Below are 72,089 nucleotides of genomic sequence, written 5' to 3' on the forward strand. Positions count from 1 at the left end.
TGGTCATTATAAGTAAACAAACCGGCTTGTCCTTTGTGCTAAAAAGGATTGGGCCACTCGCTGCAATTATTACTCTCGCACTTTACATACTCGTACTTTATTCAACTGTTACATCAAAACCCCCTGAATACTTGTCTGTGAGCATTTACAGTGAATCCTTCATCGAAACTGCTTGTCAACACCTTCTGCTCCTCGTTGGGATCGACATTCTTACTTATCGAAGATACTACGATACACCCCCTATACTTGTGGGTCATCAGCTTCCAGTGTCCCTTCTCCTTGCAGTAATAGCACTCAGCATCAGGCTTAGGGCCGTTCTTAGGTTTCATAGGTGGTGTGGCAGCTTTCTTGCCACCCTTCTTGAATTTTCCCTTAGACTTGCCCTGTTTCTTGAAACTGGTGGTCTTGTTGACCATCAACACTTGGTGCTCTTTCTTGATCTCAATCTCTGCAGCTTTTAGCATGCCAAAGAGTTCAGGTAACTCCTTGCTCATGTTCTGCATATTGTAGTTCATCACAAAGTTCTTGTAACTAGGTGGCAGTGATTGAAGGACACGATTAATCCCCAGTCTATTAGGAATCACTATTCCCAAGTCACTGAGTTTCTTTGCATGCCCGGTCATAACGAGCATGTGCTCACTAACGGAGCTGCCTTCTTCCATCATGCAGCTGAAGAAGTGTTTCGATGCTTCATAGCATTCCACGGCCGCATGAGTTTCAAATATAGCTTTCAGCTCATTGACCAACTCATGAGGATCGTGGTGCTCAAAACGTTTTTGAAGATCGGCTTCCAGCATCGCACAGGATGGCACACTGAACTTGAGAGTACCGAGCTTTCCGAGTCGCGTAAACATTCTTTACTTCATCGGTTTCAGTTTCTGCAGGAGGGTCACCTAGCGGTGCATCAAGCACATATTGCAGATTTCCGCCAGCGAGGAAGATCCTCACATGACGGAACCAGTCGGTGAAGTTGCTACCGTTGCTCTTAAGTTTTTCTTTCTCTAGGAACTGGTTAAAATTGATTGGGGACGCCATATCTACAACATATATTTGCAATAGTTTAGACTAAGTTTATGACAAATTGAGTTCAAATTTTAATTCAACATAATTAAAAATCTAGGTGAACTCCCACTCAAAACAATATCCCTCGAATTGTCTTAGTGATCACACGAACCAAATCCATCACACCTAAGTCCGATCATCACGAGACAAGATGTAATTTCAATGGCGAACACTCAAAGTGTTCATCATATCAATCATATGACTCATGCTCTACCTTTCGGTATCACGTGTTCCGAGACCATGTCTGTACATGCTAGGCTCGTCAAGGCCACCTTAGTATCCGCATGTGCAAAACTGGCTTGCACCTGTTGTATGCACTTGTTGATTCTATCACATCCGATCATCACGAGATGCTTCGAAACGACATGTCTTGGCAACGGTGCTACTAAGGATGAACACTTTATTATCTTGATATTTTAGTGAGAGGGATCGTCTTATAATGCTACCGTCGCGATCTAAGCAAAATAAGATGCATAAAAAGATTAACATCACATGCAGTTCATATGTGATATGATATGGCCCTTTTGTCTTTGCGCCTTTGATCTTCATCTCCAAAGCACGGGCATGATCTCCATCATCGTCGGCGTAGCGTAGGTCCATGGCGCCGTCTTCATGGTTGTTCACCTCATGTAGCAACTATTACAACTACTTTGAAATACTACTCAACATGAAATTTAAAGACAACCATAAGGCTCCTGCCGGTTGCCACAATACAATAATGATCATCTCATACATATTCATCATCACATTATGGCCATATCACATCACCAAACCCTGCAAAAACAAGTTAGACGTCTCTAATTTGGTTTGCATATTTTACGTGGTTTAGGGTTTTGATACGTCTCCAACGTATCTATAATTTCTGATGTTCCATGCTTGTTTTATGACGATACCTACATGTTTTGTTCACACTTTATATCGTTTTTATGCGTTTTCCGGAACTAACCTATTGACGAGATGCCGAAAGGCCAGTTGCTGTTTTCTGCTGTTTTTGGTTTCAGAAATCCTAGTAAGGAAATATTTTCGGAATTGGACGAAATCAACACCGAAGATCTTAGAATTCCCGGAAGCTTCCAGAGCACCAAAGAAGGGCCAGAGGGGAGCCAGGGGGCCCCACCCCACATGGCGGCGCGGCCAAGGGGGGCGCCCCCTAGTGTCTGGGCCCCCTGTGGTCCCTCCGACTCCGACTCTCCGCCTATTTAGTCGTCCCTGACCTAAAATCTCGACACAGTTCGACGAAACCAGAGAAAACCATCCAGAGCCGCCGCCATCGCGAAACTCCAATTCGGGGGACAGAAGTCTCTGTTCCGGCACGCCGCCGGGACGGGGAATTGCCCCCGGAGTCATCTCCACCGCCGTCTCCACCGCCATCTTCACCGCCATCGCTGTCTCCATGATGAGGAGGGAGTAATTCACCCCCGAGGCTGAGGGCTCCGCTGTAGCTATGTGGTTAATCTCTCTCCTATGTACTTCAATACAATAATCTCATGAGCTGCCTTACATGATTGAGATTCATATGAGTTTTGTATCACTATTCATCTATGTGCTACTCTAGTGATGTTATTAAAGTACTCTATTCCTCCTCCATGATGTAATGTGGACAGTGTGTGCATCATGTAGTACTTGGCGTAGTTTATGATTGTGATCTCTTGTAGATTATGAAGTAAACTATTACTATGATGGTATTGATGTGATCTGTTTGGTTATGTTGATCTGTCATGCACTCTAAGGTTATTTAAACATGAACATCGAATATTGTGGAGCTTGTTAACTCCGGCATTGGGGGTTCGTGTAATCCTACACAGTTAGTGGTGTTCATCATCCAACAAGAGGGTGTAGAGTCTAGCATCTATCTATTTATTTTGTTATGTGATCAATGTTGAGAGTGTCCACTAGTGAAAGTATGATCCCTAGGCCTTGTTCCTAAATACTGATATCGCTGCTTGTTTATTGTTCTACTGCATTTGTACTGTCCGCAATATTACCACCATCCATCACACGCCAGTCCTAGGCAAAGCACTTTTCTGGCACTGTTACTACTGCTCATATATATTCATACCACCTGTATTTCACTATCTCTTCGCCGAACTAGTGCACCTATTAGGTGTGTTGGGGACACAAGAGACTTCTTGCTTTGTGGTTGCAGGGTTGCATGAGAGGGGTATCTTTGACCTCTTCCTCCCTGAGTTCGATAAACCTTGGGTGATCCACTTAAGGGAAACTTGCTGCTGTTCTACAAACCTCTGCTCTTGGAGGCCCAACACTGTCTACAAGAATAGAAGTACCCGTAGACATCAAGCACTTTTCTGGCGCCGTTGCCGGGGAGGAAAGGTAAAAGGTACTCACACTCCGGATCTCGGCTACTAAGCTATTTTCCGCCGTTGTAAGTACTCAAAGCTATTTCCTTTAGATCCTGCAATTGCATCTTTTTGTTTCTTGTTTACACTAGTTAGGCATAATGGAAAACAACAAAAATATGAGAGATCTTTATGAACTTTATCTTGAATTAGGACATGATGTGTTTGAAGAGAGAATTAAAAAACCCATGGAACTTTATATGCATGCTAATGGAAATGTTATTAATATGAATGCTTTGAACACTATTGTTGCTAATGCTATGGAAAATTCTAAGCTTGGGGAAGCTGGTTTTGATGAGCATGATCTTTTTAGTCCCCCGGGCATTGAGGAGGAAATTTTCTTTGATGATACTTTGCCTCCTATTTATGATGATTATAATGATAGTAGTCTATTGTTGCCGCCTGTTATGGAGGATAAATTTGATTATCATTACAATATGCCTCCTATATTTGATGATGAGAATAATAATGATAGCTACTTTGTTGAATTTGCTCCCACTACAATTAATAAGAATGACTATGCTTATGTTGGGAGTAGTAATAATTTTATGCATGAGACTCATGATAAGAATGCTTTATGTGATAGTTATATTGTTGAGTTTGCTCATGATGCTACTGGACATTATTATGAGAGAGGAAAATATGCTTGTAAAATTTTTCATGTGACTAAAACACCTCTCTATGTGCTGAAATTTTTGAAGCTACACTTGTTCTATCTTCCTATGCTTGTTACTTTGCTCTTCATGAACTTGTTTATTTACAAGATTCCTATGCATAGGAAGCATGTTAGACTTAAATGTGTTTTGAATTTGCTTCTTGATGCTCTCTTTTGCTTCAACTCTCATCTTTATGAGCGCATCATTAAAACTGCTGAGCCCATCTTAATGGCTATAAAGAAAGAACTTCTTGGGAGATAACCCATGTGTTTTTTTACTACAGTATTTTTATTTTATATTTGTGTATTGGAAGTTGTTACTACTGTAGCAACCTCTCCTTATCTTTATTTTATTGCATTGTTGTGCCAAGTAAAGTCTTTGATAGTAAGGTTCATACTAGATTTGGATTACTGCGCAGAAACAGATTTCTTGCTGTTACGAATCTGGGCCTAATTCTCTGTAGGTAACTCAGAAAATTATGCCAATTTACGTGAGTGATCCTCAGATATGTACGCAACTTTAATTCAATTTGAGCATTTTCATTTGAGCAAGTCTGGTGCCCCTTTAAAATTCGTCTTTACGGACTGTTCTGTTTTGACAGATTCTGCCTTTTATTTCGCATTGCCTCTTTTGCTATGTGGGATGGATTTCTTTGTTCCATTGACTTCTAGTAGCTTTGAGCAATGTCCAGAAGTGTTAAGAATGATTGTGTCACCTCTGAACATGTGAGTTTTTGATTATGCACTAACCCTCTAATGAGTTTGTTTCGAGTTTGGTGTGAAGGAAGTTCTCAAGGGTCAAGAGAGGAGGATGATATACTACGATCAAGAAGAGTGAAAAGTCTAAGCTTGGGGATGCCCCGGTGGTTCATCCCTGCATATTTCAAGAAGACTCAAGCATCTAAGCTTGGGGATGCCCAACGCATCCCGGGGCATCCCCTTCTTCATCGACAACATTATCAGGTTCCTCTAGTGAAACTATATTTTTATTCCATCACATCTTATGTGCTTTGCTTGGAGCGTCGGTTTGTTTTTGTTTTTGTTTTTGTTTGAATAAAATGGATCCTAGCATTCATTGTGTGGGAGAGAGACACGCTCCGCTAGTTCATATGAACATATATGTTCTTAGCTTTTAATTTTCATGGCGAAGGTTGAAACTGTTTCGTTAATTGTTATATGGTTGGAAACGGGAAATGCTACATGTAGTAATTGGTATGATGTCTTGAATAACTTGATACTTGGAAATTATTGTGCTCATGTTTAAGCTCTTCCATCATATATTTTGCACCTATTAGTGAAGAAATACATAGAGCTTGCTAAAATTTGGTTTGCATGATTGGTCTCTCTAAGGTCTAGATATTTTCTAGTAAAAGTGTTTGAACAACAAGGAAGACAATGTATAGTCTTATAATGCTTACAATATGTCTTTTGTGTGAGTTTTTCTGCACCTGTTCATCCTTGTGTTTTTTTCAAATAACCTTGCTAGCCTAAAACCTTGTATCGAGAGGGAATACGTCTCATGCATCCAAAATCCTTGAGCCAACCACTATGCCATTTGTGTCCACCATACCTACCTACTACATGGTATTTCTCCGTCATTACAAAGTAAATTGCTTGAGTGCTACCTTTAAAATTTCTATCCTCTACCTTTACAATATATAGCTCATGGGACAAATAGCTTAAAAACTATTGTGGTATTGAATATGTACTTATGCACTTTATCTCTTATTAAGTTGCTTGTTGTGCGATAACCATGTTCCTGGGGACGCCATCAACTACTCTTTGTTGAATATCATGTGAGTTGCTATGCATGTCCGTCTTGTCTGAAGTAAGGGAGATTTACCACTCATTTAATGGTTAGAGCATGCATAATGTTAGAGAAGAACATTGTGCCGCTAACTAAAGCCATGAATCATGGTGGAAGTTCCAGTTTTGGACATATATCCTCAATCTCGTATGAGAAAATTAATTGTTGCTAAATGCTTATGCATTAAAGAGGAGTCCATTATCTGTTGTCTATGTTGTCCCGGTATGGATGTCTAAGTTGAGAATAATCAAAAGCGAGAAATCCAATGCGAGCTTTCTTCTTAGACCTTTGTACATGCGGCATAGAGGTACCCCTTTGTGACACTTGGTTAAAACATGTGTATTGCGATGACAATCCCGGTAATCCGAGCTAATTAGGACAAGGTGCGGGCACTATTAGTATACTATGCATGAGGCTTGCAACTTGTAAGATATAATTTACATGATACATATGCTTTATTACTACCGTTGACAAAATTGTTTCTTGTTTTCAAAACCAAAGCTCTAGCACAAATATAGCAATCAATGCTTCCCTCTGCGAAGGGCCATTCTTTTACTTTCATGTTGAGTCAGTTCACCTATTTCTCTCCACCTCAAGAAGCAAACACTTGTGTTAACTGTGCATTGATTCCTACATACTTGCATATTGCATTTGTTATATTTCTTTGCATTGACAACTATCCATGAGATATACATGTTACAAGTTGAAAGCGACCGCTGAAACTTAATCTTCCATTGTGTTGCTTCAATGTCTTTACTATGAATTTATTGCTTTATGAGTTAACTCTTATGCAAGACTTATTGATGCTTGTCTTGAAAGTATTATTCATGAAAAGTCTTTGCTATATGATTCAATTGTTTACTCATTGCATTAACATTGCTTTGAATCGCTGCATTCATCTCATATGCTTTACAATAGTATGATCAAGATTGTGTTGGTAGCATGTCACCTCAGAAATTATCTTTTATCGTTTACCTACTCGAGGACGAGTAGGAACTAAGCTTGGGGATGCTGATACGTCTCCAACGTATCTATAATTTCTAATGTTCCATGCTTGTTTTATGATGATACTGATACGCGTACAACACGCGTCCGTTGGGAACCCCAAGAGGAAGGTGTGATGCGTACAGCGGCAAGTTTTCCCTCAGTATGAAACCAAGGTTTATCGAACCAGTAGGAGCCAAGAAGCACGTTGAAGGTTGATGGCGGCGGGATGTAGTGCGGCGCAACACCAGAGATTCCGGCGCCAACGTGGAACCTGCACAACACAACCAAAGTACTTTGCCCCAACGAAACAGCGAGGTTGTCAATCTCACCGGCTTGCTGTAACAAAGGATTAGATGTATAGTGTGGATGATGATTGTTTGCAGAAAACAGTAGAACAGTATTGCAGTAGATTTATTTCAGTATAGAGAATTGGACCGGGGTCCACAGTTCACTAGAGGTGTCTCTCCCATAAGATAAACAGCATGTTGGGTGAACAAATTACAGTTGGGCAATTGACAAATAGAGAGGGCATGACCATGCACATACATATCATGATGAGTATTGTGAGATTTAATTGGGCATTACGACAAAGTACATAGACCGCTATCCAGCATGCATCTATGCCTAAAAAGTCCACCTTCAGGTTATCATCCGAACCCCCTCCAGTATTAAGTTGCTAACAATAGACAATTGCATTAAGTATTGCGCGTAATGTAATCAGTGACTACATCCTTGAACATAGCACCAATGTTTTATCCCTAGTGGCAACAGCACATCCATAACCTTAGAGGTTCTTGTCACCCCTCCAGATTCACGGAGACATGAACCCACTATCGAGCATAAATACTCCCTCTTGGAGTTACTAGCATCAACTTGGCCAGAGCATCTACTAATAACGGAGAGCATGCAAGATCATAAACAACACATAGACATAACTTTGATAATCAACATAACAAGTATTCTCTATTCATCGGATCCCAACAAACGCAACATATAGAATTACAGATAGATGATCTTGATCATGTTATGCAGCTCACAAGATCCGACAATGAAGCACAATGGGGAGAAGACAACCATCTAGCTACTGCTATGGACCCATAGTCCAGGGGTAGACTACTCACACATCACTCCGGAGGCGACCATGGCGGCGTAGAGTCCTCCGGGAGATGAATCCCCTCTCCGGCAGGGTGCCGGAGGCGATCTCCTGAATCCCCCGAGATCGGCGGCGGCGTCTCAGTAAGGTTTTCCGTATCGTGGCTCTCGGTACTGGGGGTTTCGCGACGGAGGCTTTAAGTAGGCGGAAGGGCAGGTCAGGATGGGGCACGAGGGGCCCACACCATAGGGCCGCGCGGCCAGGGGCCAGGCCGCGCCGCCCTAGGGTTTGGCCACCTCGTGGCCCCACTTCGTCTCCTCTTCGGTCTTCTAGAAGCTTCGTGGCAAAATAGGACCCTGGGCATTGATTTCGTCCAATTCCGAGAATATTTCGTTACTAGGATTTCTGAAACCAAAAACAGCAGAAAACAGCAACTGGCACTTCGGCATCTTGTTAATAGGTTAGTTCCAGAAAATGCACGAATATGACATAAAGTGTGCATAAAACATGTAGATAACATCAATAATATGGCATGGAACATAAGAAATTATCGATACATTGGAAACGTATCAGCATCCCCAAGCGTAGTTCTGCTCGTCCCGAGCAGGTAAAACGATAACAAAGATAATTTCTGGAGTGACATGCCATCATAACCTTGATCATACTATTTGTAAAGCATATGTAGCGAATGCAGCGATCAAAACAATGTATATGACATGAGTAAACAAGTGAATCATAAAGCAAAGACTTTTTATGAATAGTACTTCAAGACAAGCATCAATAAGTCTTGCATAAGAGTTAACTCATAAAGCAATAATTCAAAGTAAAGGTATTGAAGCAACACAAAGGAAGATTAAGTTTCAGCGGTTGCTTTCAACTTGTAACATGTATATCTCATGGATATTGTCAACATAGAGTAATATAATAAGTGCAATATGCAAGTATGTAGGAATCAATGCACAGTTCACACAAGTGTTTGCTTCTTGAGGTGGAGAGAAATAGGTGAACTGACTCAACAATGAAAGTAAAAGAATGGTCCTCCATAGAGGAAAAGCATCGATTGCTATATTTGTGCTAGAGCTTTGATTTTGAAAACATGAAACAATTTTGTCAACGGTAGTAATAAAACATATGTATCATGTAAATTATATCTTACAAGTTGCAAGCCTCATGCATAGTATACTAATAGTGCCCGCACCTTGTCCTAATTAGCTTGGACTACCGGATCATCGCAATGCTCATGTTTTAACCAAGTGTCACAAAGGGGTACCTCTATGCCGCCTGTACAAAGGTCTAAGGAGAAAGCTCGCATTGGATTTCTCGCTATTGATTATTCTCAACTTAGACATCCATACCGGGACAACATAGACAACAGATAATGGACTCCTCTTTTATGCATAAGCATGTAACAACAATTAATAATTTTCTCATATGAGATTGAGGATATATGTCCAAAACTGAAACTTCCACCATGGATCATGGCTTTAGTTAGCGGCCCAATGTTCTTCTCTAACAATATGCATGCTTAACCATAAGGTGGTAGATCTCTCTTACTTCAGACAAGACGAACATGCATAGCAACTCACATGATATTCAACAAAGAATAGTTGATGGCGTCCCCAGTGAACATGGTTATCGCACAACAAGCAACTTAATAAGAGATAAAGTGCATAAGTACATATTCAATACCACAATAGTTTTTAAGCTATTTGTCCCATGAGCTATATATTGCAAAGGTGAATGATGGAATTTTAAAGGTAGCACTCAAGCAATTTACTTTGGAATGGCGGAGAAATACCATGTAGTAGGTAGGTATGGTGGACACAAATGGCATAGTGGTTGGCTCAAGTATTTTGGATGCATGGGAAGTATTCCCTCTCGATACAAGGTTTAGGCTAGCAAGGCTATTTGAAACAAACACAAGGATGAACGGCGCAACAAAACTCACATAAAAGACATATTGTAAACATTATAAGAATCTACACCGTCTTCCTTGTTGTTCAATCTCAATACTAGAAATTATCTAGACCTTAGAGAGACCAAATATGCAAACCAAATTTTAGCATGCTCTATGTATTTCTTCATTAATGGGTGCAAAGCATATGATGCAAGAGCTTAAACATGAGCACAATAATTGCCAAGTATCACATTACCCAAGACATTTATAGCAATTACTACATGTATCATTTTCCAATTCCAACCATATAACAATTTAACGAAGAAGAAACTTCGCCATGAATACTATGAGTAGAAACTAAGGACATACTTGTCCATATGCTACAGCGGAGCGTGTCTCTCTCCCATACAATGAATGCTAGGATCCATTTTATTCAAACAAAACAAAAAACAAAAACAAACCGACGCTCCAAGAAAAGCACATAAGATGTGATGGAATAAAAATATAGTTTCAGGGGAGGAACCTGATAATGTTGTCGATGAAGAAGGGGATGCCTTGGGCATCCCCAAGCTTAGACGCTTGAGTCTTCTTGATATATGCAGGGGTGAACCACCGGGGCATCCCCAAGCTTAGAGCTTTCACTCTCCTTGATCATGTTGCATCATACTCCTCTCTTGATCCTTGAAAACTTCCTCCACACCAAACTTAGAACAACTCATTAGAGGGTTAGTGCACAATAAAAATTAACATGTTCAGAGGTGACATAATCATTCTTAACACTTCTGGACATTGCATAAAGCTACTGGACATTAATGGATCAAAGAAATTCATCCAACATAGCAAAAGAGGCAATGCGAAATAAAAGGCAGAATCTGTCAAAACAGAACAGTTCGTATTGACGAATTTTAAAATGGCACCAGACTTGCTCAAATGAAAATGCTCAAATTTAATGAAAGTTGCGTACATATCTGAGGATCATGCACGTAAATTGGCTTAATTTTCTGAGCTACCTACAGAGAATTTTGCCCAGATTCGTGACAGCAAAGAAATCTGAAACTGCGCAGTAATCCAAATCTAGTATGAACTTTACTATCAACGACTTTACTTGGCACAACAAAACACTAAACTAAGATAAGGAGAGGTTGCTACAGTAGTAAACAACTTCCAAGACATAAAATAAAAAAAAGTACTGTAGTAAAAACCATGGGTTGTCTCCCATAAGCGTTTTTCTTTAACGCCTTTCAGCTAGGCGCAGAAAGTGTGTATCAAGTATTATCAAGAGACGAAGTGTCAACATCATAATTTGTTCTAATAATAAAATCAAAAGGTAACTTCATTCTCTTTCTAGGGAAGTGTTCCATACCTTTCTTGAGAGGAAATTGATATTTTATATTACCTTCCTTCATATCAATGATAGCACCAACAGTTCGAAGAAAAGGTCTTCCCAATATAATGGGACAAGATGCATTGCATTCAATATCCAAGACAACAAAATCAACGGGGACAAGGTTATTGTTAACGGTAATGCGAACATTATCAACTTTCCCCAAAGGTTTCTTTGTAGAATGATCAGCAAGATTAACATCCAAATAACAATTTTTCAGCGGTGGCAAGTCAAGCATATTATAAATTTTCTTAGGCATAACGGAAATACTTGCACCAAGATCACATAAAGCATTACAATCAAAATCTTTAACCTTCATCTTAATGATGGGCTCCCAACCATCCTCTAGCTTTCTAGGAATAGAGGCTTCGCGCTCTAGTTTCTCTTCTCTAGCTTTTATGAGAGCATTTGTAATATGTTGTGTGAAAGCCAAATTTATAGCACTAGCATTAGGACTTTTAGCAAGTTTTTGCAAGAACTTTATCACTTCAGAGATGTGGCAATCATCAAAATTCAAACCATTATAATCTAAATCAATGGGATCATCATCCCCAATGTTGGAAAAAAATTCAGCAGCTTTATCACAGGCAGTTTCAGCAGTTTTAGCAATTTCAGGCAGTTTCTCGCGCTTTGCATTAGAAGTGGAAACATTGCTAACACCAATTCTTTTATTATTAATAGTAGGAGGTGCAGCAACTTGTGTAGCATTAGCATTACTAGTGGTGGTAATAGTCCAAACTTTAGCTACATTCTTCTCTTTAGCTAGTTTTTCATTTTCTTCTCTATCCCACCTAGCACGCAGTTCAGCCATTAATCTTATATTCTCATTAATTCTAACTTGGATGGCATTTGCTGTAGTAACAATTTTATTATGATGATTCTCATTAGGCATAACTTTCGATTTCAAAAGATCAACATCAGCAGCAAGACTATCGACTTTAGAAGCAAGTATATCAATTTTCCCAAGCTTTTGTTCAACAGATTTGTTAAAGGCAGTTTGTGTACTAATAAATTCTCTAAGCATAGCTTCAAGTCCAGGGGGTGTGTTCCTATTATTATTGTAAGAATTCCCATAAGAATTACCATAGCCGTTGCCATTATTATAAGGATATGGCCTATAGTTGTTACTAGAATTGTTCCGGTAAGCATTGTTGTTGAAATTATTATTTTTAATGAAGTTTACATCAACATGTTCTTCTTGGGCAACCAATGAAGCTAACGGAACATTATTAGGATCAATATTAGTCCTATCATTCACAAGCATAGACATAATAGCATCAATCTTATCACTCAAGGAAGAGGTTTCTTCGACAGAATTTACCTTCTTACCTTGTGGAGCTCTTTCCGTGTGCCATTCAGAGTAATTGATCATCATATTATCAAGAAGCTTTGTTGCTTCACCAAGAGTGATGGACATAAAGGTACCTCCAGCAGCTGAATCCAATAAATTCCGCGAAGAAAAATTCAGTCCTGCATAAAAGGTTTGGATGATCATCCAAGTAGTCAGTCCATGTGTTGGGCAATTTTTAACCAAAGATTTCATTCTTTCCCAAGCTTGAGCAACATGTTCAGTATCTAATTGTTTAAAATTCATTATGCTACTTCTCAAAGATATAATTTTAGCAGGGGATAATATCTACCAATAAAAGCATCCTTGCATTTAGTCCATGAATCAATACTATTCTTAGGCAGAGATAGCAACCAATCTTTAGCTCTTCCTCTTAATGAGAAAGGGAACAATTTTAATTTTATAATGTCACCATCTACATCTTTATACTTTTGCATTTCACATAATTCAACAAAATTATTGAGATGGGCAGCAGCATCATCAGAACTAACACCAGAAAATTGCTCTCGCATAACAAGATTTAGTAAAGCAGGTTTAATTTCAAAGAATTCTGCTGTAGTAGCAGGTGGAGCAATAGGTGTGCATAGGAAATCATTATTATTTGTGGTTGTGAAGTGATACGTCCAAAACGTATCTACTTTCCCGAACACTTTTGCTATTGTTTTGCCTCTAATTTGTGTATTTTGGATGCAACTAACACGGACTAACGCTGTTTTCAGCAGAACTGCTCTGGTGTCTCGTTTTTGTGCAGAAATCCAACTTTCGGGAAAATCCTCGGAATTTATGCAGAAGGCCCTATTTTCCCAGAATAATGACGGAGCCAGAAGGACAATTAAGGTGGAGGCCCAAGGGCCCCACACCATAGGGCGGCGCGGCCCAGGGGGGGCCCGCGCGGCCCTGTGGTGTGGCCCCCTCGGCCAGCCTCCGACGCCCTCCTTCGGACTATTTATCGGCCTCGACCTAAAAACGCACGGAGAGAAGTCGAAGTCGCCAGAAACCCTCCAGAACGCCGCCACATCGCGAAACTCCGTCGCGGGAGCCAGAAGTCTCCGTTCTGGCACTCCGCCGGGACGGGGAATTGGAGGAGATCATCGCCATCATCACCGCCAACGCCTCTACATCAACCAGCCATGTTTCCCCCATCCATGTGTGAGTAATTCCCCCGCTGTAGGCCGAAGGGGATGGTAGGGATTGGATGAGATTGGTCATGTAATAGCATAAGATTGTTAGGGCATAGTGCCTAGTGTCCGTAATTGGTACTTTGATGATATTGTTGCAACTTGTTATGCTTAATGCTTGTCACTAGGGCCCGAGTGCCATGATCTCAGATTTGAACATGTTATTATTTCATCATGATATTCATTGTTTATGGTCTTACCTATAAGTTGTATACACATGTCGCTGTCCGGAACCGATGGCCCCGAAGTGACAGAAATCGGGACAACCGGAGGGAATGGTAGTGATGTGAGGATCACATGTGTTCACGGAGTGTTAATGCTTTGCTCCGGTACTTTATTAAAAGGAGTACCTTAATATCCAGTAGTTTCCCTTGAGGCCCGGCTGCCACCGGCTGGTAGGACAAAAGATGTTGTGCAAGTTTCTCATTGCGAGCACGCACGACTATATATGGAACACATGCCTATTGATTGCTTTGTACTTGGACACCGTTTTATTATTATCTGCAAATGCCCTGCTATGATTGTTACATGAGTTTCTCTCATCCATGCAACGCCCGTCATCCGTCCCCGTGCCTACAGTATTTTAATCCTGCTGTTTACTAAAATCACTACTGCTGTCTCTATTACTCTGCTGCTATTATTTCACTATCGCTACTGCTATAAAACTGTTACTACTGATAAACCCTTGCGAGCAAGTCTGTTTCCAGTGCAGCTGAATTGACAACTCATTGTTAAGGCTTCCAAGTGTTCTTTGTCTCCCCTTGTGTCGAATCAATAAATTGGGTTTTACTTCCCTCAAGACTGTTGCGATCCCCTATACTTGTGGGTCATCAAGTCTATTTACTGGCGCCGTTGCCGGGGAGCATAGCTTTATTTGGAAGTTCACTTGGATTAATATTGTTCGCTGCAAATTCTCCATCATGGGTAAACCTCGCGATACTAAGATCGCCATATTACCATCCACTACAAGAAAAGGTACAATTCTGAATACCTCTGCTGCTCTTGATTCACCATCTGTGATTGATAAACTTGTTTCACCGCCACATGCTTCGCATGCGGGTACTTCTGCTGAATCTGAAAACTCTCATAATATTGATAATATTTCTGCTGTGCTAGATGATAGTGGTTCATTGGGATCCTTTCTAGATGCTACAATTGCTAGGTCTAGACAAATTGAAAATACTGAAACTCCTAATGTTACTACACCTGTTAATTCACCTGAACTTGATTATTTTAGTGATGATCCTGATGAAGATTATGTTTAGCTTAATTATGATTTTATTGAAAAATGCAATGCTACTACTGATGCAAGAAAAATTAAAAAGTTGCTTGCAGAACATGCTGTTAGATATAAACTGTCTCCTGATCCTAAGTTTGTCACATCTCCTATAAACATTAAGGATAAAGATTATGATTTTTCTCTTGATCTATCTCATATAGCTATTGTTGAGAAAACACCCTTTTGTAGTACTGAAAAAGAAAGTGTTGTTGAACACATGACTGAGTTATCTACTCTGAGTAGCTTGTTTTCTGATGATGTCAAGATGCGTACTTACTTTGTTGCTAAAATATTTCCATTCTCATTAAAGGATGACGCTAAAACTTGGTATAATAATTTGCCACCTAATTCTATTAGAAATCCAAAAGAACTGCTTGATGTTTTCTTCCGCAAATACTTTCCTGCTAGTGCTCAACATATTGCTTTGCAGAGAATTTATAATTTTGACCAGGGAGATGAAGAGAAATTGCCTGAGGCTTGGGCGAGATTTTGCTCTCTTATTAGAGCTCGGCCTGACCATGATTTGGAAAAGCATGATTTACTTGATATATTTTATAGTGGACTAACCATTGAGTCTAGGGCATACCTGGATAGTTGTGCTGGTTGTGTTTTCAGGAAAAGAACTCCAGACGACGCTGAGGAATTATTGGCTAAAATAAGCCGGAATCATGATGATTGGACTACGCCTGAACCAACTCCAACGCCAATATTGAAGAAGAGGGGTTTAATTAAATTGAATGATGAAGATATGAGGGAAGCAAAGAAGTCTCTCAAGGAGAAAGGTATTAAATCTGAAGATGTGAAGAATCTTCCTCCCATAGAAGATATATGTGAGATAATTCCCCCTTCATCCATGATTGAGGTAAACTCACTTCAACGCTTTACTAGGGAAGATATTCCGTATTCAAAACCTCCTGCACAATGCTTAGATGAGTTTGATAATTATATTGTTAAGCAAGAAAATTTTAATATGAGAGTAGAGAATCATTTAATGGAAAATTCTCGAGCTATTAGTGAATTGCATGGTATTGTGGAGAGAACCTCCAATGATGTTAAGATGCTTGTTAAACATTTTCATATGATTCAAACTCAAATAGATCAACTCACTAAAGTGCAAAATGACTTGTTAGGGAATAACTCTAAAGAGAAACATGCTTATGAAGTAACAACTAGAGGTGGTGTCTCTACCCAGGATCCTCTATATCCTGAAGGGCATCCCAAAAGAATTGAACAAGATTCTCAACGCATTGAACCTAGTGCTCCTTCTAAGAAGAAAAAGAAGAAGAAACATAAAAATGTTGTAGAATCCTCTGAACCTGCTAATGATCCTAATAGTATTTCTATTTCTGATGCTGAAACTGAAAGTGGTAATGAACATGATAAAGATAATGATAAGAATGATGCTCCTGATAAAGAAGAGGTTGAAGAAGAACCTGAAAAGCATGCTAAAAATAAAAAGTACACTAAAGAAGATTTTATTGCTGAGAAACATGGTAATGAAGGAGAACCTTGGGTGCAAAAGCAAATGCCTTTTCCTGCTAAGAAACTAAAATCAAAGGAAGAAGAACACTATAATAAATTTTGCGATTGGATGAAACCTTTATTTTTGCAAATCTCTTTGACTGATGCTATTAAATTGCCACCTTATTCAAAGTATATGAAAGATATTGTTACTAACAAAAGGAAAATCCCCAATGAGGAAATTTCCACTATGCTTGCTAATTACTCTTTCAATGGCAAAGTTCCAAAGAAGTTGGGCGACCCAGGTATACCTACTATTCCTTGTTCTATCAAGAATAATTATGTTAAACTGCTTTATGTGACTTGGGAGCCGGTGTTAGTGTTATGCCTTTTTCTCTTTATAAGAGACTTTACTTAGATAAGTTGATACCTACTGATATATCTTTGCAAATGGCTGATAAATCTACTGCTATTCCTGTTGGTATATGTGAGAATGTTCCTGTTCAAGTTACTACTAACTGCTTGATATTAACTGATTTTGTTGTGTTGGAAATGCCTGAAGATGATAATATGTCTATTATTCTTGGGAGACCTTTTCTTAACACCGCAGGGGCTGTTATTGATTGCAATAAAGGAAAGGTTACTTTCAATGTTGATGATAAGGAGCATACCGTTTATTTCCCCAAGAAGATTGATAAAGTATGCGGAGTCAATACTATTTTTAATGTGAGAACTATCAAAGTTGGAACTATTGATTGTCCTATATATGAGCCTAAGGAAGAATATCAAACTCTCGTGATTGGATCCATATCAATACAATTCAAGGTAACATGATTGATTTGAGGTTTATTTCTTCTTATGCTATGTAAAATTTATTTGGTGGCAAGACTTGATCAACCTTGTTAACAAATACCTTTTATATGCATAGAGGAGGTAAACAACATCTCTTTCTTCCTCCACTTGCTCTAGTTGCTGTAGCACTTTTAATTTGCAAAGTTCCTTAGTTATTTGGAGATTTCAAAAAATTTCCTGGCCAGTAATAATAAATTAAATACCCAGAAATGTGCATTTTTCAAAGTTTTCAAAAATTCACAAAAATTATACCGTTGGTCCTATTTTTCGACGAGGCACCTGGGAGCACCAGAGGATGACCTGTGGGGCACCAGAGGGCGCCAAACCACAGGCCGGCGCGGCCAAGGTGGTGGCCGCGCCACCATGTGGTGTGGGCCCCTCTTTGCCCCACTTTGCCATCTCTTTCTCCCAGCACCTTCTCTCTCCCGAAAAAACTCGTACCAGTTTCCTCTCACTCGCGTTTTTGCTCAAGAACTCCAGATTTCTCGATCTCTTTGCTCAGCTCAGATTTCTGTCTGAAATTTGGCACATTTGCTCCTTGGTATGTGACTCCTCCACCCATCCAAGTAGAATTTTGTTTGGTTGAGTATATCTTGAATATTTTGCTGCTGTAGGTAACATGTTTAGTGAGCTTGCATGCTTGTTCTAAGTGGTAGAAACTAGTTTTGATGCATGATTAGTACTCTAGCAAGTTCCTATGGTAGTTTCCCTCAATTATATGTCACCAAACCAAATTTTATATCACTTGTTGAAAATTTCAGAGAAGCTATGAAGAAGTTCAACTTTGGAGAGTTGTTCAAGAAAGGGACAACCAGCACCGGGAGGCCTTCTAGGGCCGCCACCCGGATTAGGCGATCATACAATGAGGACATCATCGCGCCTAGCTTCGCGCCCGAAGAGGACAACGGGGCTCCTAATGCTTCGTCTTTTCCATGCTATGATTTTCTGAGGAATGCAGGGATATTGGAGGATTTTTTCACCCTTGTCAACAGGGCAGGGTTAACCACCTATGTGGGAGATGAAAGGGAGCAATACTACATGCTCACCAAAATCTTCGTCGAGAGTTTCAAGTTCGACAACAAACAATATGAGCCGACGGTTGCATTCAGGATCTATGGTAATCCTGTTACTATGAAATTGGAGGATTTTTGTCGTGCATTGGATATTGTCCCTGTAGGTACAGCAAGTAGGATTGATGACAACCCCCGGGACTTGTTGGAGCTCTATCGAGGGATTACCGATGATGATTGTCGCACCATTCAGCGTGGCAAGATAAGAAATATTCAACTCCCCGCCATTAAGTATTTTGCATACTATATTGCTACTAGCATTCTTGGTAGGGAGAACACTAGCAACATTTCTAGTTACCATCTTGCTTTCTTGAATATTGCGCTTACTGGTCAGACATCTTATCACCTTGGTGCTCTTATTGCTCGCCGCCTGACTAACAGGGGGCCTATTTTTGGAGGAACTATTGCGCTGCGTGTTTTAACTTATCTAAGGCTTCCTATTGATCCTAATGATGTGCCATTGGCCCCTAGGAGACTCGATATTGCTGCTATGAAGAGTCATCATTTTGTTACCGCTGATTCTACTTTAGATAATATGATGTATAGAATGTTGTTTTCTGACGGGGAGAAGGAAATCCCTCTTCCCCAACCAGGTTTGTTCAGTATTGACAGGCAATCATGGTCGTGCACTAAGGAGGAAGTGGATGAACATTTGAAGATAAAAGACTTCCACCAGCAACATGACTCCGAGGACGCCGAGCCCTCCTATGATTACACCGTCATATATCCCGGTGCTTCTTCTAGCACATACCCGGAATACGATCCATCTTCGTCATACTACGGAGATACTACCTCATGGGATCGATGGGATTGAACTCCACTTAGGCCAAAAGCCTAAGCTTGGGGGGAGGTATACCGGCATCACTCATTCTTTGCATATTATGATTGCTGGATACTTGTACATACTTGTTTAGTCTCTTTGAGTGGTTTTCTAATGAGAGGAAGATGACATTTGGGGAAGTGCTGCCTGAAAACAGATTCTGGAATGTTACCGTAAAAATTCTCAAAAATAGCCAGAGCGTCATTTTGAGCTGCCAATTTTTGTGCAGGTTCCCCAGGTTATTATATAACTTTCATTAGTTGAACACTTTTCGATCTGAGCAACATAAGATTTTTGTAAAAATCGATTTCTGTACTGCTGTCAGGTTTTGGCAGATTTCTGCCATCTCGCTTTTATGTGTTTCTTCTAGTTTGCTATTTCTTGTTTTTGCTTTGTTTCCTTCCCAAAACACAAAAAGACCAAAAATATTTCTGTTGTTTCTCTTCACCATTTTTTTGCTTTGGTTTCTTGCATTTGTTTCGCTTTATTTGCTATTGCTAGTTTGCTATAAGAAAACCCAAAAAGATTTTGCTTTGTTTGCTTGTTTCCTTTTGTTCTTATTTGCAATTCGAAAACACCAAAAATATTTGCTGTTCTTCTTTGGTTTGTAAAGTTCATTATGAGTCCAATGGTCTTCGGTGGCTGGAGCGTGGTTTTCATTTCATATTATCCAAGCTACACAAGTGAAAAGGCAATAATGACGATCTACGACAATTGGATTGTGGTGAGAGGCTGGTATGAACTCTATTTGTTTTCATTTTTGTACATATACTCATCCATGTGAGCATGCTTAGTTGGTTCATGTGAGGTATATGTTATTTGAGAAAGTCTAGTAGTTTATGATCTCTCATGTTTAGCTCCAATCTATTAATATGAGTAGCATGTCATGGATGTTTGCTTGCATTGTTTTATTCATAAGTAAGTATGGCATTGTGGTATCCTCCTCTGAATAATTCATTTATGTCGACTTGGCACATGCTCACGCATGCATATGACTGAATAAAAAGTCAATTAAGCCTTGATGATCTATATTGCTTCAGAGTTCTTGTATCACTTTTATGCCTCCGTTAATTTATTTTGCCGCAAGCATGATTATGACAGTTACTGCTCTCTTGATTTGTCGCTCCCTAGTCTATTGCTAGCCTTCACTTGTACTGAGCGGGAACGCTGCTCGTGCTTCCAACCACATGAAAATCAAGTTATTCCAGAGTGTCCACCATAAATACCTATGCATGGCATTTCAAACCATTCCAAGTAAATTCTCGTGCGCTACCTTTAAAACCTTCAAAATGCTTCTCAATTTGTGTTTATGTTTCATAGCTCATGAGGAAGTATGTGGTGTTTAGCTTTCAACCTTGTCATTTACTTTTGACGGACTCTCATATGGACTAGTGGCACATCCGCTTATCCAATAACTTTGCAAAAAGAGCTCGCAATGGGATTCCCAGTCCCAAATTAATTAACTTAAATAGACACTCCTCCATGGTTTGTGATTGTTGGACGTGTAGGATAACGTTGCATAGAAAACAAAAATTTTCCTACGGCGAACACGCAATCCAAGCCAAGATGCAATCTAGAAGACGGTAGCAACGAGGGGGTATCGAGTCTCACCCTTGAAGAGATTCCAAAGCCTACAAGATGAGGCTCTTGTTGCTGCGGTAGACGATCACTTGCCGCTTGCAAAAGCGCGTAGAAGATCTTGATCACGATCGGTTCCGGCGCCACGAACGGGCAGCACCTCCGTACTCGGTCACACGTTCGGTTGTTGATGAAGACGACGTCCACCTCCCCGTTCCAGCGGGCAGCGGAAGTAGTAGCTCCTCTTGAATCCGACAGCACGACGGCGTGGTGTCGGTGGCGGTGTAGAAGTCCGGCGGAGCTTCGCTAAGCTATGCGGGCAATATGAAGTGGAGGAGCAAAGCTAGGGTTTGGGAGGGGGTGGCCGGCCACTCAAGGGGGGCGGCCAAGCTATGGTCTTGGGGTGGCCGGCCCCCTCCCTTGGCCCCTCATTATATAGGTGGATCCCAAGTGTTGGTGTCCAAGTCTTCGAATAAGACCCGAAACCAAAACCTTCCATAGGAGGGGGGAAACCTAGCCCAACTAGGACTCCCACCCAAAGGTGGGATTCCCACCTCCCATGTGGGGGTGGCCGGCCCTATGGTGGAGTCCACTTGGGACTCCACCCCATCTAGGGCTGGCCGGCCATGGTGGTGGAGTCCCATGTGGACTCCACCTTCCTTGGTGGTTTCTTCCGGACTTTTCTAGAACCTTCTAGAACCTTCCATAGAACCTTCCGCGACATTTTATTTCACATAAAATGACATCCTATATATGAATCTTATTCTCCGGACCATTCCGGAACTCCTCGTGATGTCCGGGATCTTATCCGGGACTCCGAACAAATATTCGAACTCCATTCCATAATTCAAGTGCTACCATTTCAACATCCAACTTTAAGTGTGTCACCCTACGGTTCGAGAACTATGCGGACATGGTTGAGTACTCACTCCGACCAATAACCAATAGCGGGATCTGGAGATCCATAATGGCTCCCACATATTCAACGATGACTTTAGTGATCGAATGAACCATACACATATATTACCAATTCCCTTTGTCTCGCGATATTTTACTTGTCCGAGGTTTGATCTTCGGTATCACTCTATACCTTGTTCAACCTCGTCTCCTGACAAGTACTCTTTACTCGTACCGTAGTATGTGGTCTCTTATGAACTCATTCATATGCTTGCAAGACATTAGACGACATTCCACCGAGAGGGCCCAGAGTATATCTATCCGTCATCGGGATGGACAAATCCCACTGTTGATCCATATGCCTCAACTCATACTTTCCGGATACTTAATCCCACCTTTATAGCCACCCATTTACGCAGTGGTGTTTGGTGTAATCAAAGTACCTTTCCGGTATAAGTGATTTACATGATCTCATGGTCATAAGGACTAGGTAACTATGTATCAAAAGCTTATAGCAAATAACTTAATGACGAGATCTAATGCTACGCTTAATTGGGTGTGTCCATTATATCATTCACACAATGACATAACCTTGTTATTAATAACATCCAATGTTCATGATTATGAAACTAATCATCTATTAATCAACAAGCTAGTTTAAGAGGCATACTAGGGACTTCTTGTTTGTCTACATATCACACATGTACTAATGTTTCGGTTAATACAATTCTAGCATGATATATAAACATTTATCATAAACATAAAGATATAAATAATAACCACTTTATTATTGCCTCTAGGGCATATCTCCTTGATCTCCCACTTGCACTAGAGTCAATAATCTAGATTACATTGTAATATACCTAACACCCATGGCATTCTGGTGTTGGTCATGCTTTGCCCTAGGGAGAGCTTTAGTCAACGGATCTGCTACATTCAGATCAGTGTGTACTTTGCAAATCTTTACTTCTCCATCTTCGATGTACTCGCGAATCGAGTGGTAACGCAGCTTGATATGCTTCAGCCTCTTGTGTGACCTTGGCTCTTGTGCATTGGCGATGGCACCCATGTTATCACAAAGAATGATTAATGGGTCCAATGCACTAGGAACCACACCGAGCTCTACAATGAACCTCTTCATCCATACCGCTTCGATGAAGCCTCTGAAGCCGCTATGTACTCGATTCCGTTGAAGACTTCGCCACCGTGCACCGCTTCGAGCTTGCCCAGCTTACTGCAGCACCATTCAATATAAACACGTACCCAGATTGTGACTTAGAGTCATCGGGATCGGTGTTCCAACTTGCATCGGTGTATCCGTTTACAACGAGCTCTTGGTCACCTCCATAACAAAGAAACATATCCTTAGTTCTTTTCAAGTACTTCAGGATATTCTTGACCGCTGTCCATTGTTCCATTCCTGGATCACTTTGATATCTGCTAGTCAAACTAACAGCATGTGCTATATCCGGTCTAGTACATAGCATGGCATACATGATAGATCCTCTTGCCGAGGCAGAGGGGATGTTACACATCCTTTCTCTTTCTTCTCGCCGTAGCCGGTCCTTGAGTTTTACTCAATACCTTGCACAGTAACATAGGTAAGAACCCTTTCTTACTTTCGTCCATTCTAAACTTCTTTAGAATCTTGTCCAGATATGTACTCTGTGATAGCCCTATTAGGCGTCTTGATCTATCTCTATAAATCTTGATGCCTAATATATACGATGCTTCACCAAGGTCTTTCATTGAAAAACTATTATTCAAATAACCCTTAACACTGCTTAATAGTTCTATATCATTCCCGATCAATAATATGTCATCTACATATAATATCAGGAATGCTACAGAGCTCCCACTCACTTTCTTGTAAATACAGGCCTCTCCATGACACTGTATAAACCCGAAGTCTTTGATCACCTTATCAAAGCGTCGGTTCCAACTTCTTGATGCTTGCTTCAGTCCATAGATTGAACGCTGAAGTTTGCATACTTTGTCAGCATTTTTAGGATCGACAAAACCTTTGGGTTGTACCATATACAACTCTTCCTCAATTTCTCCATTAAGGAACGCCGTTTTGACATCCATCTGCCAAATCTCATAATCGAAAAATGCAGCTATTGCTAACAAAATCCTCACAGATTTTAGCTTCGCTACAGGTGAGAATGTCTCATCGTAGTCAACTCCTTGAATTTGTCGGAAACCCTTTGCGACAAGTCGAGCTTTATAGACAGTAATATTACCATCAGCATCTGTTTTTCTCTTGAAGATCCATTTATTCTCAACAGCCTTACGGCTATCAGGTAAGTCTACCAAAGTCCATACTTTGTTATCATACATGGATCCCATTTCGGATTTCATGGCTTCTTGCCATTTGTTGGAATCTGGGCTCATCATCGCTTCTTCATACGTCGCAGGGTCCTCATCATTGTTATCCACAATCATGACATTTAGACAAGGATCATACCAATCAGGAGTGGCACGTTCCCTTGTCGATCTGCGAGGTTCAGTAGTTTCCTCGTTCGAAGTTTCATGATCATTATCATTAGCTTCCTCTGTTGCCGGTGTAGGCAGTGATGTACAACTTCCGGATCGCGCTACTCTGATCAACGAGTATAGATTCATCAATCTCATCGAGTTCTACTTTTCTTCCAGTCACTTCTTTAGTGAGAAATTCTTTCTCAAGAAAGGTTCCGTTCTTAGCAACAAAGATTTTGCCTTCGGATCTGTGATAGAAAGTGTACCCTATAGTTTCCTTAGGGTATCCTATGAAGACGCATTTCTCCGCTTTGGGTTCTAGCTTGTCCGGTTGTAACTTCTTTACATAGGCTTCGCAACCCCAAACTTTCAGGAAACGACAGCTTAGGTTTCTTATTAAACCATAATTCATACGGTGTCGTTTCTACGGATTTTGATGGTGCTCTATTTAAAGTGAATGCGGCTGTCTCTAATGCATAACTCCAAAATGATAACGGCAAATCAGTAAGAGACATCATACTACGAACCATATCTAAGAGAGTTCGATTACGACGTTCGGACACACCGTTTCGTTGAGGTGTTCCTGCGGTTTCAATTGTGAAAGTATTCCGCATTTCTTTAAATGCATGCCAAACTCATAACTCAGATATTCACCTCCACGATCAGATCGTAGAAATTTGATCTTCTTGTTACGTTGATTTTCTACTTCACTTTGAAATTCCTTAAACTTCTCGAAAGTTTCGGATTTATGTTTCATGAAATAGATATACCCATATCTACTCGGATCATCTGTGAAGGTTAGAACATAACGATAACCACCGCGATGCTACGCTCATTGGTCCACATACATCCGTATGTATGATTTCCAATAAGTCGGTAGCTCGCTCCATCATACCGTAAAATGGAGTCTTTGTCATTTTACCCATTAGACATGCTTCGCATCTATCAAGTGACTCAAAGTCAAGTGATTCAAGTAATCCATCAAGATGGAGTTTCTTCATGCGTTTCACTCCAATATGACCAAGGCGACAGTGCACATATAAGTAGAATTATCATTAAGTTTAATTCGCTTAGCATCAATGTTATGTATATGCGTATCACTACTATCGAGATCTAATAGAAATAAGCCATTCTTTTGTGGTGCTTGACCATAAAAGATATTATTCATAAAAATAGAACAACCATTATTCTCAGACTTGAATGAATAACCGTCTTGCATTAAACAAGATCCAGATATAATGTTCATGCTCAACGCAGGTACATAATAGCAATTATTTAGGCTTAAAACTAATCCCGAAGGTAGATGTAGAGGAAGTGTGCCGATTGCGATCACATTGACCTTGGATCCGTTTCCAACGCGCATCGTCACTTCATCTTTCAGCGGTTGTCGTTTATTCTTTAGTTCCTGTTTGAGTTACAAATATGAGCAACCGAACTAAAGTATCAAATACCCAGGTACTAGAACGAGAACCAGTGAAATGAACATCTATAACATGTATATCAAATATACCTTCTTTCTTCTTCTTGACAAGGCCGCTCTTCAGATCAGCCAGATACTTGGAGCAATTACGCTTCCAGTGTCCCTTCTCCTTGCAAGAATAGCACTCGGCATCGGGCTTAGGGCCGTTCTTAGGTTTCATAGGAGGCGTGGCAGCTTTCTTGCCACCCTTCTTGAATTTTCCCTTAGACTTGCCCTGTTTCTTGAAACTGGTGGTCTTGTTGACCATCAACACTTGGTGCTCTTTCTTGATCTCAATCTCAGTAGCTTTTAGCATGCCAAAGAGTTCAGGTAACTCCTTGTTCATGTTAGGCATATTGTAGTTCATCACAAAGTTCTTGTAACTTGGTGGCAGTGATTGAAGGACACGATTAATCCCCGATCTGTTAGGAATCACTATTCCCAAGTCATCGAGTTTCTTCGCATGCCCGGTCATGGCGAGCATGTGCTCACTAACGGAGCTGCCTTCTTCCATCATACAGTGAAGAAATGTTTCGATGCTTCATAGCATTCCACGGCCGCATGAGTCTCGAATATAGCTTTCAGCTCATTCATCAACTCATGAGGATCATGGTGCTCAAAACGCTTTTGAAGATCGGATTCCTGCATCGCACAGGATGGCACACTGAACTTGAGAGTACCGAGTTTTCCGAGTCGCGTAAACAGCTTTTACTTCATAGGATTCAACTTCTCAAGTAGTGTCACCTAGCGGTGCATCAAGCACAAATTGCAGATTTCCGCCAGAGAGGAAGATCCTCACATGACGGAACCAGTCGGTGAAGTTGCTACCGTTGCTCTTAAGTTTCTCTTTCTCTAGGAACTGATTAAAATTGATTGGGGACGCCATCTCTACAACATATATTTGCAATGGTTTAGACTAAGTTTATGACAAATTGAGTTCAAATTTTAATTCAACATAATTAAAAACCTAAGTGAACTCCCACTCAAAACAATATCCCTCGCATTGTCTTAGTGATCACACGAACCAAATCCACCGCACCTAAACCCGATCATCACGAGAAAAGGTGTGATTTCAATGGCGAACACTCAAAGTGTTCATCATATCAACCATATGATTCATGCTCTACCTTTCGGTATCACGTGTTCCGAGACCATGTCTGTACATGCTAGGCTCGTCAAGGCCACCTTAGTATCCGCATGTGCAAAACTGTCTTGCACCCGTCATATGTACTTATTGAATCTATCACACCCGATCATCACGAGGTGCTTCAAACGACAAGACTTGGCAACGGTGCTACTAAGGATGAACACTTTATTATCTTGAGATTTTAGTGAGGGATCATCTTATAATGCTACCGTCGCGATCTAAGCAAAATAAGATGCATAAAAAGGATTAACATCACATGCAGTTCATATGTGATATGATATGGCCCTTTTGTTCTTGCGCCTTTGATCTTCATCTCCAAAGCACGGATATGATCTCCATCATCTTCGGGCATGATCTCCATCATCGTCGGCGTAGCGTCAAGGTCAATGGCGCCGTCTTCATGATTGTCCTCCATGTAGCAACTATTACAACTACTTTGAAATACTACTCAACATGAAATTTAAAGACAACCATAAGGCTCCTGCCGGTTGCCACAATACAATAATGATCATCTCATACATATTCATCATCACATTATGGCCATATCACATCACCAAACCCTGCAAAAACAAGTTAGACGTCTCTAATTTGGTTTGCATATTTTACGTGGTTTAGGGTTTTCGAGAGAGATCTAATCTACCTACGAACATGAACCACAACGTTGATACTAATGTTTTCAATAGAAGAGTAAATTGAATCTTTACTATAGTAGGAGAGACAGACACCCGCAAAGCCTCTTATGCAATACAAGTTGCATGTCGAACGAGGAACAAGTCTCATGAACGCGGTCATGTAAAGTTAGTCCGAGCCGCTTCATCCCACTATGCCATAAAGATGCAAAGTACTCAAACTAAAGATAACAAGAGCATCAACGCCCACAAACCATTGTGTTCTACTCGTGCAACCATCTATGCATAGACACGGCTCTGATACCACTGTTGGATAACGTTGCATAGAAAACAAAAATTTTCCTACGGCGAACACGCAATCCAAGCCAAGATGCAATCTAGAAGACGGTAGCAACGAGGGGGTATCGAGTCTCACCCTTGAAGAGATTCCAAAGCCTACAAGATGAGGCTCTTGTTGCTGCGGTAGACGATCACTTGCCGCTTGCAAAAGCGCGTAGAAGATCTTGATCACGATCGGTTCCGGCGCCACGAACGGGCAGCACCTCCGTACTCGGTCACACGTTCGGTTGTTGATGAAGACGACGTCCACCTCCCCGTTCCAGCGGGCAGCGGAAGTAGTAGCTCCTCTTGAATCCGACAGCACGACGGCGTGGTGTCGGTGGCGGTGTAGAAGTTCGGCGGAGCTTCGCTAAGCTATGCGGGCAATATGAAGTGGAGGAGCAAAGCTAGGGTTTGGGAGGGGGTGGCCGGCCACTCAAGGGGGGCGGCCAAGCTATGGTCTTGGGGTGGCCGGCCCCCTCCCTTGGCCCCTCATTATATAGGTGGATCCCAAGTGTTGGTGTCCAAGTCTTCGAATAAGACCCGAAACCAAAACCTTCCATAGGAGGGGGGAAACCTAGCCCAACTAGGACTCCCACCCAAAGGTGGGATTCCCACCTCCCATGTGGGGGGTGGCCGGCCCCCTATGGTGGAGTCCACTTGGGACTCCACCCCATCTAGGGCTGGCCGGCCATGGTGGTGGAGTCCCATGTGGACTCCACCTTCCTTGGTGGTTTCTTCCGGACTTTTCTAGAACCTTCTAGAACCTTCCATAGAACCTTCCGCGACATTTTATTTCACATAAAATGACATCCTATATATGAATCTTATTCTCCGGACCATTCCGGAACTCCTCGTGATGTCCGGGATCTTATCCGGGACTCCGAACAAATATTCGAACTCCATTCCATAATTCAAGTGCTACCATTTCAACATCCAACTTTAAGTGTGTCACCCTACGGTTCGAGAACTATGCGGACATGGTTGAGTACTCACTCCGACCAATAACCAATAGCGGGATCTGGAGATCCATAATGGCTCCCACATATTCAACGATGACTTTAGTGATCGAATGAACCATACACATATATTACCAATTCCCTTTGTCTCGCGATATTTTACTTGTCCGAGGTTTGATCTTCGGTATCACTCTATACCTTGTTCAACCTCGTCTCCTGACAAGTACTCTTTACTCGTACCGTAGTATGTGGTCTCTTATGAACTCATTCATATGCTTGCAAGACATTAGACGACATTCCACCGAGAGGGCCCAGAGTATATCTATCCGTCATCGGGATGGACAAATCCCACTGTTGATCCATATGCCTCAACTCATACTTTCCGGATACTTAATCCCACCTTTATAGCCACCCATTTACGCAGTGGTGTTTGGTGTAATCAAAGTACCTTTCCGGTATAAGTGATTTACATGATCTCATGGTCATAAGGACTAGGTAACTATGTATCAAAAGCTTATAGCAAATAACTTAATGACGAGATCTAATGCTACGCTTAATTGGGTGTGTCCATTATATCATTCACACAATGACATAACCTTGTTATTAATAACATCCAATGTTCATGATTATGAAACTAATCATCTATTAATCAACAAGCTAGTTTAAGAGGCATACTAGGGACTTCTTGTTTGTCTACATATCACACATGTACTAATGTTTCGGTTAATACAATTCTAGCATGATATATAAACATTTATCATAAACATAAAGATATAAATAATAACCACTTTATTATTGCCTCTAGGGCATATCTCCTTCAGGACGGCACCCGAGGATTCGGTTAGCCATGGCTTGTGTAAGCAAAGGTTGGGGGGGAGTGTCATCATCATAATAAAACTAAAACAAAAAGGCACTCCTTCATGGTATGAGATTGTTGGCAGGCACCCGAGGATTCGGTTAGCCATGGTTTGTGTAAGAAAGGTTGGAAGGAGTGCCATATAAATATGCAATAATTCATGGGAGCCGCTCTTGAAAGTCCGGTTGGCGAGGTAGTTGGTGTACCCATTACCATTCGTTGACAACAACAAACACCTCTCAAAATAATTTTACTCCTGTCTTTACAAAAATGAAAAGCTCTAGCGCATGTTAATCCCTGCTTCCCTCTGCGAAGGGTCAATCTTTTACTTTTATGTTGTGTCTCCATTATTTCTTTGAGCACTATCTTGAGAGCACAACTGTCATTCTTAGTATAATATGCTTGTCTCAAAATATGATTGATTGTGGTATAACTTTGATGCATTTATCTTTTGACAATCACTACTTCTAGTCTTTTTATGAACTCCAGAGGTGCTCGGGCATTTATGTTTTGCCAATCAAATACAGGCAAGCGAGATACCACTTTATCATACTCTCTTATGAACATTGCAATCTTGCTTATATACATGATTCATGATGCTTATTATTAATTGTTGGTACCTCTCCATGATTGACATGGCTGTTAGATGATCTTATTTGCATGTGTCTCATTATGAATTGCTTAAGTATTAGCCATAGCATGAGAATATATACATCATATGAGCAAATGTGTTCGTAAAAGTTCTTTTATCGCTCAGTTGTTAACTGAATTGCTTGAGGACAAGCAATAAGCTAAGCTTGGGGGGAGTTGATACGTCCAAAACGTATCTACTTTCCCGAACACTTTTGCTATTGTTTTGCCTCTAATTTGTGTATTTTGGATGCAACTAACACGGACTAACGCTGTTTTCAGCAGAACTGCTCTGGTGTCTCGTTTTTGTGCAGAAATCCAACTTTCGGGAAAATCCTCGGAATTTATGCAGAAGGCCCTATTTTCCCAGAATAATGATGGAGCCAGAAGGACAATTAAGGTGGAGGCCCGAGGGCCCCACACCATAGGGCGGCGCGGCCCAGGGGGGCCCGCGCGGCCCTGTGGTGTGGCCCCCTCGGCCGGCCTCCGACGCCCTCCTTCGGACTATTTATCGGCCTCGACCTAAAAACGCACGGAGAGAAGTCGAAGTCGCCAGAAACCCTCCAGAACGCCGCCACATCGCGAAACTCCGTCGCGGGAGCCGAAGTCTCCGTTACGGCACTCCGCCGGACGGGGAATTGGAGGAGATCATCGCCATCATCACCGCCAACGCCTCTACATCAACCAGCCATGTTTCCCCCATCCATGTGTGAGTAATTCCCCCGCTGTAGGCCGAAGGGGATGGTAGGGATTGGATGAGATTGGTCATGTAATAGCATAAGATTGTTAGGGCATAGTGCCTAGTGTCCGTAATTGGTACTTTGATGATATTGTTGCAACTTGTTATGCTTAATGCTTGCCACTAGGGCCCGAGTGCCATGATCTCAGATCTGAACATGTTATTATTTCATCATGATATTCATTGTTTATGGTCTTACCTATAAGTTGTATACACATGTCGCTGTCCGGAACCGATGGCCCCGAAGTGACAGAAATCGGGACAACCGGAGGGAATGGTAGTGATGTGAGGATCACATGTGTTCACGGAGTGTTAATGCTTTGCTCCGGTACTTTATTAAAAGGAGTACCTTAATATCCAGTAGTTTCCCTTGAGGCCCGGCTGCCACCGGCTGGTAGGACAAAAGATGTTGTGCAAGTTTCTCATTGCGAGCACGCACGACTATATATGGAACACATGCCTATTGATTGCTTTGTACTTGGACACTGTTTTATTATTATCTGCAAATGCCCTGCTATGATTGTTACATGAGTTTCTCTCATCCATGCAACGCCCGTCATCCGTCCCCGTGCCTACAGTATTTTAATCCTGCTGTTTACTAAAATCACTACTGCTGTCTCTGTTACTCTGCTGCTGTTATTTCACTACTGCTACCGCTATAAAACTGTTACATATCGATAAACCCTTGCGAGCAAGTCTGTTTCCAGGTGCAGCTGAATTGACAACTCCGCTGTTAAGGCTTCCAAGTGTTCTTTGTCTCCCCTTGTGTCGAATCAATAAATTGGGTTTTACTTCCCTCGAAGACTGTTGCGATCCCCTATACTTGTGGGTCATCATGAAGTCACACAACTTAGTGTTTTCAGGAGTATTCATTTTAGCAACAGTAAATAAAGCAAACTAGATAAAGTAAATGCAAGTAACTAATTTTTTTTTGTGTTTTTGATATAGCAATCAAGATAGCAAGTAAAGTAAAACTAGCAACTAATTTTTTTGTATTTTGATTTAGTGCAGCAAACAAAGTAGTAAATAAAACTAAGCAAGACAAAAACAAAGTAAAGAGATTGGGAAGTGGAGACTCCCCTTGCAGCGTGTCTTGATCTCCCCGGCAACGGCGCCAGAAAAAGAGCTGCTAGCGTGCAGTTGACGTGGGAGTCAGAAATCTTACTGGTGTAACTTTTCTTCAGATCCCCGGCAATGGCGCCAGAAAAAGAGCTTGATACGCGTACAACACGCGTCCGTTGGGAACCCCAAGAGGAAGGTGTGATGCGTACAACGGCAAGTTTTTCCTCAGTATGAAACCAAGGTTTATCGAACCAGTAGGAGCCAAGAAGCACGTTGAAGGTTGATGGCGGCGGGATGTAGTGCGGCGCAACACCAGAGATTCCGGCGCCAACGTGGAACCTACACAACACAACCAAAGTACTTTGCCCCAACGAAACAGCGAGGTTGGCAATCTCACCGGCTTGCTGTAACAAAGGATTAGATGTATAGTGTGGATGATGATTGTTTGCAGAAAACAGTAGAACAGTATTGCAGTAGATTGTATTTTAGTATAGAGAATTGGACCGGGGTCCACAGTTCACTAGAGGTGTCTCTCCCATAAGATAAACAGCATGTTGGGTGAACAAATTACAGTTGGGCAATTGACAAATAGAGAGGGCATGACCATGCACATACATATCATGATGAGTATTGTGAGATTTAATTGGGCATTACGACAAAGTACATAGACCGCTATCCAGCATGCATCTATGCCTAAAAAGTCCACCTTCAGGTTATCATCCGAACCCCCTCCAGTATTAAGTTGCTAACAATAGACAATTGCATTAAGTATTGCGCGTAATGTAATCAGTGACTACATCCTTGAACATAGCACCAATGTTTTATCCCTAGTGGCAACAGCACATCCATAACCTTAGAGGTTCTTGTCACCCCTCCAGATTCACGGAGACATGAACCCACTATCGAGCATAAATACTCCCTCTTGGAGTTACTAGCATCAACTTGGCCAGAGCATCTACTAATAACGGAGAGCATGCAAGATCATAAACAACACATAGACATAACTTTGATAATCAACATAACAAGTATTCTCTATTCATCGGATCCCAACAAACGCAACATATAGAATTACAGATAGATGATCTTGATCATGTTATGCAGCTCACAAGATCCGACAATGAATCACAATGGGGAGAAGACAACCATCTAGCTACTGCTATGGACCCATAGTCCAGAGGTAGACTACTCACACATCACTCCGGAGGCGACCATGGCGGCGTAGAGTCCTCCGGGAGATGAATCCCCTCTCCGGCAGGGTGCCGGAGGCGATCTCCTGAATCCCCCGAGATCGGCGGCGGCGTCTCAGTAAGGTTTTCCGTATCGTGGCTCTCGGTACTGGGGGTTTCGCGACGGAGGCTTTAAGTAGGCGGAAGGGCAGGTCAGGATGGGGCACGAGGGGCCCACACCATAGGGCCGCGCGGCCAGGGGCCAGGCCGCGCCGCCCTAGGGTTTGGCCACCTCGTGGCCCCACTTCGTCTCCTCTTCGGTCTTCTGGAAGCTTCGTGGCAAAATAGGACCCTGGGCGTTGATTTCGTCCAATTCCGAGAATATTTCGTTACTAGGATTTCTGAAACCAAAAACAGCAGAAAACAGCAACTGGCACTTCGGCATCTTTTTAATAGGTTAGTTCCAGAAAATGCATGAATATGACATAAAGTGTGCATAAAACATGTAGATAACATCAATAATGTGGCATGGAACATAAGAAATTATCGATACGTTGGAGACGTATCAGATACCGACATGTTTTGTTCACACTTTATATCGTTTTTATGCGTTTTCCGGAACTAACCTATTGACGAGATGCCGAAAGGCCAGTTGCTATTTTCTGCTGTTTTTGGTTTCAGAAATCCTAGTAAGGAAATATTTTCGAAATCGGACGAAATCAACACCGAAGATCTTAGAATTCCCGGAAGCTTCCAGAGCACTGAAGAAGGGCCAGAGGGGAGCCAGGGGGCCCCACCCCACAGGGCGGCGCGGCCAAGGGGGGGGCGCCCCCTAGTGTCTGGGCCCCCTGTGGCCCCTCCGACTCCGACTCTCCGCCTATTTAGTCGTCCCTGACCTAAAATCTTGACACAGTTCGACGAAACCCGAGAAAACCATCCAGAGCCGCCGCCATCGCGAAACTCCAATTCGGGGGACAGAAGTCTCTGTTCCGGCACGCCGCCGGGACGGGGAATTGCCCCCGGAGTCATCTCCACCGCCGTCTCCACCGCCATCTTCACCGCCATCGCTGTCTCCATGATGAGGAGGGAGTAATTCACCCCCGAGGCTGAGGGCTCCGCTGTAGCTATGTGGTTAATCTCTCTCCTATGTACTTCAATACAATAATCTCATGAGCTGCCTTACATGATTGAGATTCATATGAGTTTTGTATCACTATTCATCTATGTGCTACTCTAGTGATGTTATTAAAGTACTCTATTCCTCCTCCATGATGTAATGTGGACAGTGTGTGCATCATGTAGTACTTGGCGTAGTTTATGATTGTGATCTCTTGTAGATTATGAAGTTAACTATTACTATGATGGTATTGATGTGATCTGTTTGGTTATGTTGATCTGTCATGCACTCTAAGGTTATTTAAACATGAACATCGAATATTGTGGAGCTTGTTAACTCCGGCATTGAGGGTTCGTGTAATCCTACACAGTTAGTGGTGTTCATCATCCAACAAGAGGGTGTAGAGTCTAGCATCTATCTATTTATTCTGTTATGTGATCAATGTTGAGAGTGTCCACTAGTGAAAGTATGATCCCTAGGCCTTGTTCCTAAATACTGCTATCGCTGCTTGTTTACTGTTCTACTGCATTTGTACTGTCCGTAATATTACCACCATCCATCACACGCCAGTCCTGGGCAAAGCACTTTTCTGGCACTGTTACTACTGCTCATATATATTCATACCACCTGTATTTCACTATCTCTTCGCCGAACTAGTGCACCTATTAGGTGTGTTGGGGACACAAGAGACTTCTTGCTTTGTGGTTGCAGGGTTGCATGAGAGGGATATCTTTGACCTTTTCCTCCCTGAGTTCGATAAACCTTGGGTGATCCACTTAAGGGAAACTTGCTGCTGTTCTACAAACCTCTGCTCTTGGAGGCCCAACACTGTCTACAAGAATAGAAGCACCCGTAGACATCAGGTTTTCGAGAGAGATCTAATCTACCTACGAACATGAACCACAACGGTGATACTAGTGTTGTCAATAGAAGAGTAAATTGAATCTTCACTATAGTAGGAGAGACAGACACCCGCAAAGCCTCTTATGCAATACAAGTTGCATGTCGAACGAGGAACAAGTCTCATGAACGTGGTCATGTAAAGTTAGTCCGAGCCGCTTCATCCCACTATGCCACAAAGATGCAAAGTACTCAAACTAGAGACAACAAAAACATCAACGCCCACAAACCATTGTGTTCTACTCGTGCAACCATCTATGCATAGACACGACTTTGGTACCACTGTAGGGATTCGTTACATAGAAAACAAAAAATTTCCTACTGCGAGAACGCAATCCAAGCCAAGATGCAATCTAGAAAACGGGAGCAACGAGGGGATGATCGAGACTCACCCTTGAAGATTTCCAAAGCCTATAAGAGTAGGCTCTTATTGCTGCGGTAGACGATCACTTGCCGCTTACAAAAGCGCGTAGAAGATCTTGATCACGGTGCCACGATCGGGCAGCACCTTCGTACTCGGTCACACGTTCGGTGTTGATGAAGACGACGTCCTGCTCCCCGTTCCAGCGGGCAGCGGAAGTAGTAGCTCCTCCTTGAATCCGGCAGCACGACGGCGTGGTGGCGGTGGCGGTGGAGATTGATGTCTACGTTCCCCCTCCTTTCCTGTAGACAGTGTTGGGCCTCCAAGAGCAGAGGTTTGTAGAACAGCAGCAAGTTTTCCCTTAAGTGGATCACCCAAGGTTTATCGAACTCAGGGAGGAAGAGGTCAAAGATATCCCTCTCATGCAACCCTGCAACCACAAAGCAAGAAGTCTCTTGTGTCCCCAACACACCTAATAGGTGCACTAGTTCGGCGAAGAGATAGTGAAATACAGGTGGTATGAATATATAGTAGCAGTAGCAACGGTGCCAGTAAATAGCTTGCTGGCGTGTAGTTGATGGTGGTAGTATTGCAGCAGTAGTAACACAGTAAAACAGTAAACAAGCAGCGATAGCAGTATTTAGGAACAAGGCCTAGGGATTACACTTTCACTAGTGGACACTCTCAACATTGATCACATAACAGAATAGATAAATGCATACTCTACACTTTTGTTGGATGATGAACACATTGCGTAGGATTACACGAACCCTCAATGCCGGAGTTAACAAGCTCCACAATAATGCTCATGTTTAAGTAACCTTATAGTGTAAGATAGATCAAAGGACTAAACCAAGTACTAACATAGCATGCACACTGTCACCTTCATGCATATGTAGGAGGAATAGATCACATCAATATTATCATAGCAATAGTTAACTTCGCAATCTACAAGAGATCATGATCATAGCATAAACCAAGTACTAACACGGTGCACACACTGTCACCTTTACACACGTGCAGGAGGAATAAAACTACTTTAATAACATTGCTAGAGTAGCGCATAGATAGTAGTGATACAAACTCATATGAATCTCAATCATGTAAAGCAGCTCATGAGATTATTGTATTGAGGTACATGGGAGAGATGAACCACATAGCTACCGGTACAGCCCCGAGCCTCGATGGAGAACTACTCCCTCCTCATGGGAGCAGCAGCGGTGATGAAGATGGCGGTGGAGATGGCAGCGGTGTCGATGGAGAAGCCTTCCGGGGGCACTTCCCCGCTCCGGCAGTGTGCCGGAACAGAGACTCTGTCCCCGGATCTTGGCTTAGCGATGGCGGCGGCTCTGGAAGGTTTCGTGGGTTTCGTCGAACGTATCGGGGTTTTCGATCCAGGGGCTTTATATAGGCGAAGAGGCGGCGCAGGAGGGTCGAAGGCGACGACACCATAGGGCGGCGCGGCCAGGGCCTGGGCCGCGCCGGCCTATGGTCCTGGGGGCCCAGTGCCCCCTCCGGTCCTTCCCGGTGTTCTGGATGCTTCCGGTGAAAATAGGAACTTTGGCGTTGATTTCGTCCGATTCCGAGAATATTTCGTTACTAGGATTTCGAAACCAAAAACAGCAGAAACAGAACTGCACTTCGGCATCTTGTTAATAGGTTAGTTCCAGAAAATGCACGAATATGACATAAAGTGTGCATAAAACATGTAGATAACATCAATAATGTGGCATGGAACATAAGAAATTATCGATACGTCGGAGACGTATCAGCATCCCCAAGCTTAGTTCTGCTCGTCCGGCAGTAAAACGATAACACAGATAATTTCTGGAGTGACATGCCATCATAAACTTGATCATACTATTTGTAAAGCATATGTAATGAATGCAGCGATCCAAGACAATGGTAATGACATGAGTAAACAACTGAATCATAAAGCAAAGACTTTTCATGAATAGTACTTAAAGACAAGCATCAATAAGTCTTGCATAAGAGTTAACTCATAAAGCAATAATTCAAAGTAAAGGCATTGAAGCAACACAATGGAAGATTAAGTTTCAGCGGTTGCTTTCAACTTATAACATGTATATCTCATTGATATTGTCAACATAGAGTAATATAATAAGTGCAATATGCAAATATGTAGGAATCAATGCACAGTTCACACAAGTGTTTGCTTCTTGAGGTGGAGAGAAATAGGTGAACTGACTCAACATTGAAAGTAAAAGAATGGTCCTTCATAGAGGAAAAGCATCGATTGCTATATTTGTGCTAGAGCTTTGATTTTGAAAACATGAAATAATTTTGTCAATGGTAGTAATAAAGCATATGTATCATGTAAATTATATCTTATAAGTTGCAAGCCTCATGCATAGTATACTAATAGTGCCCGCACCTTGTCCTAATTAGCTTGGACTACCGGATCATCACAATGCACATGTTTTAACCAAGTGTCACAAAGGGGTACCTCTATGCTTTGTACAAAGGTCTAAGGAGAAAGCTCGCATTGGATTTCTCGCTATTGATTATTCTTCAACTTAGACATCCATACCGGGACAACATAGACAACAGATAATGGACTCCTCTTTTATGCATAAGCATGTAACAACAATTAATAATTTTCTCATTTGAGATTGAGGATATATGTCCAAAACTGAAACTTCCACCATGGATCATGGCTTTAGTTAGCGGCCCAATGTTCTTCTCTAACAATATGCATGCTTAACCATAAGGTGGTAGATCGCTCTTACTTCAGACAAGACGAACATGCATAGCAACTCACATGAAATTCAACAATGAATAGTTGATGGCGTCCCCAGTGAACATGGTTATCGCACAACAAGCAACTTAATAAGAGATAAAGTGCATAATTACATATTCAATACCACAATAGTTTTTAAGCTATTTGTCCCATGAGCTATATATTGCAAGGGTGATGATGGAATTTTAAAGGTAGCACTCAAGCAATTTACTTTGGAATGGCGGAAAATACCATGTAATAGGTAGGTATGGTGGACACAAATGGCATAGTGGTTGGCTCAAGTATTTTGGATGCATGAGAAGTATTCCCTCTCGATACAAGGTTTAGGCTAGCAAGGTTTATTTGAAACAAACACAAGGATGAACCGGTGCAGCAAAACTCACATAAAAGACATATTGAAAACATTATAAGACTCTACACCGTCTTTCTTGTTGTTCAAACTCAATACTAGAAATTATCTAGACCTTAGATAAACAAAATATGCAAACCAAATTTTAGCATGCTCTATGTATTTCTTCATTAATGGGTGCAAAGCATATGATGCAAGAGCTTAAACATGAGCACAACAATTGCCAAGTATCACATTACCCAAGATATTATAGCAATTATCACATGTAGCATTTTCTAATTCCAACCATATAACAATTTAACGAAGAAGAAACTTCGCCATGAATACTAAAAGCTAAGAACACATGTGTTCATACGAACCAGCGGAGCGTGTCTCTCTCCCACACAAGCATTTATTCAACAAAAACAAAAACAAAAAACATACTGACGCTCCAAGAAAAGCACATAAGATGTGACCGAATAAAAATATAGTTTCAAGAGAAGGAACCTGATAATTTGTCGATGAAGAAGGGGATGCCTTGGGCATCCCCAAGCTTAGATGCTTGAGTCTTCTTGATATATGCAGGGGTGAACCACCGGGGCATCCCCAAGCTTAGACTCTTCACTCTTCTTGATCATAGTATATCATCCTCCTCTCTTGACCCTTGAAAACTTCCTCCACACCAAACTCGAAACAACTCATTAGAGGGTTAGTGCACAATAAAAATTAACATGTTCAGAGGTGACACAATCATTCTTAACACTTCTGGACATTGCATAATGCTACTGGACATTAGTGGATCAAAGAAATTCATCCAACATAGCAAAAGAGGCAATGCGAAATAAAAGGCAGAATCTGTCAAAACAGAACAGTTCGTATTGACGAATTTTAAAATGGCACCAGACTTGCTCAAATGAAAATGCTCAAATTGAATGAAAGTTGCGTACATATCTGAGGATCATGCACGTAAATTGGCATAATTTTCTGAGTTACCTACAGAGATTTTAGTCCAGATTCGTGACAGCAAAGAAATCTGAAACTGCGCAGTAATCCAAATCTAGTACTTACTTTTCTATCAACGGCTTTACTTGGCACAACAAAACACAAAACTAAGATAAGGAGAGGTTGCTACAGTAGTAAACAACTTCCAAGACACAAATATAAACAAAGTACTGTAGCAAAATAACACATGGGTTATCTCCCAAGAAGTTCTTTTCTTTATAGCCATTAAGATGGGCTCAGCAGTTTTAATGATGCACTCATAAGAAATAGTAGTTGAAGCAAAAGAGAGCATCAAGAGGCAAATACAAAACACATTTAAGTCTAACATGCTTCCTATGCATAGGAATCTTATAAATAAACAAGTTCATGAAGAGCAAAGTAACAAGCATAGGAAGATAAAACAAGTGTAGCTTCAAAAATTTCAGCACATAGAGAGGTATTTTAGTAACATGAAAATTTCTACAACCATATTTTCCTCTCTCATAATAACTTTAAGTAGCATCATGAGCAAACTCAACAATATAACTATCACATAAAGCATTCTTATCATGAGTCCCATGCATAAAATTATTACTCTCCACATAAGCATAATCAATCTTATTAGTAATAGCGGGAGCAAATTCAACAAAGTAGCTATCATTATTATTCTCATCATCATATATAGGAGGCATATTGTAATCATAATCAAATTTACTCTCCATAGTAGGTGGCAACAAAAGACTACTATCATTATAATCATCATAAATAGGAGGCAAAGTATCATCAAAGAAAATTTTCTCCTCAATGCTTGGGGGACTAAAAAGATCATGAAAACCAGCTTCCCCAAGCTTAGAACTTTCTATATTATTATCAACAATGGTGTTCAAAGCGTTCATACTAATATTACTACCAGCATGCAAATAAGATTCCATAGGTTTTTTAATTTTCGCATCAAACAATCCATGTTTTAAATCAGGAAATAGAATAAGAAGATCATTCTTGTCCATTATGCCAAACTAGTGTAAACAAGAAACAAAAAGTTGCAATTGCAGGATCTAAAGGAAATAGCTTCGAGTACTTACGGCGCCGGGAAATAGCTTAGTAGCCGAGATCCGGAGTGTGAGTACCTTTTACCTTTCCTCCCCGGCAACGGCGCCAGAAAATACTTGATGCTGTCCAGGACTGGCGCGGGGTTGACGAGGGAGGAAATCCCTGTGGTGTAGCTTTCTGGTCCCCGGCAACGGCGCCAGAAAATAGCTTGATGTCTACGTTCCCCCTCCTTTCCTGTAGACAGTGTTGGGCCTCCAAGAGCAGAGGTTTGTAGAACAGCAGCAAGTTTTCCCTTAAGTGGATCACCCAAGGTTTATCGAACTCAGGGAGGAAGAGGTCAAAGATATCCCTCTCATGCAACCCTGCAACCACAAAGCAAGAAGTCTCTTGTGTCCCCAACACACCTAATAGGTGCACTAGTTCGGCGAAGAGATAGTGAAATACAGGTGGTATGAATATATAGTAGCAGTAGCAACGGTGCCAGTAAATAGCTTGCTGGTGTGTAGTTGATGGTGGTAGTATTGCAGCAGTAGTAACACAGTAAAACAGTAAACAAGCAGCGATAGCAGTATTTAGGAACAAGGCCTAGGGATTACACTTTCACTAGTGGACACTGTCAACATTGATCACATAACAGAATAGATAAATGCATACTCTACACTTTTGTTGGATGATGAACACATTGCGTAGGATTACACGAACCCTCAATGCCGGAGTTAACAAGCTCCACAATAATGCTCATGTTTAAGTAACCTTATAGTGTAAGATAGATCAAAGGACTAAACCAAGTACTAACATAGCATGCACACTGTCACCTTCATGCATATGTAGGAGGAATAGATCACATCAATATTATCATAGCAATAGTTAACTTCGCAATCTACAAGAGATCATGATCATAGCATAAACCAAGTACTAACACGGTGCACACACTGTCACCTTTACACACGTGCAGGAGGAATAAAACTACTTTAATAACATTGCTAGAGTAGCGCATAGATAGTAGTGATACAAACTCATATGAATCTCAATCATGTAAAGCAGCTCATGAGATTATTGTATTGAGGTACATGGGAGAGATGAACCACATAGCTACCGGTACAGCCCCGAGCCTCGATGGAGAACTACTCCCTCCTCATGGGAGCAGCAGCGGTGATGAAGATGGCGGTGGAGATGGCAGCGGTGTCGATGGAGAAGCCTTCCGGGGGCACTTCCCCGCTCCGGCAGCGTGCCGGAACAGAGACTCCTGTCCCCCAGATCTTGGCTTCGCGATGGCGGCGGCTCTGGAAGGTTTCTGTGGGTTTCGTCGAACGTATCAGGGTTTTCGATCCAGGGGCTTTATATAGGCGAAGAGGCGGCGCAGGAGGGTCGAAGGGGCGACGACACCATAGGGCGGCGCGGCCCGGGCCTGGGCCGCGCGGGCCTCTGGTCCTGGGGCCCGTTGCCCCCTCTGGTCCTTCCGGGTGTTACGGATGCTTCCGGTGAAAATAGGAACTTTGGCGTTGATTTCGTGCGATTCCGAGACTATTTCGTTTCTAGGATTTCTGAAACCAAAAACAGCAGAAAACAGGAACTGGCACTTCGGCATCTTGTTAATAGGTTAGTTCTAGAAAATGCACGAATATGACATAAAGTGTGCATAAAACATGTAGATAACATCAATAATGTGGCATGGAACATAAGAAATTATCGATACGTCGGAGACGTATCAGAGATCCCCGGCGGAGCTTCGCTAAGCTTGCGGGAGAGGTGGAGGAGAGAGGGGGCGGCTAGGGTTTGGGAGAGTGGTGGCCGGCCACTAAGGGGTGCGGCCAAGCTATGGCTTTGTGGTGGCCGACCCCCTCCCCTATGCCCCTCATTATATAGGTGGAACCCCAAGTGTTGGACTACAAGTCTTCGAATAAGACCCCAACACAAGAACCTTCCATGTAGTAGGGAAACCTACCCAAGGTGGGACTCCCACCTCAAGTGGGATTCCCCCCTTCCATGTGGGGGGGGGGGGGGGGGGTGGCCGGCCCCCTTAGGTGGAGTCCACCTTGGACTCCCCCCTCTAGGGTTGGCCGGCCATGGGAGGTGGAGTCCCTTCGGGACTCCGCCTTCCAAATTGATTTCTTCCGGACTTTTCTAGAACCTTCTAGAACCTTCCATAAAATCTTCCGGATCATTTTAAATCTTATAAAATGACTTCCTATATATGAATCTTATTCTCCAGACCATTCCGGAACTCCTCGTGATGTCCGGGATCCCATCCGGGACTTCGAACAATACTTCGAACTCCATTCCATATTCAAGTTCTACCATTACAACATCAAACCTTAAGTGTGTCACCCTACGGTTCGTGAACTATGTGGACATGGGTGAGAACTCTCTCCGTCCAATAACCAATAGCGGGATCTGGAGATCCATAATGGCTCCCACATATTCAACGATGACTTTAGTGATCGAATGAACCATTCACATACGATACCAATTCCCTTTGTCACGCGATATTTTACTTGTCCGAGGTTTGATCATCGGTATCACTCTATACCTTATTCAACCTCGTCTCCTGACAAGTACTCTTTACTCGTACCGTGGTATGTGGTCTCTTATGAACTTATTCATATGCTTGCAAGACATTAGACGACATTCCACCGAGAGGGCCCAGAGTATATCTATCCGTCATCGGGATGGACAACTCCCACTGTTGATCCATAGATGTAATCAAAGTACCTTTCCGGTATAAGTGATTTACATGATCTCATGGTCATAAGGACTAGGTAACTATGTATCGAAAGCTTATAGCAAATAACTTAATGACGTGATCTTATGCTACGCTTAATTGGGTGTGTCCATTACATCATTCATATAATGATATAACCTTGTTATTAATAACATCCAATGTTCATGATTATGAAACTAATCATCCATTAATCAACAAGCTAGTTAAGAGGCATACTAGGGACTCTTTGTTGTTTACATATCACACATGTATCAATGTTTCGGTTAATACAATTATAGCATGGTATATAAACATTTATCATAAACATAAAGATATATAATAACCACTTTTATTATTGCCTCTTGGGCATATCTCCAACACCGCCATGGGCTGCTACCAGTACCCATCACCTCCAACCTGGCCCGCATCGAGGCCCCTCTTAGCGAAACCACGATGCAAACATCGTCAGGCTCGCAAGCGGCAGCAAATGGGCGTGCAGGATGTGCTCCAGCCTCTTTTTTTGTGAATAGGACTTTGGCATTAAAAGAAACAACGAACAGTACAAAGCACCACAAGAAAAACGAAAATCACAACGAGATTCTTGAGAAGCCCTTCATCTTCAACCTGCAGATTGTGTCGACGGCGGCGCGCCGCGGCCGCTCCTGCCTGAGTCGGCCTGACGTTGTTGGTTGCGGACGGGAAGTCGCCGAATCGTTCAAAAAGACCACATCAGTCCCATAGATGAAGAAGTAGGAAGAACTATCGATGAAGCTCCTTGACGATACGAAGATCCCCACGGCCAGACGAAATCCTCGAAGACCACACCACTCCCACAAGCTTCTCGACGTTGCCGCCGAGATGGGGTTGAAGCCGGGGAGACCTTATTGCACGAGACGCCGCCACCACCACTTGAGCGCCGCCCCTACAAACCTTGACCCTAAAAACGAAGAACGAAGCCCACAAAATAGGGAGCGGAGCCCTCCCACCGACGAGGGCCGAGATCCACCGCGCCTCCATGGCCCAAAGGCCACAGAGACGAGGCGATCAGCGGCGGCGCCGGCAGGAGGCACGAGCCGAGATCCAATCGCCTTGGTCTCGTTGCTCCAGCCTCTCATGACGGAGATCAACAAACTTTCACACCGTGCCGAATTTCTCTCCCTCGATCTTCCAAGCGTTTTTGTGGAGAGCTTGCGTGACCCTTGAGGCAGACCAGGGTCGGTGTCGTCTCCCTCTCCCAGGTGGGTCACGCAGATCCAGCGCCGGCGCACGCCAATCCACCGCCTCCATCACCCAGAAGCTCGTCATCGGCGCATAAATTTGCCACCTTTGGCCTCCAGATTTCTGACGCACTCGGGGGTGAAGAGATCGAGAGGAAACTGGGTGGTGAAGAGAAAGGCTGCTGCGGGGAGCGGTGTGGAAGAAACCAGCGGTGGGGAAAGGTGAGGAAGAGGGCGGCGACGGGATCCACAGGGACATGGCGACGGGGAGGAGCAGAGGTAGTCGATGGCAAAGGGGAGAGACCGAGGGAGCGGAGGGGACCGAGAGCTTGGCGATGTCTGCACGAACGAGCAAGTGTGCTTGTTGGCGAGGGGTATTTTTGGAAAGCGGACAAATATTACAACGTGACGAAAGTTGTACTGCAAAAGCTAAACGTCTTATATTTCTGAACGGAGGGAGTAAAACAGAAGACAAATCTGCTATTGCAGGTCCCACACCACACATCAACCAATGGTAGATAGACTTGTGCTCGGAGCACATGCCGACCGGTTTATTCTCAACTTTTCGCACTTATTACCCGTGGTTTCTCCGTGAAAACTTTCTACGCACACATGGAACATGCATACGTACCCGTAATTTTTATTTCAGAATTTTTTAATATTTAGAAAATGTATTTCCCACCTGGGTTCACGTGCACCGAGATTCAACTGGTACTTTTCCTAGTAATTGGGGGCTATACTTTGATCGATCAATGCTGCATTTCTGGTGGGCGCAAGGTGCGAATTGAATTGGACGGAGCTTATGGTTCGGTTGAAGCTGGAAATGGCCCTCACTGCAAGTTTGCGACCGTGGTGAATTGGAATAGTGGATGGTCATGGTCTTGGGAGGGAAAGAAGCCAGAAAGTACGTTCTTTTGTTTACCACGATATGTTCTATTTGCTGTACCTACATTTGAGTAGCATGCTAGTTATTTTCTATAACGAGATATGTCTACAATTGCTCGCAGTGGTGTATTTTCTAAGAGCATGTCTAACAGACCCCTTAAAACGCCCAACCCCGTAAAATAACCACCGATATACGGGGTAGAGCTCTACCCGGCCGTCCAGCAGACCCCGTAAATCAACTCTCTGTATCGAATTTTTATAGTTTTGGCTACGGGGCGGCTCCTCGCCCCTTACAAGTACAGGGTGGGAGGCTGAATACAGGGCCAACCCCTCACATGTGGCGCGCTGAATTTTCACCAAATTGTAACTGCTTCCGCCATGGAGCCCCGCTGGAGAAACGTGCGACCACCTCCGCCGCGCCGCCGAGCGTCCGTGGCTGCCGCGCTGCAGTGCCTGCAGGTCTTCTCGCGGGTGGGGGCGGGCGGGGGCGGCCGTGGCGGGCGAGGGCGGTCGTGGCCAAGGCGATGGCGGGCGGATGCCGCCGTGGCCAAGGCAGTAGCGGGCGGAGGCCGCCGTGGCCAAGGCTGTGGCGGGTGGGGGCGGCCGGCCCACGGATGGTGGCGGGCGGGTGCCGTGGTGGGCGGTGGAGACGGGGCCGTGGTGGGCGGGGCGGCCGGCCCACGGCCGGTGGCCGGCGGAGGCTGTGGTGGGCGGGGCGACGGGGGCCGTGGCGGGCGTGCGCGCCGGCAGGGCGGCGGCGGGGCGGCAGTGGGCCGGTGGCGGCAGGCAGGGGCGGCGGCGGGGGACGGCGGCCGGCCGGCCGGGCGGGGCAGGGGCAGGGGCAGTGGGGCTGGAGGAGGAAGAAGGGGAAAAAAGAAAAAAAATTGGCATATTCTAGGAATATGCTCTTTACAGTTTAGGGATACGGGTTCTGCTAGCTCGTCCGAGTTTTCGGCCAGCGAAAAGTAAATACAGGACCCTTTACTCATGTTTTAAGGGGCGAAAATATACGGAACCTGTTAGACATGCTCTAAGTGCGTAATGCTGATCAGTGATCACTTCCCGGCTGTGCTTACGCCACTGAAAAAAATACCTATTCAGCAACTATTTCGAAGCAGAAACTGACAAGCTGTTCGGATGATCAAGAACAGATCAAAAAATGATGTAAATGATCTGTATCGCACACTGGATTCCGTAGCATATTATGATTCTTATTGTAACCATGCACTCCTACATGATCAAAATTGATCAACGGTAATGTGTGCAGAAGAAGTTAGCTGAACATTAAAACTAGTACGGAGTAGATACATGCCCCGTCTGACTCTGGACAATGCAATGGAAGTATGGGGTAGGGAACTAGGTCCATCCATTAGGTACCTGGACACACATCAAATAAGTTGATGAGTACTCAAGGTCTCAAGCACACAGCACAAAATGTGTTGCAAGATACAGAATGCTTCGCAGATCCTTAGGTGGAACCAAGAAATAAAAATGTGTTCGACTAAATGACCATTGTGAGTGATGGGTTTATCGACTGTTGAAAGACTAGATAATTATGGCATAAGTTTGGGCCTTCTACGATTCAAATGCTAAGTTACCCAGTGCCTTCACTTTTATGGTTTTCTGCTACCAAATTGCATCTTTTTGTACAAATATAGCTTTTCTTGTGAATTTAGTCTTATCAAAGAACATGAACCATTTGGTGAAGAAATTCATCTTCATTTCAAGAGTTCTTCAGTAAAGTTAGCTAGTGGCCAATATATTTTATCTAACATTTATTTCTTTATTTGTAGTCTTGGAGTCTGGGAATGGTTATCTACATGAATAAAGATAGTAGTTAGTATGGAAGTATTAAAGTTATATTACCATGACATAACAAAATACATTGTGTTACGAAACTAAGCACCTAAGGTGGAATAGTTTGCTAAAAAAGTAAACCATTTTGAAGTTGCTGAGTCTAATGAGGCACCAAATCATGGTAGCAGTATATATGACATACCTCTAATTTCTGGTTTCTAACTAGGGGTGGAATATGAAACAAAGACTGATCAAGATGATAATTGCAGTAGGCATCGAGATTTTCTGCGATTCATGCGCAGAATTAACATTTTTTTCTCGGATGAGGTAGTAACATGGATTGGTCGAGAACCTGAAAGAAATATTTCATTTGTTAATTGAATGCTGTAAACTAAAATGAGAAAATCAGTCAAACCGGGAGAAGGTTGTGCTTACAATTGTAATCAATCCATCCTAAGACCATATTTTCTAAGTCGTGCACAAGAAGTTTATCTGCTAACACGATATCTGCGATGAAATGACCATATGGTTAGCAAATACAAGATTTTTCTTTGCATTTCAACTATTACGAATGCCGTATGTATTTTTTGATTTCAGATTTATTTGACTGACCTCCAAGTATAGTTACTCGTTGCCCGTTCTTTTGACAAGCGATGCAGTAAATTGAGTTATCTCTCTACAATTATTATTTTCGTTTCAGAAAATATTTGGTAACAGTTATCCAGATATGGAACTGAAAAATAAGTTCACCACTGTAAAGATTATAACTTACAGAGCGCATATGATTTTTTGGCCTCAATTGCATGGCAGCACCACCCTCAAAGTGCAGTATCACATACTCACATCCGGAAATGCTGAATCAATGCTAAGGGAGAGGCAAAACATTTGTGTAAGTTTTTCAACATATTTTACTGATAACTCATAGTTGTTATGTTCCGTTCCATATTGAAGAAAGCATACCTGCTGGAAGGAACAAAACAATGCTGATCCCCACTCTCAACTGTTGGGTTTGCAGAGGGAGAGACCGCGGCAGCTATCTGCAAAAACCAAAGTATAAGAATAAACTATTGCATCACAGAATATGATTACTTTGGTAATGTGGCCAGGTTTAGCTTACCGCACTAACAAACTGATCATATGCTTCAGCCGCAAGGAAAGCTAGCACTAGTGGAAAACAGGGCTTCCGTGGGAGCCTTTTGTCGCGGGCGCGCCTGCACCCGCGACAAATGGCCTGGCCACGTCGCCCCGAAACCATGTGGAGCGGGCAGGGCCTTTTGTCGCGCCCTTTTATCGCGGGCCGTATTACGACCCGCCACAAAAGGGGTCTGAGGGTTGGCGCCTCCTGTCGGCACCCCTTTTGTCGCGGGTCGTAATATGGCCCGCGACAAAAGAGTCATGCCTATATATATAGAAGCAGCCAGCCACCCCCCACCTCATTTTTTCCTTGATGGTGAAGGTGGATGTGTATGCTAGCTCATTTTTTCTACATGTGCACAAGAGGTGTTTGATGGCACGCTTGTGAGAGGGATGCCACTTGGTTTTATTTGATAAGATTTCTCCTCTTTTTGATCCTAAAAGGTTAGCAACTATTTTCTCGACTATATATATATGCATAGTCCGTACAATACTAATTTTAGCAAGGTGATTGCATCTGATACATATATAATTGTACTTATGATGCAGATGAGTCATCCATCGATGTACGGTAACCGATGTGCTCCCGCTTTCAGAGAGGGCGTGAATTCTTTCCTGCTTGTGGCCGAGGCCAACAAGTCGAAGCAAGGTTTTATGTGCTGTCCATGTCTAAAATGTAAGAACGAGAAGGATTACTCTTGCTCAAGAGACATTAAGAGCCACCTGCTTCGGTTTGGATTCATGTCCAGCTATAATGTTTGGACCAAGCACGGAGAAGAAGGGGTTATGATGGAAGACGGCGATGAAGAAGAAGATAATGATGACAAGTACCGATCTATGTTCTCTGAATGCTTTGATACCGCAATGGACGACAATGAAGAAGAAGGAGGTGAAGAACAGGCATCAGATGATCCTGTTGATGATGATCTTCGTCGGGCCATTTACGATGCAAGAAGAGACTGTGGCACGGATAAGGAGAGGTTACTGATTCGACAAGATGTTAGAGGACCACCACAAATTATTGTACCCAGGTTGTGAAGATGGTCATAGAAAGCTGGGTAGCATATTGGAATTGCTGAAATGGAAGGCGGGGAGGTCGGTGTGGTGACTCGGGATTTGAGAAATTGATGATAATATTAAAGAAGCTGTTTCCAAGAAATAATGAATTTCCCGTCAGTACATATGAAGCAAAGAAGCTTGTCTGCCCTCTAGGATTAGATGTGCAGAAGATACATGCATGCATTAATGACTGTATCCTCTACCGCGGTGAGAAGTACGAGAATTTGAATAAATGTCCGATATGTGGTGCATTGCGGTATAAGATCAGAAAAGATGACCCTGGTGATGTTGAGGGCGAGCCACCCAGGAAGAGGGTTCTGCGAAGGTGATGTGGTATGCTCCAATAATACCACGGTTGAAACGTTTGTTCGAAACAAAGAGCATGCCAAGTTGTTGCGATGGCACATGGAAGAACGTAAGAAAGACGCGATGTTGAGGCACCCCGCTGATGGTCGGCGGTGGAGAAACATCGGGAGAGAGTTCCGGATTTTGCAGGTGAGGCAAGGAACTTATACTTTGGTCTAAGTACAGATGGCATGAATCCTTTTGGGAGCAGAGCTGCGATCACAAAGACCTGGCCCGTGACTCTATGTATCTACAACCTTCCTCCTTGGTTGTGCATGAAGCGGAAGTTCATTATGATGCCAGTGCTTATCCAAGGCCCAAAGCAACCGGGCAACGACATTGATGTGTACCTAAGGCCATTAGTCGATGAACTTTTGGAGTTGTGGGCCAAACCAGGTGTACGTGTGTGGGATGAGCACACGGAGCAAGAATTTGACCTACGAGCGTTGCTATTCGTAACCATCAATGATTGGCCTGCTCTCAGTAACATTTCAGGACAGACGAACAAAGGATACAATGCATGCACACACTGTTTAGATGAGACTGAAAGTAAATATTTGGGAAAAAGCAGAAAAGTTGTGTACCCGTTCAATCGTCGTTTCCTTCCGCGCAAGCATCCCTTAAGGAAAAAAGGCAAGCATTTCGATGGCGAGGCAGACCGCCGTCCGAAGCCTGTCCCCCGTAGTGGTGCTGATATATTTGACATGGTCAAGTATTTAAATGTTATCTTTGGAAAGGGTCCAGGCAGTCGACCTGTTCCGAAAGACGATGACGGACACGCGCCCATGTGGAAGAAGAAATCTATTTTTTGGAGCTAGAATATTGGAAAGTCCTGGAAGTCCGCTCTGCAATCGACGTGATGCACCTGACCAAGAATCTTTGTGTGAATATTCTAGGTTTTCTGGGCGTGTATGGAAAGACAAAAGATACACCAGAAGCACGGGAGGACCAGGAACTTCATAAAGGACGAAACGGCAATCATCCAGGGCAGTTTGTAGGGCCTGCCAGCTACGCTCTTACCAAACAAGAGAAGGAGATCTTTTTTGAAGCCCTATTCAGTATCAAGGTTCCGTCTGGTTTCTCGTCGAATATAAAGGGGATAGTAAATATGAAGGAGAAAAAATTCCAGAACCTGAAGTCCCATGACTGTCACGTGCTTATGACACAATTGCTTCCGATTGCATTGAGGGGACTTCTACCAGAAAATGTTCGACTAGCCATTGTGAAGATATGTGCAATCCTCAACGCAATTTCTCAGAAGGTAATGGATCCAGAAACTTTGTCAGGATTACAGGAAGATGTGGTCCAATGTCTTGTCAGCTTCGAGTTGTTGTTCCCACCATCCTTCTTCAATATTATGACGCACCTCCTCGTTCACCTAGTTGAAGAGATTAGAATTCTCGGTCCTGTATTTCTACACAATATGTTCCCCTTCGAGAGGTTCATGGGAGTCTTAAAGAAATATGTTCATAACCGAGCTAGGCCAGAAGGAAGTATCTCAAAGGGCTACGGAACTGAGGAGGTCATTGAGTTTTGTGTTGACTTTCTTCCTGACCTTAAGCCGATTGGTGTTCCTGAATCTCGGTATGAGGGGAGGCTGACTGGAAAAGGCACACTAGGAAGGAAAGCAACGGTGTGGAGGGACAAGATTTCTTTCAATCAAGCACACTACACAGTTCTATACAATTCCAGCTTGGTGGCTCCGTACATCGAGAAACATAAGAATGTTTTACGAGAAATAAACCCGGGCCAGCCCGAGTCCATGATTACACGTCAACACATGAATACCTTCGGCAGTTGGTTGCAAAGACATCTCATTAATGACCCATCTGTTGTGGAGCAGCTGTACTTGTTGGCCAGGTTACCATCTTCAAACATATGTACATTCCAAGGGTACGAGATAAATGGGAATACATTTTACACGATCGACCAAGATAAAAAGAGCACCAACCAAAACAGCGGTGTCCGCTTCGATGCAAAAGACGAGAATGGGCAGACCACCACATATTATGGATACATAGAGGAGATATGGGAACTTGACTATGGTCCCACTTTTAAGGTCCCTTTGTTTCTGTGCAAATGGGTGAAGCTCAGCGCTATACATATTGACGATAAGTACGGTATGATAACAGTGGATCCCAACAATCTTGCGTACCTGGACGAGCCTTTTGTCCTAGCCAGCGAGGTGGCTCAAGTTTTCTACGTGAAGGACATGTCTAGCAAATCAAGAAAAAGAAATCAACAAAAGAATACATCAACCGAGGAGCCAAAGCGCCACATAGTTCTTTCGGGGAAAAGAAACATCGTGGGAGTGGATGACAAGACAGACATGTCAAAAGATTATAATAAGTTTAAAGAAATTCCGCCCTTTACGGTGAAAATTGACCCAAGCATCTTGCTAAATGATGAAGATTCTCCATGGCTACGGCGTAGAAGATCACAACACTAGATGGCGATGTAATAATGTATTCTTCATATATAGTTCCCAAGACAATCTCTACATTTATGTAATAATGAGAACCCTTTCCCCAACACTGTTAGAGGAGACGGAGTCTTTCACGGGCTTGCATGGAAATTTTTCCGAGGAGCAGCTTTCGAAGATGCCGTAGGGCGTGTGCACCAACGACATCTTCGAGAAGCTACGCCACGGGAGATTTCCCAACCCTTTCCTTCATCCATGGGAATGAAACTGTGCTTGGCTTGTTGATCTGCTTGGCAAGGCGTATCGATGCTCCTTTTATAGGAACGGCACCGCTTCTACTTTGTCTTATTCCTTCGACAGGCCGTCGTGCGCTAAATGCTTTATCTCATCGAGCAGTGCGTCCACCCACGCGTCCTTATCCTGCCGACACCTTTAGTCGCGGTTGCAGCCACCAACCGTGACAAAAGGTTACCGACACATCCTTATCCTGCCGACAGCTTTAGTCGCGGTTGCAGCCACCAACCGTGACAAAAGGCCCTCCTAGATAAGCCTCCCCCAGTCTTTTGTCGCGGTTTGAGCCTCCACCCGGGATGAAACATTCGCGCGCCACTTCGTTCCCGCCTTTTTTCTTCCCGCATTCCCGCCATTTTTCCACTATATATATGTAGGCTTGGACTCATATCTGCAAACCTCATCACTCTCTCCCATGGCTTCCATCGTATGTCTAACACCCCGGGAGGCGGAGGCGCTTTGCGCCTCGAACTACCCCTGCCCGCCCGGCTACCGCGTCCCGACCGGCTGGTTGCTGAGCGTCGGAGGCGTACCGGTCCCTCCTATCCCTCTTGGTGTGCCACGCGAGATGGCCATCACGAACCACTACTATTTCGAGCTCACGCCTGAGCAGCGGAGGAATCCCCAGTGGCATCCCGACTACAGCCCGACTTGGGACAGCTTCTTCATCAATCGGCGTGAGAGGGCGGTTGCCAGGTACGAGGAGGACGGCCCGCCTCCTTCGAACTTCAACGAGGCCGGCCGTCGGATGTGGTGGCGCGGCCGGACTCTCCAGAGCGTCCTGGCCTATCGTGGCCCCCGCCTGCGCTACCCTCAATCCCAGCCCACGCGTGCTCACCCGCCGAGGTTGGACAACCGCGACCCCGATGCTAGCGACGATGACATCGGCGACTATGATGACTACAGTGGCGAGTATTATAGGGCTAGGCACGACTATGATTGAATGGCTCCAACATTCGAATCTGGCCATGTATCTTAATTTTCAGTTGAGCTATGTACTTTAATTTCAGTTCAGTCATAATAAATTTTGTGTCAACCACTTTATTGAACAAACAACCGTCAACGACTTTATAAACTAAATTTAAACTAATAGAACCGACAACGACTTTATTGAAATTACAATAAAATAGATAAATTACTAGTCTAGTCTCAGTCGTCGTCGGAGGTTGTCTCCGTCCAAATGTCATCCCACCGAGGGTCGTCTTCGGTCCAAGTTGTATTCGGGTTCTCGAGCTTGAAGTTGGCGACGGCCCGACGGTGGCGCCTGTTGGACCTGCGTTGTGCCCTAAGGATAGCGAAGAACGCGTCGGTGTTGTCGACGTCGTTGGGGAACTGCGCCCTCCACTGGCGCATCAACTGCTCGTCGTGCTCGGCGATGGCAATCCCGCGCTGCACCTGGCGGTGCCGTCGACGGTCCTCGTCGTCGACGAGGTACGGCGGTGGCGCGAGGAACTCTGCCTCCTCTAGCGATTCAACATCCGGGAAGTTTATGTCGCGCCGTGGCCGCCGAAAACGCCACGCCGCCGCGTCGTAAGCGCGCGCCGCCAGCTCCGGCGTGCTGTACGTGCCGAGGGTGAGGCGGAAGCCACCGGCGCGTATCTCGGCGTAGAACCTACCGCTCGGACGCACTCGAACGCAACGGAAACCGGATGCCCCTCGACGACGTGGAGGCATCCCGGAGATGAATGAGCAGAGGCGGTGGAGACGTGTGGTTGCGCCCGCACTCGTCGCTCTATATAGCGCACGCGGGCAGCGACGGGGCGAGGAGCGTGGAAGAGGCGGCGACACGTGTAAGCCACGGCTACACACGTCGCACGCCGGCAGCGACGGGGCGAGGAGCGTGGAAGAGGCGGCGACACGTGGCGAGGCACGTGTAAGCCACGGCTAAATGATACGTCTCTGACGTATCGATAATTTCTTATGTTCCATGCCACATTATTGATGATATCTACATGTTTTATGCATACTTTATGTCATTATTATGCGTTTTCCGGAACTAACCTATTGACGAGATGCCGAAGGGCCAGTTCCTGTTTTCTGCTGTTTTTGGTTTCAGAAATCCTAGTAAGGAAATATTCTCGGAATTGGACGAAATCAACGCCCAGCATCTTAGAATCCCCGGGAGCTTCCAGAACACCCGAGAGCCGCCAGAGGGGGGCCACATGGGCCCCAGATGATAGGTCGGCGCGGCCCAGGCCCTGGCCGCGCCGCCCTATAGTGTCGGCGCCCCTTCGACCTCCTGACGCCGCCTCTTCGCCTATTTAAGCCCCCTCGACCTAAAACCTCGACACGAAAAAGCCACGGTACGAGAAACCATCCAGAGCCGCCGCCATCGCGAAGCCAAGATCTGGGGGACAGGAGTCTCTGTTCCGGCACGCCGCCGGGACGGGGAAGTGCCCCCGGAAGGCTTCTCCATCGACACCACCGCCATCTCCATCAACGCTGCTGTCTCCCATGAGGAGGGAGTAGTTCTCCATCGAGGCTCGGGGCTGTACTGGTAGCTATGTGGTTCATCTCTCTCCTATGTACTTCAATACAATAATCTCATGAGCTGCCTTACATGATTGAGATTCATATGATGATGCTTGTAATCTAGATGTCATTATGCTAGTCAAGTGAATTTTACTTATGTGATCTCCGGAGACTCCTTGTCCCACGTGTGTAAAGGTGACAGTGTGTGCACCGTGTGGGTCTCTTAGGCTATATTTCACAGAATACTTATTCACTGTTATGAATGGCATAGTGAAGTGCTTATTTATATCCCTTTATGATTGCAATGTGTTTTGTATCACAATTTATCTATGTGCTACTCTAGTGATGTTATTAAAGTAGTTTTATTCCTCCTGCACGGTGTAATGGTGACAGTGTGTGCATCCGTGTTAGTACTTGGTTTATGCTATGATTGTGATCTCTTGTAGATTACAAAGTTAACTATTGCTATGATGGTATTGATGTGATCTATTCCTCCTACATAGTGTGAAGGTGATAGTGTGCATACTATGTTAGTACTTGGTTTAGTCGAATTGATCTTTCATGCACTCTAAGGTTATTTAAATATGAACATTGAATTGTGGAGCTTGTTAACTCCGGCATTGAGGGTTCGTGTAATCCTACGCAATGTGTTCATCATCCAACAAGAGTGTAGAGTATGCATTTATCTATTCTGTTATGTGATCAATGTTGAGAGTGTCCACTAGTGAAAGTATGATCCCTAGGCCTTGTTCCTAAATACTGCTATCGCTGCTTGTTTACTGTTTTACTGCGTTACTACTGCTGCGTTACTACTGCTTGTTTACTGTCCTGGGCAAAGCACTTTTCTGGTGCCGTTGCCACTGCTCATATATATTCATACCACCTGTATTTCACTATCTCTTCGCCGAACTAGTGCACCTATTAGGTGTGTTGGGGACACAAGAGACTTCTTGCTTTGTGGTTGCAGGGTTGCATGAGAGGGATATCTTTGATCTCTTCCTCCCTGAGTTCGATAAACCTTGGGTGATCCACTTAAGGGAAAACTTGCTGCTGTTCTACAAATCTCTGCTCTTGGAGGCCCAACACTGTCTACAGGAAAAGAAACGTGAGTAGACATCAAGCTATTTTCTGGCGCCGTTGCCGGGGAACGAATCAAGACACTCCACCAAGCCCGTCAACCGCCATTAAACCTCCCACGTCAACTACGCGCCAGTTGCGGACAGCAAGCTATTTTCTGGCGCCGTTGCCGGGGAGGAAAGGTAAAAGGTACTCACACTCCGGATCTCGGCTACTAAGCTATTTTCGCCGTTGTAAGTACTCGAAGCTATTTCCTTTAGATCCTGCAATTGCATCTTTTTGTTTCTTGTTTACACTAGTTTGGCATAATGGACAAAAATGAGCTTCTTATTCTATTTCCTGATTTAAGACATGGATGGTTTGATGCGAAAATTAAAAAACCTATGGAATATATTAGTATGAACGCTTTGAACACCATTGTTGATAATGATATGGAAAATTCTAAGCTTGGGGAAGCTGGCTTTGATGAGCATGATATTTTTAGTCCCCCAAGCGTTGAGGAGAAAATTTACTTTGATGATACTTTGCCTCCTATTTATGATGATTATAATGATAGTAGTCTTTTGTTACCACCTGTTATGGAGGATGAATTTGATTATGATTACAATATGCCTCCTATATTTGATGATGAGAATAATAATGATAGCTACTTTGTTGAATTTGCTCCCACTAGTACTAATAAAACTGATTATGCTTATGTTGGGAGTAGTAATAATTTTATGCATGAGACTCATGATAAGAATGCTTTATGTGATAGTTATATTGTTGAGTTTGCTCATGATGCTACTGGATATTACTATGAGAGAGGAAAATATGGTGGTAGAAATTTTCATGTTACTAAAACACCTCTCTATATGCTTAAAATCTTGAAGTTGAGCTTGTCTAGTTTTTCTATGCTTGTTGCATTATGCTTCTTGAATTTGTTTATTTACAAGATTCCCTTGCATAGGAAGCATGTTAGACTTAAATGTGTTTTGAATTTGCCTCTTGATGCTCTCTTTTGCTTCGAATACTATTTCCTGCGAGTGGATCATTAAAACTGCTGAGCCCATCTTAATGGCTATAAAGAAAGAACTTCTTGGGAGATAACCCATGTGTTATTTTGCTACAGTACTTGGTTTTTATTTTGTGTCTTGGAAGTTGTTTACTACTGTAGCAACCTCTCCTTATCTTAGTTTTGTGTTTTGTTGTGCCAAGTAAAGTCGTTGATAGAAAAGTTCATACTAGATTTGGATTACTGCGCAGAAACAGATTTCTTTGCTGTCACGAATCTGGGGAAAATTCTCTGTAGGTAACTCAGAAAATTATTCCAATTTACGTGAGTGATCCCCAGATATGTACGCAACTTTCATTCAATTTGGGCATTTTCATCTGAGCAAGTCTAGTGCCATTTTAAAATTCGTCTTTACGGACTGTTCTGTTTTGACAGATTCTGCCTTTTATTTCGCATTGCCTCTTTTGCTATGTGGGATGGATTTCTTTGTTCCATTACCTTCCAGTAGCTTTGGGCAATGTCCAGAAGTGTTAAGAATGATTGTGTCACCTCTGAACATGTGAATTTTTATTATGCACTAACCCTCTAATGAGTTTGTTTCGAGTTTGGTGTGGAGGAAGTTTTCAAGGGTCAAGAGAGGAGGATGATATACTATGATCAAGAAGAGTGAAAGCTCTAAGCTTGGGGATGCCCCCATGGTTCATCCCTGGATATTATAAGAAGACTCAAGCATCTAAGCTTGGGGATGCCCAAGGCATCCCCTTCTTCATCGACAACATTATCAGATTCCTCCCCTGAAACTATATTTTTATTCCATCACATCTTATGTGCTTTTCTTGGAGCGTCGGTTTGTTTTTGTTTTTGTTTTGTTTGAATAAAATGGATCCTAGCATTCATTGTATGGGAGAGAGACACGCTCCGCTGTAGCATATGGACAAGTATGTCCTTAGGCTCTACTCATAGTATTCATGGCGAAGTTTCTTCTTCGTTAAATTGTTATATGGTTGGAATTGGAAAATGCTACATGTAGTAAATTGCTAAAATGTCTTGGATAATGTGATACTTGGCAATTGTTGTGCTCATGTTTAAGCTCTTGCATCATATGCTTTGCACCCATTAATGAAGAAATACATAGAGCATGCTAAAATTTGGTTTGCATATTTGGTCTCTCTAAAGTCTAGATAATTTCTAGTATTGAGTTTTGAACAACAAGGAAGACGGTGTAGATTCTTATAATGTTTACAATATGTCTTTTATGTGAGTTTTGCTGCACCGTTCATCCTTGTGTTTGTTTCAAATAACCTTGCTAGCCTAAACCTTGTATCGAGAGGGAATACCTCTCATGCATCCAAAATACTTGAGCCAACCACTATGCCATTTGTGTCCACCATACCTACCTACTACATGGTATTTCTCCGCCATTCCAAAGTATATTGCTTGAGTGCTACCTTTAAATTTCCACTCTTCACCTTTACAATATATAGCTCATGGGACAAATAGCTTAAAAACTATTGTGGTATTGAATATGTACTTATGCACTTTATCTCTTATTAAGTTGCTTGTTGTGCGATAACCATGTTTCTAGGGACGCCATCAACTATTCTTTGTTGAATATCATGTGAGTTGCTATGCATGTCCGTCTTGTCTGAAGTAAGAGAGATCTACCACCTTATGGTTAAGCATGCATATTGTTAGAGAAGAACATTGGGCCGCTAACTAAAGCCATGATTCATGGTGGAAGTTTCAGTTTTGGACATATATCCTCAATCTCATATGAGAATAATAATTGTTGCCACATGCTTATGCATAAAAGAGGAGTCCATTATCTGTTGTCTATGTTGTCCCGGTATGGATGTCTAAGTTGAGAATAATCAATAGCGAGAAATCCAATGCGAGCTTTCTCCTTAGACCTTTGTACAGGCGGCATGGAGGTACCCCATTGTGACACTTGGTTAAAACATGTGTATTGCGATGATCCGGTAGTCCAAGCTAATTAGGACAAGGTGCGGGCACTATTAGTATACTATGCATGAGGCTTGCAACTTGTAAGATATAATTTACATGATACATATGCTTTATTACTACCGTTGACAAAATTGTTTCTTGTTTTCAAAATCAAAGCTCTAGCACAAATATAGCAATCGATGCTTTCCTCTTTGAAGGACCATTCTTTTACTTTTATTGTTGAGTCAGTTCACCTATTTCTCTCCACCTCAAGAAGCAAACACTTGTTTGAACTGTGCATTGATTCCTACATACTTGCATATTGCACTTATTATATTACTCTATGTTGACAATATCCATGAGATATACATGTTATAAGTTGAAAGCAACCGCTGAAACTTAATCTTCCTTTGTGTTGCTTCAATGCTTTTACTATGAATTATTGCTTTATGAGTTAACTCTTATGCAAGACTTATTGATGCTTGTCTTGAAGTACTATTCATGAAAAGTCTTTGCTATATGATTCACTTGTTTACTCATGTCATATACATTATTTTGATCGCTGCATTCACTACATATGCTTACAAATAGTATGATCAAGTTTATGATGGCATGTTACTCCAGAAATTATCTTTGTTATCGTTTACCTGCTCGGGACGAGCAGAAACTAAGCTTGGGGATGCTGATACGTCTCTGACGTATCGATAATTTCTTATGTTCCATGCCACATTATTGATGATATCTACATGTTTTATGCATACTTTATGTCATTATTATGCGTTTTCCGGAACTAACCTATTGACGAGATGCCGAAGGGCCAGTTCCTGTTTTCTGCTGTTTTTGGTTTCAGAAATCCTAGTAAGGAAATATTCTCGGAATCGGACGAAATCAACGCCCAGCATCTTAGAATCCCCGGGAGCTTCCAACACCCGAGAGCCGCCAGAGGGGGGCCACATGGGCCCCAGATGATAGGCCGCCGCGGCCCAGGCCCTGGCCGCGCCGCCCTATAGTGTCGGCGCCCCTTCGACCTCCTGACGCCGCCTCTTCGCCTATTTAAGCCCCCTCGACCTAAAACCTCGACACGAAAAAGCCACGGTACGAGAAACCATCCAGAGCCGCCGCCATCGCGAAGCCAAGATCCGGGGACAGAGTCTCTGTTCGGCACGCCGCCGGGACGGGGAAGTGCCCCCGGAAGGCTTCTCCATCGACACCACCGCCATCTCCATCAACGCTGCTGTCTCCCATGAGGAGGGAGTAGTTCTCCATCGAGGCTCGGGGCTGTACCGGTAGCTATGTGGTTCATCTCTCTCCTATGTACTTCAATACAATAATCTCATGAGCTGCCTTACATGATTGAGATTCATATGATGATGCTTGTAATCTAGATGTCATTATGCTAGTCAAGTGAATTTTACTTATGTGATCTCCGGAGACTCCTTGTCCCACGTGTGTAAAGGTGACAGTGTGTGCACCGTGTGGGTCTCTTAGGCTATATTTCACAGAATACTTATTCACTGTTATGAATGGCATAGTGAAGTGCTTATTTATATCCCTTTATGATTGCAATGTGTTTTGTATCACAATTTATCTATGTGCTACTCTAGTGATGTTATTAAAGTAGTTTTATTCCTCCTGCACGGTGTAATGGTGACAGTGTGTGCATCCGTGTTAGTACTTGGTTTATGCTATGATTGTGATCTCTTGTAGATTACAAAGTTAACTATTGCTATGATGGTATTGATGTGATCTATTCCTCCTACATAGTGTGAAGGTGATAGTGTGCATACTATGTTAGTACTTGGTTTAGTCGAATTGATCTTTCATGCACTCTAAGGTTATTTAAATATGAACATTGAATTGTGGAGCTTGTTAACTCCGGCATTGAGGGTTCGTGTAATCCTACGCAATGTGTTCATCATCCAACAAGAGTGTAGAGTATGCATTTATCTATTCTGTTATGTGATCAATGTTGAGAGTGTCCACTAGTGAAAGTATGATCCCTAGGCCTTGTTCCTAAACATCGCTATCGCTGCTTGTTTACTGTTTTACTGCGTTACTACTGCTGCGTTACTACTGCTTGTTTACTGTCCTGGGCAAAGCACTTTTCTGGTGCCGTTGCCACTGCTCATATATATTCATACCACCTGTATTTCACTATCTCTTCGCCGAACTAGTGCACCTATTAGGTGTGTTGGGGACACAAGAGACTTCTTGCTTTGTGGTTGCAGGGTTGCATGAGAGGGATATCTTTGACCTCTTCCTCCCTGAGTTCGATAAACCTTGGGTGATCCACTTAAGGGAAAACTTGCTGCTGTTCTACAAACCTCTGCTCTTGGAGGCCCAACACTGTCTACAGGAAAAGAAGCGTGAGTAGACATCACTAAACACGTCGCACGCCGGCAGCGACGGGGCGAGGCGCGTGGAAGAGGCGGCGACACTTGGAGAGGCACGTGTAAGCCACGGCTACAAACGTCGCACGCCGGTAGCGACGGGGCGAGGCACGTGGAAGCGGCGGCGACACGTGGCGAGGTGAAACCTTACTCGGTGTCACTCCGCATATCATTAGGGGTGAAACATACACGACTATGTTTGTTGTGAGATGCAAATAGTTATATGGATGTCATATTCATGTTCATTGTATTTTTCTGACAAATTTTCATATATAACACTTTTCTATTTGATTTACCATTTAAAAGTTATTGAAATAAGAAAAAACAAAAAAGAAAAAAAAACAGAGCTGATCCGTGTCCAACGGCTCCAGGCCGTTGGATTCAAACGGCCGGAGCCGTTGGATGCGCAGTCCCACGGATCGGCCAAACCCCCCTTTTGTCGCGGGTGGTGGCTCAACCCGCGACAAAAGACCCCCCCTTTTGTCGCGGGTGGTAGCTCAACCCGCGATTAAAGGGGGGCCTTTTGTCGCGGGTTGAGCCACCACCCGCGACAAAAGGGGTGGAGGTATAAAAGCCTCCGCGCATCGCGAGGCGAAGCCACAACCCGCAATCGGAGGCCAACCCTAGAACACCTTGCCGCCGGGCTGCCAAAATTTGGAGCGCCGCCGCCGGCCGACGCTGCCGCGCGCGCGCCTCGACGTCCTCCTCGACGTCCTCCTCTGCCCGCCCGCGCCCTCGACGTCGCGCCCTCCTCTGCCGCGCCCTCGACGTCCTCCTCTGCCGCGCCGCCGCCGGGACGCGCCTCGCCCTTGGCCGCCGCCGCGCTCGCCTCGCCCTCGGCCGCCACCGCCGCCGCCGCCTCGCATCGCCATCGGGCCGCCGCCGCCTCGCCTCGCCGTCGGTCGCCGCCGCCGCCTCGCCCCTACAGAGAGGTAGCGCCCTGGCCGCCGCCTGAGCACTTTTTTTTTTCTTTTTTTAATTACTATAATTTTGTTTTAGTTTATAAATTTTTGTAATTGTTTTAGTTTTAGTTTTTATGTAATAATTAGTTAGTTTAATAGTTAGTTTAATAGTTTTTAGGTTTTACTTGTTTTAGTTCTTTTAGTTTTTATGTAATAATTAGTAGTTAGTTTAATAGTTAGTTTAATAGTTTTTAGGTTTTACTTGTTTTAGTTTTCTTTTAGTTTTTATGTAATAATTAGTAGTTAGTTTAATAGTTAGTTTAATAGTTTTTAGGTTTTAGTTGTTTTAGTTGTTTTAGTTTTTTCCTTACGCAACGTGCATATACCGTATCAATATAGGTGGGTATATATATATATACATGGGCTCGATATGGGTTTCGATACACCTCTCGTGAACACCCCCGACGCCGACACCCTCTCCTCTCCCTCCCTCTCGCGCTCGTCCCGTGCTCCCTCTCCCTCTCGCGATCACTCGACGCCGCAACTACACTCTCTCTCCCTCTCCTCTACCTCTCGCGAACACCCCCGACGCCGACACCGGCCCTCTCCTCTCCCTCTCGCGCAATCGCCCTCGTCCCGTGCTCCCTCTCCCTCTCGCGATCACTCGACGCCGCAACTCCCCTCTCTCTCCCTCTCCTCTACCTCTCGCGAACACCCGAGCCTCTCGCAAACACGCGTCGCCGACACCCTCTCCCTCTCGCAAACACGTGTCGCCGATTAGGGTTAGGGTTTGGTTTGTGTTTGATTAGGGTTAGGGTTTGGTTTGTGTTTGATTAGGGTTAGGGTTAGAACATGTACTTATCGATTTAATTCTTTTGCAGAAACAATGGATCCATTCGAACGGGACTTGGAACAGGAAGACATGTTCGCGGACATAATCCGCGATGGTACAGAAGCCGACCGAGAAGACCGCGACTCCGGTGATGGAGAAGCCCGCGGCTCCGGTCATGGAGAAGCCGATGGCTCCGGTCATGGAGAAGCCGACGGCTCCGGTGACGGAGAAGCCGACGGCTCTGTTGACGAAGAAGCCGACGGCTCCGGTCATGACGAGGTATTAATGGAATTCTATATGTACATATGTATTGAGGCATTAGTATAGAGGCATTAATGCAATTCTATATGTATTCTCTTAGGCCTCCGAAGATAAGATAGAGAAACGAGGCCCGGCAAAGAAGTTGACCAAAAAAGACCACTTCACAATTGAAGCTATATCACCGGAAGGCCAACCGGTGGTACCCGCGAATGTCGGAGTGAAGTTCAAAAATCAGTGCGGAGTTGTGGTTAGAGATCGTATCCCGATCACTGTCAGAGAATGGAACAAGACCAAGAATGTGTCCGAAAATCAGGTTGCCGATAGGTACAAAGACACACTTTTCAGAGACCTCATGGCACATTTCACTTTGCCAGATTTGGGATCGGAGTCTGAGAATGCTAAGCAGCGGGCGCTAGTGAAGAAATGGGCTCTTAAGAAGATGGGGGAACTTTTCCGGGCGTATAAGAACCGGTTATGGAAAAATTATAAGAAAGACAAGAAGCCTCCATTATTCGAGAACTACCTAGCGAAGCAGGAGCATAACTGGGAAGAATTTGTGAGGTACAAAGAATCAGAGGAGGCTGTGAACCTGTCAACGAAAAACAAGAAGAATGCAAGCGAAAAGAAATATCACCATCATACGGGGCGAGGGGGCTACGGAGTAGCCATGCCTAAGTGGGATGCACAAGAGGCTGAGATGGAGCTGAACGGGATCACTCTAGAACCCACGCGAGAAGGATGGGACACTAGGGCTCGAAATTGGTTCCTCGCGCATGGCTGTGAGTATGACATGAAGACAGGGAACATTGTTGAAAGTGACACCAGGGTTAGGGTACCCAGGCAAAAATGGATTGAAGTGACGACAGATATAAAGGCGGGAAAACTAAAGTTTGCTCCCGATAGAGAGAAAGACTTGTCGACGCTTGTCCTCGGTAATCCCGAGAAGGGAGGACGAACAAGAGGCTTCGGCCCTAGTGTTCCGTGGTCGCTTGGGTTTCCGGCGACGCGGAGACTTATAGAAGCCGAGCGAGAGCTAAACAACGCCACCGGAGGTGCAGAATGACCGGATGGCCGAGTTCCAACGCCGACTTGACCAGCAGCGGCGGGAGCTTCAGCAGTTAGCCGGGAGATAAATGAACTAAAAGGACAGCGCCCGCGGATAATACCGCTGACATATCTCGGCGACGAGACACAGCGTGGCCGACTCGGAGGCCCCTCCTACACGGATGATGATAGATGCCGGTCTGGCGACCCCTTGGATGGAATCAAGGAGCAAACACCTTGTGATCTCCATGAGGTGTTCAGGAAGGTTTCGTTAAGGTGGCGGTCGGCTATGTCTTACCGGCATTTGGACCTGAAGGTGAGCCGGCAACATGGCATGGCAATCCGATTCCAGCTGGCTATGCTCGTGTCGGGGTGGATTCAGTTGTCCCGTCGTGGGAGACATTGGAGCTCGATATCCCTGGAGGTGATGGGGGGCTTACACTCAGAGAGGTGCTGGGAGAAATCATTCTCTGGGAAAAGAAGAACATCAGGCTGCCAGGCTGGGTAGCACCTAGTACCAGTCGTCCCAGCAGGTCACCATCACCTCCTCCAGGTGATCGCAGGCCACCATCACCTCCTCCTACTGATCACATGTCGCCACCATCACCCCGTGGGTACGACGTCGACCACGACATCGGTAGTCCATCTCCATCTCCAGCGCCGCCGCCTCCGCCCACTAAGACTCGGAATGCACCCAGCCGGAAGCGTTTCAAGAGTCCTGTCCGCAAGATGTCGCCCCTCCCAAAAGTACCAAAGGTTCCTCCCCCCGTCCTTACGATCGTACCCCGGAGGAAAATGATGCCATTGTTAAGAAATACAATTATGATTTTTTTCATAAGCCAAAACCTCCTGCGCCAGAGCCATACACAGAGAAGCAAATAGAATATGCTACTAGTTTTACGAACACACCATCGCAAAGATGAGTTACACGAGAAGAAGGATGACTATACACGCACTCTTGCGAAGGTAATTGACCAAAAGAAGGATGAAAAGGCTAAGGAGAAGGACATTGCTGGCACGAGCAAATCATCAGCTAGAAGTGCAGCTGAGAAAAAGTCAAGTTTAACAAGTGCACCCCTCAAGGCCAAGCAAACGACAAAAGGCAAAAAGAGAAAGGAAGTTCCCCTCCTCGGTGCTCAGCCCAAACAATCGATCCCAGCACTCAAAGTGCTTAATGTTCCCAAGGTGTACCAGGAACATGGTGGTATCGATATGGAAGAAGCTGCAAGGCTAGCGGCTTCATGTTCAGTTACCGTGGAGGAATTGCTACTTGCAGCAGATGCTGCACTACCCATTGCTGATATAGCTCCTAAATTTGTCTACGGGGCCGACTTGGTCAGCAGAGAGCAGCTGCATAAACTGCCAACACATATGCGGAATTTGCATCAGTGGTACCTTGATGCATGCAAGGAGAACATAATGTACACCGTGGCGAGTATACCATGGGAATATTACTACCGAAAGGAGGAGATCCATATTGAGATGAATGAACTCTGGCAGTTATTCAATCTAGATGCCCTCGACAAATCTCTCATGAGTTGCTATTGCTTGTAAGTTGTTAACTACATATAAGTTCATTTCATTCAGTTCATGTTCATTTTCATTGCATATATATACTCATTATATCTTATGTGTTCTCTTATGCAGACTGAAGATCAGTGAATGCAAAAGTAATAATATTATCAATGTTGGGTTTATTGACCCAGATAAAATACATGTTGAAACGGTGAAGCATAAACACGAAGAAACGGGGGGAAACCTACTAAGGTTTTTGGGGGAGCAATATTTCTGTGATTCAATATTGTTTCCTTACAACTACGAGTGAGAGTCTTAATGATCTTTTATGCACATTCAATTTTTCTTACTCGATGTTAAGTGTAATTTCTGACGTATATGCATAACATGTGCAGCTTCCACTGGATTCTACTAGACATTCAACCTGATAAGGGAATAGTTGAAGTAAAAGACCCACTGAGTAGAGGCGTGGACGGGTTCCAGGACTTGCAGAAGTTGCTCCAAGTGTAATTTCCTTCATCGCCGCGCTTTATCTTTCGTGAGATATCAATTAATTTTCCACTCATTCAATCATTCTTTTGCCTGGCAGGGCTTGGCAAGCTTTGAAGAATCATCATAAGGAGATTACCTTTGCAAAGAAGCTAACATTTACTCCTGTACCGTGCCCCCAGCAGCCACAAGGGACGAATCTATGTGGATACTACGTTTGCGAGTCCATTCGCATGTTAACCACTGAGAAGCAGAACAAAAATAAATTTGACGTAAGCAATAACATTCACAACTTTATTTATTATCATCAATATTTCGTTATCAAGACTGATATAGTCATACTCATCTCATTTTCGTATATAGGTCGACTTCATGCGGGACAGACTCCAACCAAAGGAACACGCACTAGGAATCGCGGAGGAACTGGCGGGACTTTTGGTTAGAGAAGTAATAAACAACAAAGGCTTGTTTAGTCCAAATAGATGCTCTACCTCCAAATAGACGGTCGTTAGTACCGCTTGTCGATCGTGAGCTCCATGTATATATGTAGGGAATCTACGAATATGTGTAAGGGGAATCGACTTTTGCTTCCAATATTTGTTTGATCGATCTATATATATATATAATGAATGAACGTGTACAACTTCTAGTAGCGTACAAATATATGCAACTTTTATTTTCGAACGAAAAAAATGAAATAACAGGCGGTCGGTGGCGGGGGGGAGGGGTGCTATACCCCTCAAACCCTAAAGCAGCAGCGTTGTGCGCGCGCCACGTAGAGGGCCTTTTGTCGCGGGTGGTAATACCGCCCGCGACAAAAGGGCCTGTGCCCTGCGCGCCCCGCGGCTGCCACGTGGTGGACCTTATGTCGCGGGTCGTAAGCGACCCGGGACAAAAGCTTGACCCTTTTGTCGCGCCTCTCTTGTCGCGGCTGGCCGCCCGCGACAAAAGGCTCTTACCACCCGGATCAAATGGCCTGTTTTCCACTAGTGTAGCGATGTCCCTGAGTACGCAAAAGTTTGATATCCATCTGAAGGTCCAAAAACCGAGGGGTCAAGTCCCAGCTTTTGACCAATTACATAAATGGTCTCTAAATTAAGGAAAATGTTTCACATCCGTCGACCGAGTTGTAGAAATCGGTCGTCCCGGAGTCAGTCGCGCGCTCACTATCCGCACGCCACTGGCCAGCACAACCTGCGGTGTACTACGCATGCATGCATCTGTTCCGAAGCATGTCCTATGCATGCAGTACCAGGCTAGGACCATATGTACTCCTATGAATGTTTATCTTGCTAGATTCACACATGTCTACTTTTATATTGTTACGTACGATTATTTTAGAGGTATTTTGGTGTCCTTTGTCACCGGCCAAGCTGCGGTTCATGGCGAGCACGGGCATGAATCAGCCGCTACGCCGCAACCAAGCCTTTTTTTGTTGTAATCATTTGTGAGTTTGTAAAAAATAGTTGGTGATTTTTGTTGTAATTTAATCTCTATCAAATTAAATTTTGCTTGGCCAGTTTGCATTGTTTGCAAGCATGTGGATTTTTATTGTAATCGTTTGTGATTATTGTAAAAAATAGTTGGTGATTTTTGTTGTAATTAAGCCTTTAGCAAATAAATTGGTGCTTGACAACTTTTGCATTGTTGCAAACATATGGATTTTTATTGTAATCATTTGTGACTTCTGTAAAAAATAGTTCATGATTTTTGCTGTAATTCAATATATAGCCAATTAATTGTTGCATGACCACTTTTGCATTATTTGCAAACATATGAATTTTTATTGTAATCACTTGTGACTTTTGGAAAAATAGTTGATGGTTTTTATTGTAAATCAATCTATTGCAGAAAACGTGTTTAACCAATTTTTCATTAGTGCAAACAGATGTTTTCTTGTAGTAATAGTTTGTGAATTTTGTTGTAGTCGATATTAATTTTTTTGGTAAATCAAATCTGCAACAAAAAATATTGTTGTTTAACCTCCTTTTCTATAACATTATTATTAAAAATATAGCAAAAAAATTGTTGTAATAAAATCTAATTATAGTTTGTATTTTTTCTGTGAGATACCACATTTATTTTTGTGGGAGTATTAATAAAAATAAAGATTTTGTAGTTACTAGCTAGTGCATAGACAAGAGCCAGCTAGTAGCAGCTAGCACTCGTGCGAGCAGCAAGCACCCAGCCTATCTAGACTTTATTACTAACCTACATACAAAGAAAGGACTTAGCTTACAGTAGAAAAATAGTATCACAGCGTGAGAGTGCAGGTCCATCCACGTGACCAAAACAACACGCTACCCTTCAGCAGCCAAACATGCATACACAAACGGTGAAAACGATCCCGCCCGGATGGACGGCCGTTGAGGCAACCGATCCCGCCCGCGGATCGGTCGGCCTGTTACAAAACCGCGCAAATAAAATTAGATCAAACAAGAACAAGAACACAGATTTTTACGTGGAAAACTCAAACGGGAAAAAACCACGGAACGTATGACGGCGTATCACTATAATTGGAGGAGTATTACAATACACGAGAGGACAGACCCTCTGCGTGCTATCAATATGTTTAACTTTTTTCTCTCATCTATTCTATGACTACCTGGGACTATATATAGGGGCAAACAACTATCTTTCTTGGCAGACACGAAATAGAATTGTTATGTGCTACGTCTAGCACGGTTGGCACGCCGTAGTCCGTTAGGACTCCTTCCATAGTACAACAGGTAAACAGATTTCGGAACACAATACAACAAACTCCACCTTGAGCCGAAATCCCTTGCAAAAGTCATAGATAGCATTCAACTCCTCAACTAAAGTCATCACAAGTAAATCTTGTGCCTTGAAACGTCCATATGACTATAAAACTTCTCATGTAGTCAAATTGAGCAAACTAATCTTGGGTCGTCTAGAAAACAACACAGCTATCAACAAAACAGACAAACGAACTTGGATCTCCAATAGAACCCAACAAAAGTCTGAGTCTGTGCCACTGACCTCAAACAAAACTGAAACTGCTCAATCATCAAATGACATAAGTCATCATATCTCCTGTGGTGTCTGAACGAGCGCATAGCTCATAGTGCAACATCTTGGTGCACATAACATTGTGAAAAACTCATCTCATGGAATCTGAACGTGCTACAAACCAAAGAGCACAAACCTCGGCAAAATACTCGTGCAAGAGCATCTGGTACGAAAGGCATAACGTACACCAAAAACTGCCGACTCATAATGGTTAATGAAAATCCATGACATGGTCAAAAAATGCCTTGTAGAACAACTATCGGATGATGAAACCTCAAACATGCAATGGAGCTTTAACTCTGCACTAAACCCCTCTTGAAAGAGCATAGACAACTGAATTGCACTGAAAACTTAACAGTACTAAATGTTGTAGTATCTAGCAGAAACAATCTCCTTGTTGCAGATCAAATAATCCTCATCTCAAACTTAAGTAACAAAGCAAAACCTTCATATGCATAACAACAACAAAAAACTCGGAGAGCAAAGAGTATAATGTTGGCTACCAACAGGCATAAAAATTACCTCCTCCATTTTTTCAGATAATTGAATTGTGTTCTTCATATAATTGCAGCAATATAACACCCTGAATTTGCATCCACAATATCTCCCAACAGGCTATAATTCACCAAACTCCACGTTGAACTGAAAACTATAAAAACGATGATCATATCAGTAGCAAATCATCAAACATAGGTGCCGGGAAATCCTTTCTTTTCTCCTTGTAAGTCCAAACAGCAACATGCTTATTTCCAAAACTATTTAGTGCATCCTTGATACGTCCAATTTGCATCACTATTTTGTATCATAATTTGCTGTTATTCATTGATATATTTCATATTTGGACATAATACTTATGTTATTTCATCTATTTTGCATGTTTCATGATTATTGGAGGATCGAGCACCGGAGCCAGGATTCTGCTGGAAAAAGCACCGTCAGAATGCAATATTTCGGAAGATCAACAGATGATGGAAATTATACCAAAAATCCTATTTTTCCAGATGACGAAGGAAGCTAGAAGGGGGAGCCGAGGGGACCCGAGGTGGGCCCACACCATGGGCCGGCGCGGCCCAAGGCCTGGCCGCGCCGCCCAGTGAGGAGGGGGGCCCACAGCCCCTCTCGCCTCCTTTCTTCGCGAAATCCTTCGTCCCGAAGATCTAAGCTCCAGAGGGTACCTCACGAAGAGTTACAGCCGCCTCTGCGGGGCGGAGAACACCAGAGAGAAAAGAGCTCTCCGGCGGGCTGAGATCCGCCGGGGAAATTCCCTCCGGGAGGGGGAAATCGACGCCATCGTCACCGCCATCAAGTTGGACATCATCTCCATCACCATCATCATCATCTTCATCATCATCACCGCTGTCTCCACCGCTGGACATCGTCACCGCTGTAGCAATTTGGGTTTGATCTTGATTGTTTGATAGGGGAAACTCTCCCGGTATTGATTTCTACTTGTTATTGATGCTATTGAGTGAAACCGTTGGACCAAGGTCTATGTTCAGATTGTTATTCTGTAGGATAACGTTGCATAGAAAACAAAAATTTTCCTACGGCGAACACGCAATCCAAGCCAAGATGCAATCTAGAAGACGGTAGCAACGAGGGGGTATCGAGTCTCACCCTTGAAGAGATTCCAAAGCCTACAAGATGAGGCTCTTGTTGCTGCGGTAGACGATCACTTGCCGCTTGCAAAAGCGCGTAGAAGATCTTGATCACGATCGGTTCCGGCGCCACGAACGGGCAGCACCTCCGTACTCGGTCACACGTTCGGTTGTTGATGAAGACGACGTCCACCTCCCCGTTCCAGCGGGCAGCGGAAGTAGTAGCTCCTCTTGAATCCGACAGCACGACGGCGTGGTGTCGGTGGCGGTGTAGAAGTCCGGCGGAGCTTCGCTAAGCTATGCGGGCAATATGAAGTGGAGGAGCAAAGCTAGGGTTTGGGAGGGGGTGGCCGGCCACTCAAGGGGGGCGGCCAAGCTATGGTCTTGGGGTGGCCGGCCCCCTCCCTTGGCCCCTCATTATATAGGTGGATCCCAAGTGTTGGTGTCCAAGTCTTCGAATAAGACCCGAAACCAAAACCTTCCATAGGAGGGGGGAAACCTAGCCCAACTAGGACTCCCACCCAAAGGTGGGATTCCCACCTCCCATGTGGGGGGTGGCCGGCCCCCTATGGTGGAGTCCACTTGGGACTCCACCCCATCTAGGGCTGGCCGGCCATGGTGGTGGAGTCCCATGTGGACTCCACCTTCCTTGGTGGTTTCTTCCGGACTTTTCTAGAACCTTCTAGAACCTTCCATAGAACCTTCCGCGACATTTTATTTCACATAAAATGACATCCTATATATGAATCTTATTCTCCGGACCATTCGGAACTCCTCGTGATGTCCGGGATCTTATCCGGGACTCCGAACAAATATTCGAACTCCATTCCATAATTCAAGTGCTACCATTTCAACATCCAACTTTAAGTGTGTCACCCTACGGTTCGAGAACTATGCGGACATGGTTGAGTACTCACTCCGACCAATAACCAAAAGCGGGAAAACGAGAACAATAATGGATCCCACAAAAACAACGATGACAAAACTGATCGAATGAACCATACACATATATTACCAATTCCCT

This window comes from Lolium perenne, chromosome 4, assembly GCF_019359855.2.
Source record: "Lolium perenne isolate Kyuss_39 chromosome 4, Kyuss_2.0, whole genome shotgun sequence".
In the NCBI taxonomy this organism is placed as follows: domain Eukaryota; kingdom Viridiplantae; phylum Streptophyta; class Magnoliopsida; order Poales; family Poaceae; genus Lolium; species Lolium perenne.